Raw genomic sequence first — 64,544 nt, 5'->3', positions numbered from 1 at the left:
TCAATTACGTGAATCATAGAACCTTTATAATTGGCATAGAAGAAATCTATGTTTACAGCTCCAAAAGAAAAGGAAACTTGTACAAGTCGTTGAGAAATGAAAGTAAAAGTCAAATGGAACTGCCTCTATTCTAAAGCCTTCAGTAAGTATGACATGCTGAGTTGAGAAAGAGAGGTAAAGAGAGACATGAATCAATACGTGAGACGGAGAGGGAAACGAAGCATTCCTTATAAGGGTGTGGAACTCTCCCCCTAACAGACGCATTTTAAAACCGTGAGACTGACACCAATACGTAACAAGCTAAAGCAAACATAATCTGCTAGCGATGAATTTGGGCGGTTACTAATGGTATCAAAGCCAATCACAAAGTAGTCAGCGAGGACGTCGGGCCCCCAAGAGGGGTGGATTGAGAGATCCCACATCGGTTGGAGAGGGGAACAAAGCATTTCTTATAAGGGTGTGGAAACCTCTCCCTAACAAAAACGTTCTATAACCGTGAGGCTGATGGCGATACGTAGCAGGTTAAAGCGAACAATATCTGGGTTTGGGTTGTTACTCAATCATAATGAACCCGCTGTAGGGTGTTTGGAACAATGGTGAAATTGGATTAGGCTTCCAAGTCATGTAGCTATTTGAAGTGCATCAATATGGGTGAATGAAGAACTTGGCTCTCAACTGTATTAGAATATATCAAAAGCATCCTGTAGAAAAACCAGAGAATCAGAGTAACTTAAGCATCAATATATGCATTTGTTCAAGAAGTATGATCATCATTCAAATTTGAATGATAGGAAGTCCAAAACCTTCCCTAAATGCAACACTGGTATATACTTTCTAATCTAAGTGGCTTGAACTGTTTTCCGCTCTATTATTATGCAGATAACAGAATCCCGGTGCCATCAAAAACATGTAGATATAATGCTACACAAATTGTAACAATAACAGAAGACTTTGCACTGAAGTAGCTTACGACTTCCAAACCCCTACCCACAACTTCATCATGAACTATACCAAAACTTCTCTTGAGACCATCCATTAGCTTCCACAACAAAAAATCCACAACAGATCTTGTCGTTTCAAATGTCACTCTACCAGTTAAATCAAGCACAAACTTCCTGTTTCTAGGAACTGCCAGAGTAGATGAAACTGTGTCAATCCACCCATTTTGGCTACTCTCAATTGAGCTGCCCGCAGCCATCTTCTTTGAAGAAGCTTCTTCTGAAAAGAGATTGTCTCCTAGCTTTGGCAGTCCATTACAGGATGAAACCGGACTCAAATTCGAAGTCGATCGCGAGCTTGTCAAGACCTGGTGAGATGTTTTTACAAGAGTTTCCACAGCGCCATTACAAACAGAAACAACCATGTCCTTCACCTTGTCCTGATGAGTGGGATTGGTCAATCCACTAAAGAGATCATTGTACACATTAACATCCATTGTTTTATCAAGATATACAGAAACTGCAGTGCTAACAAAAACTTGTATGCAATCTGCTATAACATTCTTGCATTTCTCATCGGAGGCCACAGTTACCCATCTAGGCACGTCTGAAAATTCAGATCCAGATTTGTAAGCATCATCGACTGATCCAGGGATCGAGTAATATCCCATCACCAAATTCTTTGCAAAACTTCCAACCACAACAGAAGCAAAACCAGTCCCGGCTGTTGAGAAAAGCTTCTCGACGACGCCAGAAGAAGAGCTCGAATTCACCGAATCAGCCTCCAAATTTCCGTCGTTCTTTGTTACGGATTTATACCCTCTCATCATCCCAACCGTAAATGCCTCGGTGACCTTCTCCAGAGACTCCGAAAATTCCTCCGATTTAGCGAGTTTGGAAATTTGCTTCAAGCTGTTGGGAATTTGATCGGAGTCAGATTTCAGAAACTCCTTCAAATCTTTAGAAATTACTCCGATTGCTTCAGAAGAATCCGCAACCATTTCAGCGACGGAAATCATGGCACCGAAGAGCTTCATCAGCCTCTTCCTCTTCCTCTCGACGTAGGGAAAATGATAGACCTTATAAACTCCGTAACCAGAGACCCCCATGAGAGCCAATAGAACAAGCCATTTCTTCCTCCTTTCGGAGAATCCCAAGCCCCTTCTAACAAGTTCAAAATCCATACAGAGAAATTTCCAAATAGCAAGATGGAGAGTCTATAGCACCGAAATCAAACCGAAACCCAGATTCGAGATTTTAAGGCACGAAACCGTACAAAAAAAATGGCGCGACAAACAGTGAGAGGGTCGAGAAAATCGTTGAGATTTTCCCTCTCAACAAATGGAAAGGAAAAATCCGATAAATAACACACAATCGAATCGGAAACCTGCTTGGGATTATTGTAGTAAGTCAATGAAGATTGAGTGGTCAAACCTGGAGGATTTTGCAGCAAAATTTCTGGGAAATTTAATTGGCGGCAAATGGAAACAGGAGGCGAGTGCAGGTGATTGGCTTGAAATGATTGATAAAACGGAATGAAGATTTAATAAAGAAAAATAAGATGAGAAAGAATTGAATGGAGGAGTTCATGTTCGGATCGGTTAAACCAATCCTACACGGAAACACCGAAATCGCAGATCAGATAACCAATCAGAATGAATTCAAGTTCCCACAAACGGACCACGCCAGCCTTGTGAATTAAAATTTGAACCCAACTGCATGGCCATTTTGTATGCCATTTTCCCCATAATCTAGACACTCTCGTTCTTAATTTTTCATGATTATAACTCAAGTTGCGCATTTAAACTTATAATAAATAAGACATTAAGTAATAAATATCCATTAAAGTTAAATAATAATTTCTGACAGCAAATTTCTTGGTGAATTTCCTCTCGGTTCTGTTGAATATTCCCTGTCTTCCGTCTCATTTCTTTATCCTGTTTGTCGGCTTTCTAACTCGAAAACAAATCTCATCCAGAGTGATTGTGGTCAGTACGCTTCGGTTCAATTTCTGGTATCAATTTTGAACAAACAAACAAATAAAAGCTCATTGGTCTGATACTCAAAGAACAAAATAATGGGCCAACTTGCATTTCAAAGGCCTATCTGTGAGTATGATAACTAAAGCTATATGCTAAATATCTTATCTTTAAGGAGTAGAAAGGTAAAAAAGTACAGCAATCCAATAGAAAGAATGGTCCATTATGGTGGTTCTGTAGATACCAATGAGATGATGGGTAACTTCCATCCAACAGAATCCTCTTCTCAGCTGCCTCAATTCGGTGGCTCCTTTGGCTGTTTTTAGCGCTTTCTTCTGTCAGACAGCCTCCGATGAATGAATCTCCACTCCTGACAGACCAACAAAGGGATGAGGACAATCATCGTTGGGCATGGAACAAAAAGAATCTATATCTTTTCCCGTTTTGTCTATTTACTGATACATTCTTTACACAGTTCCCAAACAAGAAACCAAACAGAGACATTGTCACTCTTCCAAACTGGAATAATCATTCTCTCATTCATTTACAAATGCACCCACCAACCCCATCAACTAAAAGCAATTTCAGATGGTTTCATAAAGATCGGTAACTGAAGCCCCATCAATCTTGTCAGACTGACTTTGTAATTCATTTAGCCTCATCGGCAAAGCATACACAATTGGAAGCATCGCCTTGAATTCTTTTGTTTAACTTCCTTATTCTTTTGAAACAATCTTGAACTTAGCAGGCAGAACCATATCATCATCCTCGAGATCACTGAAAGAAATATCTTCATCGTACCCCAGAGGGAGGATGGTCCCAGAGTCTTCCTCTAGCCAATCATTATCTGACTCGTCGTCGTAGTTCTGAACAAGGAATTTTGAAGAAGACTCAATTGTCGAGTTTTTATCCTCATCTTTAATTATAGGTTTTTCAACGATGACGGACTTATCAATGAATTGTGTTTCAGAAGTCTCTATTTGGTATTTTTCTGTCTCACAATTGCTCGACATAGACGACATGCTTGGCTCAGATGTAAATGTCCAAGGCAGCGTAGATACAGAATGAGTTTCAAGGCCCATGGAGTTATCATCTTCCTGCAACAAATCAGAGCTGTCTTTTAATTCAAAAGTGTCTCTTCCACACCAGAAAGTCTCTGGCTTGGTCTTCTTTTGTAATTCCTGCATCCACATTGATCTGGCTTCTGCTACCTACAAGTTTGGTGAAACCAAATTATATTAGAACCATAACGTTTCAATCAAAGGAACCAGATTAATACTCATTTAAAGCAGTAAAATAATACATGTTTGAACTCCATATGAATATAATAAAATTTTCTGCAATCATAGCATTTGGGTCATTTTGTGCAAAATTTAACTATACATGGGAACCCTAAATTACAAATAAGCATCATCATGCCAGACCATAACAATGTGGAAATTACGTAACCTACCTAAGAAGGTTGCATTGCAATTTTAAAAAACAAAGAAAAGAAAGAGTAGTCAACCTGTGGAGTAGATAAAGCCTCAGCATCCTGTTTATTGAGTCTTGAATGCAGGAGCACAAAGTAAACTTTCCAAAAGTAACTCTCACTCATATGGCAAGGACAGAGCTCAAATCTGAGAGCAGCCAATCTAGGAGCAAGATGTTCAATAGTGAAAGCATGCTCTTTTTGGGCATCAGACATTTCAAAATCTAAAACAAGAAAAAGAAGGGTCTAAAGACGTAAATACACAGGGCTCAACAATGTGAAAAACATCATAAAAGCAGATAGTTAAACAACGACAAAGTCCAAACTCACCATTCAAAAGTCAACATATTTAGTAATTTAAGTGGATCAACTTATAAAAATTCCTTTCCCGTTCATCTTACATATCCAGGTATAGGAGATGGGGTTATGATGAAATTCAGAAATAGTCATAATACTGAAAATCAAATAACTTGGGTCACACTTAATTGTATAAAACTGAAACATCATATTCACACTCTAAATAATGAACATAATCGATAGAGCCTCTAATGCAATATGTGATATGCTAATTATATTGAAAGGAAACAAGTTCCCAGGTTTTGGAAAGGCCTAAGTCTCTCCTTTCACAGGCAAGCTACCTTGATCCGTCTCTAGTTTCAATACACTATGCTTAATGTCCACCTCCAACGAGCCCTAAAATCTCTTGTCATCAATGATATAATGACTAGCTTTGTAGCTTCAGAAATGTATGCTTCCCGTGGTATTTTAAAAAATAAAAAATAATTTTAAAATTTTTTTTAAAAAAAAACCTTAAGTATTCACAATAAAAATGTCTATCTATAAAGCTTTGCTTGCGTAGACTTAGTTTTCAGCTTGGGTTGGTACCTCATCCGTTCAAATTAGGAGTGTATCTGAATCACATGACAAATCCCCACACACACTTAAAGCTATCTTGACTTCACTCTTTATTGTGATAGGCCAAAAGACCTTCACATTGAGATGTATGGGGATTCGTTGCTCATAGATCCCGCCCAATATCCTCCCTCCCCGACGCCTTCTGACCCGGAAAAGTATACAATGACCATTTCTAGACATTGTGGTCCCACATCACATAAAGGATCCATGCACACTACACGCTATAGGAGGGAGATTATCTAACACTTCACAAATTCACATGTTGCATAACAAAACTATTACTTAATACTCATGATGCTTTCACCTAGTGTGGGTGAACTGAATTGGGGGCTTATCCTTCCTATCACAACATAAGTGCAATGGCACCTTGAATGAATGAGTTCAATTCGCGTACAAAAGATGTAAAGTACGCGAATGGAATCACTGAATGTATGTGTTGTATAGCACTGAGGGAACCACAATATTTCAACTTCTGCCCATAGCCAAAGGTAATCGTTAATGGAAAAGGTAATAGACATCGAGAACCAGAAAAGGAAGAAAAATTGGGAACTGGAATGGCAAGGCAGGAAGTTATGAGGAAAGATACACAAGTGGAGGTCAACAAGTGAGGTGACAGAACCCATGTAGATATAAAAACTGAGGCATGATCCAAGAGTACTATCCTGAAATCCAAAAGGGTTTACTGAGTTATCAAAAAAATTTAATACCCATCTCTTACTCTATGGACCACAGGTGTGCCAACTAAAGATACTTAAGTTCATTTTGGAAAATAGTTGCTGAATGAGATACAGCAACAAAAATTCTGAGCTAACTGCTGACATCTAATTGTAGCACTCAACACATCCCAAGATAAATTTCTAACATGCCCGGTGAAGAAGATCCAAAAGGATGGAACACTCGGATAGTCGAATGCCTTATTTCATAGAAGTCTCCATTTATGGAATCGAGTTTCTAAAAGCATCTCATAAACGATTCCAGCATCAATCGAACAATTCATTAAAAGAACCAATGACGCTAAAGATCATTAGCAGTGGCCTTCAGAACATTCAGTAACCTTCATCCTATATCCGATAAAAAAATGAATAAGATTAAGATTAAGACCAGATAGCAGGTTTCCTCGTCGAAGAGAAATCAATTAACAAGCATCTAAGGAATTGGATAGCAAAATTAGCAAAACACACATACCACCGTTGTCCTCCTCCTCGTCAATTGGGAAATCAATCCAAGTTTCAGGGTGCATTGCAATGTTCGTAGCAAACGTCAGCACTTCATCAGTGATCCCAACAGCGCCTTCCCAATCCACCTCATAGCATTCCTCCTGTAAAATCCCCGATTTCGCATAGGCGTCATGATTGGAACGCATATTCAAAACCTCAATCGGATCAGTCAGGTCCTCTTCGTCCCCGGAGATCGATGGATCAGACTGATTAGACGCCTCGAACGACTTCCAATCGGGAGGGGCAACCAGATCCTCCGCCAGGTTGAGATGATGAGTCGGCCCCGGTTCCGGCGGAGGCGGAGGAGGAGCAAGGAAAGTGGCCACGCCCCAAAATTGGCGGGTTAGGGTTTGTTTGAATTCAGTCAAGTCCTCTTTGACGCGGCGAGATAATGCTTCGTCGTCGAGTTGGGGTTGGGATTGGGATTCCATCTGGTTGCGGGGAATGGTGGAAGAAGAAGAAGAAGAAGATACGACGTCGTTGTGCTGCTCATCTTCTTCGTCGTCAAGGCGAAGGGTGTTAGCAATGGAGAGAGCCAACCATGACATTGCACCTGATTCGTACGGTGAAGAAAGCGACTGGTTCACACTTCCCACCCTCTTAATATGGCGCTGTTCGATCGGTCGCCCTTTCGCTTGCGCGTTTTTTTTTTCGTAAAACACACTTTTCTCCAATTATTATTATTAATACAATAACATGGGCTTGGGTTATGATTGGGCCATGAATACATTATAATGGGCCATCTTATCTAAACAAGCCCAAGGCCCACGTTGTCGTTTCCTATTCCGGCCCAACCCATTCACATTGTAAGTGACAGCTGGCAAAATTAAAAAACATAAAAAACAAAATTTAAGGAAGAAAATAAGAGGAAAATTTCAGGAGTTGGGTATAATGTGCGATGCGCCCACATACCCATTTCAACAGCGACATGTCTTTATTTTCTCATTTAATGTGTCGTTTTTTCAAATTTTCTTTTTCTTTTTTTTTCTTTTTCCTTTTAGGAAATGGGAGAAAGGAGTTGACCGAGTGCACCCATTTGCATGAACAAAGGGAGAGGAGAAGGACCCCCACGATGGAAAGAGTAGAGAAAAGATCAATTATTAGCCCAACCCCACATTTTTAATACTAAGCCATGCTAAGAAAACGACCCTTGTCTCACCCCTTCTATTTTCCCTCGCCTCACTGTCACTACTTCCTTTTATTGTCCTACTTTTTACCCCGATAACTCGACTTAACAGACCAAGGCCAAGACCCACCAGGAAAGTGCTCGGGTGATAATTTAGACATGAAGCTTATACCAATATAAAAAATAAAACCTATAAATAGAAGGATTCAAATGTAGCTTAAATTCTTATAAAAAGATTAAAAGAATATTATTATGAAGATCCTTTCCGACCAATTTTCTGGCCATTAATCACCAATCATATCCAAACGCTGAATCAACCCTTTTTCACACAAACGAAAAGGGATTTCAATCTTTGGAGGACCATTCATCGGAATTCTACTTTTTTATTTATTTATTTATTTATTTACTTTAATTATGCATAATACTGTTAACTCTACCATCAATTACATCAACTCAAAGTAATCATGATCGTCTCTGATTCTTTTGGTAATAATAACGGACAGAAAAATTAATACCCAGTGGAGAAAACTCGTATGTTCCAAAACCTACAACCACAACAAAAAATGATATCATAAATTGTTCTTCATCATCAACGTTTGATTTGATGGGCCAATAAGAAAAAATCTACAAAAATTTACAATGATGAGCTTCAAAAACTCACCCCCACTTCATTGATTCGGACGGAAGAACATGAAGAACATGAAGAACACGAAGAACCCAGAACGCAGAAAAAGAGATCTTCGTTCTTCATTTCACTCTTCTAAACTCCGACTCTAACAGGAATCTTATCTTATCTTATCTTATCCACGTAATAATCTATTACAGAGAAGCCATGCTCTCTGTGCTTTCAGATTTCAGTGGCCACTTGCTCTAAGGGCTTATTCTTGAAAAAATGCCAATGCCCACTGCTTCTTATGGTGGTTTTTCTGTCTTCCTTTTTGGTTTTCATCTTCATTATTGTATTGTCCTTGTAAGCTTACACTTGGATATGAAGAGGGTTGCTGTGTAATTTAAGCTGCACAGCTTCAGAAGCTCCGCGGAGCGTTGTTTCAGAACGGGATTGCAACCGCTCTGAATCACCAGAAGAAGCTTGGCTGCTAAGCCTGCTTCCACAGCTTGTGATGCACATTCTTCAGGGGCAAGTTTACAAACTGCCCATAAGATTGATAAAGCCAGCTGAGTGCAGCTCTCTGAGATTCTCATTAACAACTTCACTAAGTTTGGAATGGTGTTGGGGCAATCTTTCAAGGCCACCCTGCCCTCCGAGAGGGACGAAAGCGAGTCTAATACATGAAGAGCTAGCTCCAAACATTCCGGGTCGAAATTTGGGAGAATTTCAATCAATTGTGGGATTGCCCCAATGCTCACTACTGAATTCCTCACTGGTTCTTGGCAGCACAGAGCTTTTAGCAATCTTAACCCAGCAAGAACACCATTTGGGTGTTTCTTCTCTTTGATTAATCTCAGCAATCCAACTAAGAGACTAAAACTCGAGACAGTGTCTGCCCCACAATCATCACCATCCAGCAAAGTTTCAATCAATCTGGTGCAGTTGATTTTAGTCTCAGTGGATCCCTCATTCAACATATCCACCATTAATGAAATCTTCGCAGGTTGAACAAGGTTTCTTCTCGACTCGGCATCGAGATCCAAGTTCACCAAAATCCCAATGGCTTCGGAGCCAACCGCATGGGATGTGAAAGGACCTAACAAAGACAAAATCGAACCAAGAACGCCATTGTCCTCCACGGTTTTCTTTGCCGAAGAATTCGAGGCAACAACTTGTCGAAGCTCCTTCAAAGCTCGGACTCTGGCTTGGCCCTTGACCTTCTTCAAAGTGTCTAAGAGCTCAAGAGCCCTCCCCTGCACATCCTCAGACCTCTTCTTCATCGCCAAATACTTCTGCCAAAACCAACTGTAAATCAGTTGGTGAAGAGTGTTATTGGGGGTGATTGAATCATCCCAAAGCTCTTGCATTGTGGTGGGACATGTGAAATGGCCAAGAGAAAACCATTTGAGGATATTGGATCGTTCATAGGTCTGTCCTGTACAAAGGGTCACAGGATCTCGCATTGGCTCCAATGAAATTGGGCAAATAAAAACCGAAGGAACCTCAATGTTCTCAAGCTCCTCCACTATCTCCTTCAGATCCAATTTCTCAGCCCCTCCGCCGTCGCAGATTAACCCACCGCCGCCAAGAATACCATCTTTCACGGCGGTTTCCACATCAAGAACTTGCCCACCACCACCACCACCCAAACCCATCTCCGAATCGGCCTCTCTCCTCCGACCGGAAGAAGGCTGGTACATCGGCATTTTCACAAAACCCTCAAAAGAACAAATGAATCTCAAGAGAGAGAGAAAAGAAAAATTACCCAAAATCCCTGGAACAGAAAACAAAAACGAGCTATTGAATTCAACTTTCAGCAACCAACAGAAACACGAATGGATTCAATCATTCAAACGCAAAGACAGAACAATAAAAAGGGAAGAAAAGAAAAGAAAAGAAAAAGGGGGTTTCTCTCTTACTTACTTTCTCTTTCTTCCACAATCTTTTAGCATACAGCTATCCTTCGCATTGACAACAATCACAAGCAGCAAAAATGGCGAATGGGGACATCCTTTTCTTCCTTTAACTGAACCCTTTCCTTAGTCAAAAGAAACCCCTTCTTCTTCTTCTTCACCATCGCCTTAGTCATCATCAACACCACAAATGAAGCTCACTTCCTCTCGAAGCTCCACAAAAAGGGCCAAATCATCAAAAACCCCCAAAAAAAACAAGCAATCAAAATCGCTACCATGAATGCAAATCACTCATACTTAACAACAGTGCACTTTCATCCCTCAAAACCACCCCGGAAAAATAAAATGTCGGACGAAAAATTGAAGGATCTAAGACACGAATGAACGGTAGGCACTGAGAAAGAGAGAAACGCTAAGTTCTACCGAGTCGCTTCCATCGCTTGGGCCAGGGAGATGAAAATCCAAACCCTCTTTTTATTTTTATTTTTCTTCTTTCCCCTAATTACCAATTAAATTAATTCAGGGTTTTTGACTGCCAGTTACCGGCTATATCCCGTAACTTTACCGGGAGCCACACGTGTAGCCTCACCTTTTCCCATTCTTATCACCGTATTCACCGGTTTTTTCTTTTTCTTTTCTGATAAAGTGATTTATTTTATTAATTATTTGGTGGGGTTTTATTTTTTTGTGGTCATCTGGGAATGGTCCCTCGGTTGGAGTTGGGATGGTCAAATGGTCAAAATAAAAAAGCGATTGATGTTACCCTCAAAATTATACAACAATATATTATAAACCATCCATTATGGAACAATCATATGGTTTTTTTTTTAATTTTAAATATAAATTATATAACCAATTCATACTCCATATTTTAAAATTTTTATAAATATCTTAGACAGTCCCCAACTTAATCTCACCCATTGTTATTTTCAATATTAATGAATTAATTTTGGATTTATTTGTTTATAAATTATAGTATTGAAATTTGAAAAGAGAAAAATAATGGTGAGCTGTGGGTGATTTAGAACAGTGTGTAGGTGACAGAGCCACACGGTTCCCATGGTTACGTGTCAGTATTTTGTTGGCGGTGAGGGAAGCAACTGCATGAGAGGACGCATTTCGCAGTTTGCCTAATCAGACTGGTCAAAGTTCAAACCATAAACTTGATTTTCCCCCACTGTCAACAAATAATAAATTATTTGTTTAAATATATATTTTTTCTATAATAAAAATAAAATGAGAGTTGAAAGAAAAAATGGACCTCCAATTTTAAATTAATTTATTAACATATTGGCATGGTTTTCTTGTAAAATATGGTTCAAATTTTTATTCCAAGTTCTGAGTGTTATATATGGAAAATGTATAATGTTATTAAAAACTTTCGGTATTTAAATATTTTTTATTTTTTAATGTGAAGTTTTTAAAAAGCCCAATTAATTATAATTTTATTATAATGTTGTGTGGTAAGGAAGGGACGTTATTGATTTCTGTGTATCGATGTAAGATGCCCTCCATATTCAAATTCCTAGGAATTCGAACCACGTGTAGTTTTTCAAATATATATAATAAAACATAAATAAAATACAGCTAAAAAAAATTATCTTAAATTTAATATTAACCAAAAAAAAATTCACAAAAAAATTTTGAAATTTTTTTATTTATAATATTGATATTTTAATCTTTAAACTTAAAAAAAAACATTAATATTATACTTTTTTAAAAAACACCTTTAATTAAAAAAATTAAAATAAAAATTATTACTATGGTTAGTACCCGTTTAAAAATACTCATAAACTTCCAAAAGTTTGTAGAGAATTGATGAGGCCTTTGTAGTCTGTTTTATCCATATATTAATGTAAGATTGTTTTTTTTATCAAGTTAAAAAATAAGGTTAATGTTGCTTTTAAATTTTTGTAATTATTTTTTAATCTATATTTTTTAACTTTTAAACCAATTGAAGGGTATCGTTAAAACTTTTTTAAAATTCAAATGTATTTTATAATATAAAACACTTTAATTTAAGGGTATTATTAAATTTTTTAAAAGTTTAGGTATTTTGTAGTCTTCATATTAAATTTACGAGTGCTTTTATTAATTTAGCTAATAAAATAGTTATAATTGAGAGATAGAAGCGTGAATAAAAGGATTATAGTTAAAGTCTCAAAATGTTCGTTATAGTATAAGTCGATGTCTATAAACCGTCAATAAAAATATTATATTAACTACTAATAAATGTCGGCAACATATTACTCTTGACGATCTAGGTGCTATGTTGTAGGTCAAAAAAACATCAACAAATAGTGTAAAATTAAAAGCTTTTTAAGTGGTCGATGGCTATTAAATATAAATTTAGAATTATCGAGAACTGAAAATGTCAATTAGATAGACGTTCGATAAACTTTAATATAAATAAAAATTGAGACATTTTTAGCCATCAATAATGACCAAATTTATAGACAATAAAATTATTATGAATGTAAGTGTTGAAGCGTTGTATGTCAATTTTAGAATTGAATTGACAAGGACGGAACTAGAATATTATTGGAATCAAATTTTAAACTTTTTTTTTTTTAGGTAAAATACATTTTTAATTACAGAGGTTAGTTTTTTTTTTTTTACTATAATTTGGATTTTTTCGGCTACTAAATGGATTAGCCAAATTTACGGAAACAAAAAGCAACTTTGCCCAATTGGCCAATATCAATTATTATAAATTAAATACTAAGTTAGAATTTTAATTATTATTAATAAATTTAGGAATATATTGGATATTTTGGTTCATATACTTTCAAATGTTTTATTTATTTTTATTTCATAACATTTGAAAACATAAATCTTTTTTTTTTAATTAAGTCTAAAATACAATCAAAATGATATTTTTCTAATTTAACAAATTTAAATAAACTTATGGAATGAGATGCTATATTTATATTAAAAAAAATTGTATTTTAATAAGTCATTCATTTTAAAATTTGAAATATAAATTATGAATACAATAATAATGTTATTATTAAAATGCTAAAACAATCATTACAAAAAAATGTAATACATTATTATCTCAATGATACATTTAAAAAAAATTAAATAAAAAAATATTAATTTTAGATAGAAATAGTTCTTATTTATTTAAAAAATACTAATTAACTTTGCAATGGGTTTAAAAAATGCATTTTAATTTTCAAAACACTCGCAAAAATTAAATTAATACTTTTATTTTAAAAAAAATCAATACCCTATTTTTTTAACTTAAAAAAATTAGTTAGATATGAAATCATTAAAAATAGTATTAATACTCTAAATAATAGTAATAAAATTTGAAAATAATTTATGATGTAATATAGTTTAATGTCCTTGATATTTTAGAAAAAAAAAATTAAAAATAATGATATTTATCTAAAATTAATAGAAAATTAAAGGTATCTTGAAATTTCCAAGAGATATATATTTTTGGATAAACTATAAATTATGCTATTTAAATTATATAATTCAATAACAATTAAAAAAATTTAAGTTACAAATATAATTAATAGGTATGTACCAAAACTTGAAGAAATAGTAATATAGACGAAGAGTTTATGGAACCAATCAAATTATTTACAAAGAAACCCAAGAATAAAATTTAACATTTGCATATTATAAAAGTAAGTTCTAAGTTTTACCTCAAGGAAAGTGCTTTTTTGACTGAGGCTTCGCAGTAAAAAAATGTAAAGATATTGAATACATTGGACAACTGGACCCACGAAAGTCAGAAGGTTTGTTGCAGATGGAATGATCATCAGAACCCTCTCGACTCCTACATTCGTAATGAAAAGAAAACCACATATCTTGTTGGTTTTCTTTCGAATTTGGCGCGCTTGGATTTCTCCGATGGCCACTCTTGGTGGTTTCAGATCTATCCTTGTTCTTCTTTTTCAGGTGCTCTCCGCTGCCGCTGCAGGCTCATTCTGGAGTGTGAAGTATCTGCCAGGATTTTCAGGGCCTCTTCCGTTTGAACTCGAAACTGGGTCAGTTTAGGTTATTTTCGAATTCCTCTTTTTTTTTTTTTTTTTTTGTTTCTAATTAGAGTTAAAGTAATTAGTGATCAGTTTAAGTTTGGTGTTTTGAGTTAGAATTTGAGACTAAGTTTTGTTTTGGGAGTGGAATAGATATGTCGGTGTGGGGGATTCGGAGGAAGTTCAGGTGTTTTATTACTTTGTGAAGTCCCAAGGAAATCCTCAAACCGATCCTCTAATGACATGGCTCATCGGAGGTCCCGGTTGCTCTGCTCTCTCTGGATTCGCCGTGGAAATCGGTACTCTACAATTTACCTTTAGTTCTATTGCAACATATCTCTCTTATTTCATCTGCCCTCCTCTGATTCCTCGCTTCAAATCTGAAAATTCATAGCCATTTGAATTTGAGTTGTGTGTTGGTTTTGGGCCTTACTCTGTGAATTTTGGTTCAAGTTATCATTTAATGACCTTTTAGGCTTATTTAAACCTGGGTTTGATTGATAACACACAAAAATGTGCTGTAGTTAGCCTTTATTTTATTCTAGTTTGTGTGAATTCAATGTATACTTTCACGTTTATATTTGGTTGCTGATAGACTTTGAGCATTTAGAGCAAGATCAAAGTTCTAGGAAGTTTATGGCTTAGCGTTTAGAAACAAGCAAGAAAGTGTGCACACGTAGTGTTCGAGATAATGCCAAGGGCGTCTCAGCACCCCAAACACACCAATGTTTGTGCATTTATGTTTGAAGCGATAATTGTGTGTTGTATTTGTTTGAAGGTCCAGTAAATTTCAAGATAGAGCCATACAATGGAAGCACACCCCAACTGATCTTGAATCCCCATTCATGGACCAAGGTTGTAACAATTATTCACCTTTTTATTTCTTTTGCAATGACACTAACTTGCAATAGTGATGGTGATATCTGCCAGAAAGCCAGTATATTATTTATAGATATGCCTGTGGGCACTGGATTTTCATATGCTCGAACTCCACAAGGCTTGAAGAAAGGAGATCTAGTACAAGTTCAACAAAATCATCAATTTTTGCGAAAGGTACGTATTCTACATGCTCACATCAAAACTCAAGCTCCCTAACTTGGTTTGATATCAATTCCTTATGAATTTGAACTTTGTAGTGGCTGACTGATCACCCAGAGTTCATTCCTAATCCATTTTACGTCGGTGGGGACTCGTATTCTGGTATCATCATTCCACCTCTTACTCAAGCAATTTCAGAAGGTATAAACCATTCATAATCTGGGTATTGGATGTGTAGATTGCACTATTTCTAATTTTTGTTTACAAAAAACTAATGTCATAGGAAATAAACATCTCTTCCCAGCTATAAACCTTCAGGTCCGTTGTCGTTTATTCATTTAGCTACACGTTGATGACACGAGTATTAATTACTAACTCTTTTTTTGTAATGTTTTTCATCATAGGGATACATAGAAGGAAATCCTTTTAGTGTACGCAGAACAGTTAATAATTATAGGGTTCATTATGCTCATAAGATGTCCTTCATCTCTGATGAACTATATGAGGTAATATAGAGCTTGTTGAGCAAAGAAAAGAAGTGAATGAGAGAATTAGAGAACTAATGTAACTATTAATTCGTGTCTAGTCATTGAAAACTAGTTGCAAAGGAGAATTTGAGAGTATCGATCCAACTAATTTGGAGTGCATCAAACATGTTTCTACATATAAAAAGGTTTGTTTACTAAAACTCGTATTCGAACCTCCAAGTTCTCGATCCCAAAATTGATACATTCTTTTTGTCTTTGTTCTTCGTTCCAGTGTGTGAGTAGAATCAGTTTAGCATGTATTATGTGTCCTTATTGTACCGATGCTTCTCGAGCGCCAGAAAATACGTTTGGTGGGCAGAGATCCCTCTATGATACATCCCAAAATCTGTTTCTGGCTCCTAGAGTGTTACCTCCTCTTTCTCTTGACTGTGATGTAAAATCTAGACTTTTCCTTTTTCCAGTCTCCTTAGTTGGTTATTCTTTGCTCTCAAAGACAAGGAAGATCCTATGATCTTGAATTGTGTTCGTGTTTGTGTTTCTGCTTGTTCTTGCTATGAAGGAGTATAAATACTACCTTAGTTATTATTGGGCCAACGACGATCAAGTTCGGAAAGCACTTCATATACGCGAGGTAAGAAGATAAACTATTGATTGAACTATTCTTAAGAAATTGAGTTGAATGTACAACCCTCTTTTTTATTTTATTTTATTATTTTTTTTAGGGAACGGTTGAAGAATGGTTTAGATGCGAAAGTAAAAAAGATTATCAATTTGATATTACGAATGTTCTTCCTTATCACGTGAATCTTAGCTCCAAAGATTATCGATCTTTGATTTTTAGGTATTGAGTTGTAACTCTTGATAAATGGTTTTTTTTTTTTTTTTCTCTCGTATAAATATTTTTTTCTATGGTATAGTGGGGATCATGATATGATGGTGCCGATTCTAGACACTGAAGCATGGATCAAGTCTCTAAATTATTCCATTGTCGATGAGTGGAGACCTTGGTTTGACGATGAAGATCAAGTACTTGGGTAATTATTTTATTTATATTATCAAGTTGATTTATATGATTATTTGAATGATTTAATAGTGATATTAATTTTGGCCAGGTACACGAGAACTTTTGCAAACAACATGACATTTGCCACGATAAAAGTAAGAAAAAGTAAATAATTATTGGCCAAGTTTTCTTCTTTAAGCAGTGATTGACTGTTTTTCTTTTTCTTTTTCTCATGAAATCTGCAGGGTGGAGGGCACACACCACAAACAATGCAATACCAAACTAGCATAATGTTTAATAGATGGATAGCCCGAAAGACGATATGATCCGTTCGAACACTAGCAAGTTCTTGTCAAATTGTTGATATATTTGTATAGTGAAAGGTTCTACGATCTGTTTATATTGATGAAAACTCGTTTAAGTATCACTAATAGAAAACATGGTTTTCGTGGTAGATAATGAAGTCAATAATCAAGTCGGTTTCAGTGTATTCGTTGCAAATGTTCCATCACTATAATTACATGAAAGATAAAAGATTTTTGTCATCATAATTTCATTTCAAATATATTATTTAAAAGTTTCTATACATTATTTTTTAAAAAAAAATCCCAAATAATAGTTTCTTTGGAGCAAATTTCCAAATAGATTAAATGATATAATTATAAAGTAAAAAGATTCACCGACGTTTTAAACGATACAATTATAAGTTTTGGGTAGGTAGAAGTAGTGGTCAGCTGGAATCGATCGAAAGTATGAAATTCTGATCACATTTTGTGTGGAAGTGAAAACCTCTTCTTTTAGCTGTACAAATAAAAGGGAAGTACTCGAAAAGCGGGTGCACATTATCTTGAATTTCTCCAATGGCCACTCCGGGTGGTTTCAGGTGTTCTGTTTTCTTCCTTGTTGTTCTTCTTCAGGTGCTCTCCGCCGCCGCAGGCTCATCCTGGAGTGTGAAGTATCTGCCAGGATTTTCAGGGCCTCTTCCATTTGAACTCGAAACTGGGTCAGTTTAGGCTCTTTCCGAGTTCCTCCTTCTTTTGTTTGTAATTAGAGTTACAGTAGTTATTAATCCGCTTTGTTTTGGAAGCGGAACAGATACGTGGGTGTGGGAGATTCGGAGGAAGTTCAGGTGTTCTATTACTTTGTGAAGTCCCAAGGAAATCCCCGAACCGATCCTCTAATGACATGGTACATCGGCGGTCCAGGTTGCTCTGCACTCTGTGGCTTTGCCTTGGAAATTGGTACTCTCTACAATTTCCCCTTCTAACTTTATCTTCCTCTCATTCCTCGCTTCACCACCCTCGGCTGTTGCTCGCCGGAGACTGGGGGACCGTCGAGGGAGTTTGTCGGAGGTGGAGCAAGGGAACAGCACTTTAAAATTTTCATTAATATCTTCCATTTTTCGATTTGTTAATTGGATGTTGTATTTGTTTAAAGGCCCTCTAAACTTCAAGATAGAGCCATACAATGGAAGCGTACCTCAATTAATCTTGAATCCCCATACATGGACTAAGGTAACAACCATTTTTCACTTTTGCCTTTCTATTTAATTTATACCGTGTTACTGCTCAAACCCATCGTTAATAGATCTAGTCATCTTTAGTTAATTACTTATCATCGTCTACCTTACGATTTTCAAACGCATCTATTAGAGAGAAGTTTTCATACCCTTTTAAGAGTGCTTTGTTCACTCCTCTGTTGAACAAAACTCTTTAGGAAACACTCGCACACTTTATTAAGACAAATTGGGATGAGATTTACCCGACACTCTGTAAAAACTACTTTTTGTATTGGGATTTCTTGCGATGATGAACTAAGTAAATTGAAGGGGTATCTATACCCGTCCATCTATTTGTCAAATTTTTCATAAAATATCTCAATCATTTTTTCTTAAATTTATTCCTAAAATCCTTAAATCACTTTTCCCTAAATTTATTCTTAAAATCCTTTGAATTATTTTCTTTAGCATAAATATAATTACTGATACAATGGTTAAGCTTAATCCTATTGGATTGGTGTAGATATTTTAACATTCTTTAACCATTGTGAGATCCCACGTCCAGGAGGAGAACAAAACTTTTCTTATCCTTGCGTAGGAATATTTCTTGACCAAGGTGTTTTAAAACTTTAATATTGATGGAGGTACGTAATGAGTCAAAGGGAACAATATTTATTAGGGGTGGACTTAAGCTAAACTAACAGTGATCTTGAGCTAAACTAATGGTGATGATCTTGAGCTAAACTAATGGTGATGATGACATATACCAGAAAGCGAATATACTATTTATAGATACACCGGTGGGCACTGGATTTTCATACGCTCAAACTCGACGAGGTTCGAAGAAAGGAGATGTACTACAAGTTGAACAAAATCATCAATTTTTGCGGAAGGTACACATTGTATATGCACACTCTCGTCAGATATCATTGGTTTGATATCAATTCCTTATGAATTTGAGCTTCGCAGTGGCTGGCTGATCATCCAGAATTCATTCGTAACCCATTTTATGTTGGTGGTGGCTCGTATTCTGGTATGATTGTTCCATCTCTTACTCAAGCAATCTCAGAAGGTAATAGCCATGGCTTCCCAATTATAAACCTTCAGGTCTGTTACCCTTTACTCACTTGACAACCTACCGTTTGATGATGATCAATTACCAAATCTTAATTTCTTTTGTGTTTTAGGGATACATAGAGGGCAATCCTTTCAGTGTGCATAAAACAAATGATAATTATAAGATTCCTTATGCTCATAGGATGTCCTTCATCTCTGATGAACTATACGAGGTAATATCAAGTTCCTCGTGCATAGAGAAGTGCATACACACAAGAATTTGAGCCCTAATTTAAGTGTTATTATTAATTCATGTGTATAGTCATTGAAAAGCAGCTGCAAAGGAGAATATCATAACGTTGATCCAACTAATGTGGAGTGCATCAAACATGTATCCGCTTACCAAAAGGTATGATATGGTGATTATTGGGAGTGAATCCCACATTGACTAATTTAGGGAATGATCATGCGTTTATAAGTGAGGAATACTATTTCCATTGGTATGAGGTCTTTTGGGGAAGCCCAAAACAAAACCACGAGAACTTATGCTCAAAGTGGATAATATCATACCATTGTGGAGAGTCATGATTCCTAACATGGTATTAGAGCCATGCTCAAAGAATTGGGAGTGAGTTTATAGGTTTATAAGTGATAATATTCTACCATTTTGGAGATATGTAATTCCTAGCAATTTGGTATTTAAATTTGATATCTATTTTTGTCGGTCATCCAAGTGCGTGAGTAGAATCAACACGGGGAATATTTTGAAGCTTCATTGTGAGGATGCTACTAGAGCGACGGAAGCTGCTACGTTTAATGATGCGAGGAGATCCCTCTACAATGCTTCTGAACAACTATTTCTTTCTCCCAGAGTGTTACCTTCGATTTCTCTCGAGTGTGATGTAAATTCATTATGCACTTTGTTCCTCTAATTTGTTGTCGTAGCTTGGGAAGTTCGTATGATCATGTTAAATCGTGTTTGTGTACGTAGGAGTATGCGTTTTATCTCAGTTATTATTGGGCTAATAACGATCGAGTTCGGAAAGCTCTCCATGTACGTGAGGTAAAAACATAACTTAACCTATTGATTGAAACACTCTTAAAGAATTGTATTGAATGTTTTTTTTTTTACAGGGAACGGTCGGAGAATGGTTTAGATGTCAAAGTAAAAAAGATTACCAGTATGATTTCACAAGTATGGTTCCTTATCATATGAATCTTAGTTCTAAGGGCTACAGGTCTTTGATTTTTAGCGGGGATCATGATATGGAGGTGCCGATTTTAGACACTGAAGCCTGGATCAAATCTCTAAATTATTCACTTACTGATGAATGGAGGCCTTGGTTTAACGAGGAGGATCAAATTCTTGGGTAATTATTTCATTTATAATATTATTTTTCATATGATTTATGTGAATGATTCAATAGTGATATTAATTTTGGACAGGTACACGAGGACTTATGCAAACAACATGACATTTGTATCCATAAAAGTAAATATTTGGTTTTTTTTTTTTTTTTTTTTTTAAAGTTCATGTAGTGATTAATTGTTTATTGTTTTGGTATGAAATTTACAGGGCGGAGGACACACACCGCAAACCATGCAGCACCAAAGTGGCATAATGTTTAGCAGATGGATAGCGGGAGATCCTTTATAAAAATTTTAAAAAACTATGTGATTCAGTTCATTTCATGCTAATTGATTCTCAGTCACATATGAATAATAATGAAATTTTATTGATATATATCCTATCACGTTTGAATATCTATCAAACTAACATATATTATCGAGTAATTATTTGTAAATTTAAATACTAATAATAAAATTTATAATACAGGTAAATTTTAAAAATATTAACAAAATATAAAGTTGATAGAAAAAAAATTGAGGAATTAATAGAAGGTAAAAGAAGAGGAAAAGAAGAAAAAATAGAATATATTGTTTTTCTAATAATTAACAAATTAGAAAAAATACGTGTCTTCTTAAAAACTGAAATTTTAAATATTTTTACTAAATGTAAAATTAAAATGATTGAATTTGGAAATGAAAGGACTCAATAATTGACACATTGAGAACCAACCTTTATAACAGCATGGAAATCTTGCAGACGCTTTGAAAGTTTTGAGGGAAAGCCTAAAAAGGACAGTATTTACTAGCGGTGGATCTGGGTCGTTATAGTTGGTATTAGAGTCAGACACTAGACGATGTGCCAGCCTTCTCGCCGTTCTCCGAAGAGGGGTAGACACGAGACGATGTGCCAATAAGAACACTTAACTCTAAAAGGGGTAGATTGTGATGTCCACGTTGGTTGGAGAGGAGAACAAACTATTATAAAGTAGAAACTTTCCCTAGCAGATCCGCGAGGGGAAGTCCGATCTGGACAATTATAATTTATTAATCCAAAATTTTAAACCGTTAGGACGAAGTCGAAAATTTTAACCTAAATTGTGATATTCGCGTAAAAAAAAAAAAAAAAAGGACAAAGAAGGAAAAAAGAAAACCGGTTCTTGGTTCAAGTCGAAAGAAGCAGAAGCCATGAACCGGCCTTATATACCTCCCGCTTCGGCTCCTTAAACCCTTCTAAACCTAGTCGCCTCCTTCGTCTCTCCCTTTCTTTTTTTTTCTTGTGTGTTTCGATTGCCCTATTTCCTCTGCAACTACTTTTTTTTTTCTAAACCTGGTCGCCTCTCCCTTCATTCAATTGCTTTTCTGTGTCTTCGATGCCCTATTTCTCTGCCAAGTTCTTGCTTGGGTCGGTCCCAACACCAATCAACTAACTTTTTTTTTTTTTAGTTTCTATTGTTTGTTGGAAAAAATGATTGAGTGTTATCGGAATTCTTCAATTGAATGGAAGCCATCTCCTGTAGTAGCGCTAGCCTCCAGCGCTGATGACTCTCAAGTCGCGGCTGCCCGAGAAGACGGCTCCCTTGAGATTTGGCTGGTGTCTCCTGGTTCCGTCGGGTGGCACTGTCAGCTGGTACAGTCGCTTATCATTTATTTCGTTTTTGGGTCCAATAATTGAGTTTGAAGTTTGATTGGATTGCGTTTTTGATGTAGACGATAATTGGAGACCCTACTTCTAGGGTTTCTTCACTTGTCTGGTGCTGCACCGGTTCCAAAGATAGGCCATCTGGTCGCTTATTTTCATCCAGCATTGATGGTTCTATTTCGGAGTGGGATTTGTTTGATTTAACACAGAAGGTATACATTGTTGCTTCCACTATAAACTGCTGTTCATTAGCTATAGTCTTCCGATCTTCACGTTAATAGGTCAGTGCGCTGCTTCTCGTACTGGTCTAATGTCCAATGCAATTCTTGATAGCGCAGTATGCCTTAGCTTTTGTTTATTGGGATTCGCACACCAGATACTTGTGATGTGCTATAAAAGTGTGGGTGCGCATTAGGGATTGTGGTGGCTTTTAGTTACTCTGTTTCTTCTTGAAATGCTATCTTAAGCGCACGCAATGAGTTTAGAATTGTTACCTGCCATTTCTAATCCCAATTTAAGTTCACTGAATATGTTTAAATAACTGTCAGAAAATTCAGTTGCCGGAATGGTGAAATTTGCGGCCCATAGTATATTCCAACGCTGTTTTGGGTCTCTGGGAGTACCTTATTTATTTTGAGTTTACATTGTTATCTTGAGAAGTTTGTATTTGATTTGGTTATTGTTTTCACAGGTTGTTTTAGAATCAATTGGCTTCTCCATTTGGCAAATTGCCGCTGCACCCTGTAATAGTCGTGAAGTTGACAGTGAGGTAAAGCCACAAGACATGCAAAATGGGCACTTAACAGACAGTGAGAGTGATTTCCAAGATTGTAGTGAGAGTGAAGACGATTCTAATTCCTCGGAGCTTCATGTCCAATCTAGTGATGAAAATCCCTCTCTAGCTATTGCTTGTGATGATGGTTGTGTTCGTATTTACAATATATGTGACGCAGAAGAGTTTATTTACAAAAGGTCGTTGCCTAGGGTCAGTGGTGAGAATCTATTCCCAGATTCGTTGCTGCTTTGTCACCTTTTATTTTATGATTAGCTGGATATTAAAACCTTCTTTTGTCTTGCTGCTACTCCCAGGCAGGGTTTTGAGTGTAACATGGAGTAATGATGCAGAACGGATATTTTCAGGGAGCAGTGATGGGTATGTACTTATACCACCTTTTGTTACTTGCGATGAAAATGTATATAATGTATTATGAGTATGATCTTTATCCACTTTACTCTATCAAGTTACTGTTACCCATGTTTGTTTTTTTTTTTGAACGTTTCCATTCACTGCAGGTTTATTCGATGCTGGAATATTAGTCTCGGGCATGAGATCTACAGGATTACTGCAGGACTTGGAGGTTTAGGCAGTGGGCCAGAACTTTGTGTTTGGTCATTACTTTACCTGAGGTAAAGAATTACATGCTTCTCTAGATTGCGCAGTTGTTAAGTGGTATTTTCTACCATTCACGACTTATGTGTTCTGAAGGCATTTGTTATTTGGTATGTCCTGTTGATTGCAGGTGCGGTACCCTTGTCAGTGCAGATAGTACTGGTAGTGTGCAGTTTTGGAACGGTAATCATGGAACTCTTCTGCAAGCGCACACTCTACACAAGGGTGATGTTAACAAACTTGCAGCTACTCCTAATCAAAATCGAGTATATTCTGCTGGCTCTGATGGTCAGGTACTGACTATGGGTCATGCAATATGGTTTCATATTTTTACTTTTGTACAACTCTTTCTCATTGCCCAGCCATGTTTGCACTCCTACTTTTTGTGCTTGTACACCACTCAATATCCAAATATTCTTATTTTATCGTTATCCATTTATAGTTCCTTAATCCTTATAGTTGTGTTAGTTTCTTAGTAACAAACTTTCAGTTTTGAATTATAAATTTACATGGTACATTACAAAATTCTTCTCTGCTCTATTGAATGGGTTGGAAATTTCCAAAATTTATTTTTGGATTGATTTAAACTATGTTCAATTTATAAGTTTCTTTTCTGATTTTTCAAATAATCAGATTATTTTATTTCTACAGTGTTTTTAAAGTATAAAGCAAAAAGTCCGAAAGATTTATGTCCCAATCCATGCTTTAGCCTGTAGCATTTTATTGAGATGATGATCTGGTAGAGGAAGGGCAATCTGAGGTGTGCTTAGAGTTGAAACTTCTTTAACAATCATAGAGGTTCATCATGTGGGTAGCTCACATGTTGCCAAATGGTTATATTCTTTTTGCATATTGTGGAAGGTAGTAGGTTGCATTAGCTGTGATTTCCTTTTGCTAGCTGCAAATCATCTACAATATATTTTGGTATGTGAACAAAGAAGGGGTTAATTTGTTGTTCATTTTTCAAATCAGTTGATATTTTGTCCCAATTTGGCTTGTGGGAGATTATGATTCATACGTTTTACTGAGAAGAATGCCTTTTTTAATTCCATCAGTCTGGTACATTGTTTTTGACATCGAATGGAATCACTGGTGTCCTGAAGTACAAGCTTGGTTGCTAAGGAATTTAGTTAATGATTGCAGTCTTTCTATGTGATAACTTCCATAACTCTGATGTCTTGTGAATATATTGTTTTTGTAGGTTATTCTATATAAGCTCTCTAGCGAGAATGTTGCATCTCATGACGATGAGTGTTCTTCTGAAGTGATGAAGAAATGGATTTATGTTGGTCATGTGAGATCTCATACTCATGATATCAGGGCTTTGACTGTTGCGGTACCAATTTGTCGAGAAGGTATTTACTTTAGTCATTGGTCATTGTCTCAACGAAAGTTTTTTTTTTCTCTAGTTTCTTGTTAATGTCATTTTTTTTTTCAAAACCAAAATTTGACGTTTTCATTAGGGGGAACTCTATGTTTGTTGGTAAAACCTAAATTGATAACCAGTATTATTTTTTGTTTTATACGTCCCTTGTTTTCTTACCTTATATATTTTTTTAGCAGCAGAGCTGCCTCAAGATGACGAGGTAAAAAGGGCCCGTAATAAGAAGCCTAATGATTTTAGCTATCGGAAGTGGGCCCATTTGGGAGTTCCAATGCTTATCTCAGGTGGTGATGATGCAAAGCTTTTCGCATATTCTGCTCAGGAATTTACCAAATTTTCTCCCCATGATATATGTCCTGCACCCCAAAGGGTGCCTATGCAACTCGTACTTAATACAATTTTCAACCAAGCACCATTATTACTTGTTCAGGCTGCTCACTCTCTGGATATCCTATGTATTCGCCCAAAAAGTGGTTCCTTTAGAGATATGGCTTGTGGCCCTTCTAAGGGACTTGCAAAGGCAGATTTATTGGTTCGAGTTAAGAGCAAGGCGTCACGAAAGATTATCTGCAGTTCTATTTCCAACTCCGGGAAGCTATTTGCATATTCTGATCATGCAAAACCCAACCTATATGAATTGAAGAAATCTGGAGGCAGCAAATGTTCATGGACGGTTAATAGAAGGCAACTTCCAAACATGCTTCCGTTTGCCCATTCCATGGTCTTCAGTTTTGATTCGTCTCGATTAATCATAGCAGGGTATGATAAAAGGATATATGTAAGTTCTCCTTCACTAGTAAAATATGCCCTTGAATTTAGTTTTTTTTATTTTTATTTTTCTATAAAATACATTCCCCCTCCCCCTCTGATTTATTTGAATATTTTGATTCTTTAGATGACACATCTTTTGTCGTGTTTTGTTTGGTCAATTTATGAATGGTGTTTGATTAATATTTTAAACCTTCCTTGTGGGGACAGGTTGTGGATACGGGCAGTTTGAAAGTGATACATAGTTTTACGCCTTTCCGGGAGCTGCAGGATGATGCCTTGCCTCCTGCTGAGCCTCCTATAACAAAAATATTTACAAGTTCAGATGGGCAGTGGTTAGCTGCAGTCAACTGCTTTGGAGATATATACGTATTCAATATGGAGATAATGAGGTTATCTTGATTTGCTTTTGTATTGTTTTATAGTCAGCTTGTCATTACTCTTCCTCCTTGCCTACATTCTCATGGTTTCCGAGAAAGTAATATACGAATTAAGTTATTACTCTTGTAACAGGCAACACTGGTTCATTTCAAGACTAGATGGTGCCTCAATTACTGCTGGAGGCTTTCCTCAATGGAACAACAATGTGCTTGTGGTCACTACTTCCTCAAATCAGGTTTATGCCTTCGATGTTGAGGCTAAACAATTAGGAGACTGGTCAATGCGGCATACACAAGCTCTCCCAAAGAGATTCCAAGAGTTTCCTGGGGAGGTTATTGGTCTCTCTTTTCCTCCGTCTGCCACTTCTTTGCCTGTTATCGTGTATAGTTCCAGGTATTTCTCTATATTACTAAGTGCTGCAGGGAAATTTACTTGAACGATTATTCCCTTTAAGAATTGATTTGCTTTGTTGAATTTGATAACTTGTGTTGTCATGTGGCTGATTACTTCGTTGCTGTATGCTATTGTTTTGGTCCTTTTGCATCCTGTCCGTACTTCCCTGCAATAGGTATTATATAAGAATTGCTATAATGTTACAAAATGCTTGTGATCAGTGTTTCATGATGTTGCATAGTGACAGCCATTGTCATCTAACCATGTTAATGAGATTGTTCTGCAGAAATTATATATTAATAACAGATTCAATGGCATTGCGAAGTGTTAAGTATGGTGTCCTAAACTACTACCATGGACATTTTCATTCTTGCAATGGTCATGTTCTTTTTTTGATATTGAGTCTGGGATTTCATTACATGAGTTTTATAGTTGGGCACTGCCAGCTCATTTTCCAGGCTGGCAGTTAGCAAGTGGCATCGGCTGAAGCCAGCTTGCTGAAATTTGGTTGATAATGTTAAATTAATGTTCCTGCTTCCTAATATTTCCGAAAATACATTCCACTCTTTTATCATGTTCTGAAGATTTGTTGATTTGCTTGAATCAGTCATCTGTATTCCTTGTTAGGAAATCTTGGCAGCACCCTTTCATGCTTAGCTCTGTTCAATCTAGCATATCTCATTCTGTGCATTTTGATGTTTGACCGGGAATTTCTCATTTCTTTTGTAGAGCAATGTGCTTAATTGACTTTAAAATGTCGGTGGATCAAGATGATGAATATGTCATGATAAGTGGACAAGATTCAATGGTGAAGAGTTTACGGGGTACTCCAGTCAATGCGAAATTGAAACGTAAGTTAAGAGACTGCCAAACAGACGGTAGAAAGAATTTTGAAATTTTTCCTTTTAGAGATCCTGTTTTACTTATTGGACACCTCTCCAAAACTTCAGTCTTGATTATAGAAAAACCATGGTTAGAAGTGGCTAACACCTTCGATGCCCCACCTGTGCACAGACATATATATGGGACTTAAATCCTCATATTAAAGCCGGTTTTAGGATATACTTGAATGTTGGTATCCACCAATTCTTTCTGACATCTCTCTATGTCTTACAATTTTGTTCTGTGGAGGGAGGGAGGGGGGGTCATCTGAGCGTTGTTGTATTGTAATATTGAATTTTTTCTTTTTAACTTAAAAGTAGTTCTTTTAGTCTACGAATCTACGAAGTTCAAGCTTTTGCACCTCCCTGCCCCACCCCTCCTACCAAAAACTAATAATCACCCCATCAAAGAATAGTTGTTCTACTGTCTTTGTTAGTATTTGTAGTGCTTGATTCAGAGCATTGTTATTTACCAACGGGGTTATATATTTCCGAAGAGAACTGTTCGCCAATGCAGAATCAATTGTCGGAGTAGAATTAGTCTTTTTGAGTTATAACAACTACCGCTGTGCATCTCTAAATTCTTGATGTTCCTATGAAAGGTTTGCGTTGAACATTTTATCCAATGTATCCTTAATATAAAACCCACCAAGTGTACTGTTCATAAGTGGCCATGGCGCTTGCTCCAAGGAGCTTAAGCATGCGTTGGTCCTGTTCTGTTTACCGGCTAGTTAAATTGGGTTGCTGCCTCCATTTTTGTCCTGTTGAAGGGTCGAGTATAATGATTCCACAACTATGAGCAGAAGAGGATTGACATTGGACGTGTCAGAGTGATGTGGGCAACACTGTCCATTACGTACAATCCATATTTCTCCAATATGTGGGGGTAATTTTCTGGAGAAAAAGAAATAAAAAATGATTAAAAAAAATCAATAATGGGAGTGGTTTCATTTAAAGAGTGGTGGGGTTGCTCTTTTTTTCTTTTTTCGTCCGTTTTTGGTTTGAAATTTAGCTTCGTTTTCCACTTCCTTCCAGCATGTTTGTCTCTTTGGTACTCACTTTGGCTCGCTCTTCCCATTGTTCTCTCCAATAATCGAATGTTGTTTGGTCACTTAACAACAGCTAGGCTGGCATTTCCCAATCCCCCCAACCTAAAGTTGCTCTTTTGAGTTGTTATTATTGTTTAATCATCTTGTTTTCTCTCTTTATTCAATTTACTTTATGTACCGAATTCGGTGCCATCTTCCTTGTTTTTTCGACCATATCCCCTTTTCCTTTTTTTTATAATATGAATTCTAAAACTTTCAAATCTATTGAACCCGAGAAGTTAGTGATGCTTTGACAAATGGAGCTAATTTTTTATTCCTACTTTATAGCTGGAGTAAATCAAAACGAAGGCATTGTAAACGTGATGGTAACTTCATGGTTGACACGATGAGCACTATTTAGTGAACGAGAGAGGACTTTTCTTTTCTTTTCTTTTCTTTCTCGATTTTTTTGGGTCCATTTTTAGTGCTTCCACTTTCCCATTGCAATGACAAGAACGTGTAAAAGAGAAAGCACACAGCTAACACATTGGGGGAAAATTAAATTGAAACGAAAAAATAATAACAAAAGGAACAATGTTCCTTATATACATAAATAACATGTCGTTATCATTCTTCTGCGGCGGAATTGGTAATACCCTCATTCTTCGGGTGCTGATCTTTCAGAGCGATAAAAGCCGAAGCGTTTCTTCACCGCAGGTTTTCTCTGTGTTCAAAAGTTTCACTTTTTTAGTTAACAATGCATACAAAAACTTGCTCAATCTTATGATTTCATCAAATTACCTTAACGTGGGTTGCGGAGAATCCCTGAGAAAGTTCTATTGCATTCGTCTCCAATGCTTCTTTGCTTGATGCTCCATTAATTTTCTGCATAATATACAATGAACAGCATAAGATTCATCCATTTCTTCTGGAATTTAGAGATAAAAATGTAACGGAAATGTTCTTTACACTTGCTTTGCCATAGCCATAGCCATAGCCATAGCCATATATCGTGGAGCTAGCAGTGTCATCGAGATAAGAATGTTGGTCATTTCTGCCATTTTGTTTGCCCTTCTTGCTCTTCTTTTTCTCCTCCCGGCTACAATTCATTGCTGATTCTGAAGCTGAATCCCCATTATTGTAAAAGCATTCTTCATTGTAATTTGGTGGACCTGAGGAAGCATCAGACACCATTGACAGATCTTCTTCTTCTTCATCCTTCTCTGCTCTTACTTTTGCTTCTATTTCCCTGTAATTCTCACCCACCCCGCCACCAGAAGTATAGGATTGGTCTAAGTACATAGTCCAACCTGATTCCCCTCCTCTGCAATAATGTGTAGCAGACCAATCATTCATGGTGGAAACTCAGTGGTTTAGGCTTTGAGAGGTAGCAGAAGAAGTGATGCTAATTGAAATGGTTATATAACAAAAACTTCCCTTTTTCTCTTTCTCTGAGTTGTGGCATTTCTATAGAAGGAAAAAAAGGGGATCAAAACAATCACACTAAAACCCCTGGACTTTGCTTGTCCCTTGTTTTATCTTTTGGCCTTTCCTTCCTTTATCTGTTTGTGGACACATCTGAGATGCCAATTGGCAAGAACAATGGGCAAATCATCAACAATGATGATATCAAAAGCGACAAACGTTTGGATGTTCAACAACAGTAGGCCCTCCTTTAAATGTACAATGCTGGTGCTGTCATTTCCATTCAAATTGGCCTCTTTTGGATTCATTTTTCTCCCATCCCTTAAGGAGCTTTGATTAAGTTCGGATTTTTACTTTCTATTGATCTCATTCACTAATCTTCATCAGTCTCTTTACATCTCCTTTTTTGATCCATCATAGCTGCCTTTTTCTCGTAATGAGGAAAAGAAAATGATAAAAACAATCGCCTTTTTCACATTATCCTCTAAAGGGTGCTCCTTGTTTCTTTCTTCTTTCTGTCAGCTGTTTGGGTTTTCCCGACTTCCTCTCAAGGTTTTCAAAACGCGTATGCTAGGGAGAGGTTTCCACACCCTTATAAAGAATGGTTCGTTTCCCTCTCCAATGGTTCTTTCTCCTTCAAAGCCAACGTCCTCACTGGCACTCGTTCCTCTCTCTAACCGATGTGAATGTTAAAATTGCATTTGGACCTTCATTTACTATCAAACAACCGACAGGCATGTAATTAGGTGCTGCGTATCTTACTGTGTCTTGTCTTGTACCATCGCCATGGTTTACTCCTTCTTCTTCAATGAGTTGTGTGTATCTAATGGAGTTGTCTTTTGGAAGGAATTTACTGCATTTGCTGTTTGTTTATACTTAGCTTCTCTTTTGAGCGTCCAATCTCATCATATATCTTCTGATAAAAGCCAAAAGCGTGGGGCCTTACTGAAAAATCTCTCTAAAAGTTAAGATCTGCAGTCCCCACGGTGTTAGCCCCTCATGGCTAAATTATTGACTCCTTTTTTGTTGTTAAACTCTCTTGCATTGGGGATTGGTTTTGGTCGGCGCTTTCGATTAGACCCTCGTTGTGCTCACTGTTTTAACCCCATCATTTTCTCATAATTCATTTTCTCTTTCCTAGCCTTGAGAGGAAGCCCGAAAGGGAAAGCTCAAAGAAGACAATATCTGCTAGTATTGGGTTTAGGTTGTTACATCTTCTCTCCGTCCTCTTTCAAGAGACAAACAAATAGTGCGAGATCTGTATATGTTAGCTAAGTTAAAGTCAAACATGACTTTTTGGCTTTTGCATTGACTCAAGATGTCATTTTCTTAATACAGCTTCAAATCAGAAAGTGGGTATTGAATTTTGTGACAGTTCTTTCTTGGAGTGATTTAATAGTTGCAGAAAAATCCCAGCTTTGCAAATGAACCAAATCTTGATTGAATGAAAAAAGTGTTGACTTCCTTAGCAGTACAGTACAAGGATAAAACTAGAGCTAAAACAACTGAAGAAGGCTTTAAAGAGAAGGAAATAGCTTATTCAAACAGAATGGCAAAGCATAGAATTCATCATTCCTTACATCTGAACTGTATAAGCAAAACTTCTCCCACCAATGCAACCCACTGTCTTTTCGAGTAGCGTCGTTCTCTCGAAAAAGCGTGCAATCCAGAATTAGAGCCACCACAGACGCCACGGTTGCGTGAGACATGAAGATCACGACAACCACATCATTAAACTGCAATGCAGAACAAGAAGAACAAACATTCAGTAAAACATTCAGTCATGTAGTTGGTTCTTTGTTGTGTCTCCTCTTTTGCTTACCCATCCATGGCCAGAGTAGATGTGTTCTGATTTAAAATCTTGGCGATAGTATTCTCTGAAGTATTGTGGTATTGACAAACCCAAAAAGAAGGAACAGCCCAAGATGAATTTGGTTCTGAAACTATTTAAGTTACAGAATTGGAGAAAACCAAGCCCAGAAGAGGCTGGGGAAATTACATTGCTGTCAGTGTCAAAGGCAGCAATAATTGGAAGAGGAACAGAGGCGAGTTAGAGAGAGTGATACGTACAGACATAGCCAAAGAAGATACAGTACAAGGCAGCGATGATTGGAAGAGGAATAGAGGCGAAAAGTGCTCCAAATTTCCCTGGTTAAGATGATAGCCGGTCAAGAAGAAGTATGAATATTTTGTCTATAAAATCATGTTAGCATACCGAAAACAGAGAAGAAGATCATGAAGCCAGCTGATATTTGGATCACCCTTCTGCTACCAACTCTTGTCAAAGCTAATAGACCAGCATTTTCCCTACATATTTAAGAATCATTAGAGAAAAACATCCCGAACATGTGATAAATGGGGTTGGCTCGCTATACAATTATGGTATTGGATGGTTTCCGGATGTTAAAATGTAATGGGCTTAATAGATATTGTCCTCTTTGAACTTTTTCTTATGGGTTTTCTTTCGAGATTTTAAAACGCGTCTACGAGGGAGAGGTTTCCACACTCTTATAAGGAATGATTCGTTCTTCTCTCCAACCGATGTGGGATCTCACAATCCACCCCCACAGGGGGTCCAACGTCCTCATTGGCACATGACTCTGACACTATTTATAACAGCCCAAGCTCACCGCAAGTAGATATTGTTCTCTTTGTGATTTTTCTTTTGGGTTTCTCCTCAAGATTTTAAAATGCGTCTACTAGAGAGAGGTTTTTACACCCCTTATAAGGAATGTTTCGTTCTCCTCTCTGACCGGTATGGTATCTCACCTAAAATGTTTTGCAAGGTGCAACAGCCAACCAACTTGAGCTTGTGATACAATTTTGTTAAGTTATGCAAACTAATGAAATATATTCTATTCTTACACAGATGCACAAGTGCCAGTAACAGAGCCAAAGACGCCATTGAGCAAAACTCCTACTCCCTGAGATTGAACAAGAATTGCTTAGAACATAAAATTCCAACACTAGGGAAAATTAGACACTGATGCACACATCTTACCAACCAACCACTACCACGGCTGATGATCGACGCAGGCACCGGAGTTGCACTGCCATATCTCGACGTGGCGAAAAACGTTCCAGTACTCTGTAACATCTTAATATCAGAATCAAGGCAACTGGAAGGCACAATAGCTAGCAGATGAAAAAGATGAAGAGCTTGTAACTTGACCTCAAAAAGTGAAACAACAGAAGCAGCCATCATTGCAAAGGATTCTCCAGCATTGAAAGTGGGGCCTCCCCATTGAAATGGATAGGGAATGTAAATCCTGCAGGTAATCAGATCATATAGACCATAAAAACATTTCCTAATGAACGTCCTGATTCAGTAGCTAGAGTTATACTCACCAAGGAGCAGTACTCAAAAGCCCAGTTCGATCAGTGCGACAACTTTTCTGAGTATTTGTGGGTTTGTGATTATAAACAGTACTTGAAGTTAGGAGCTGTGCATATAACCAAATGATAGCAATTGAAAACAGCACTGCATATCTATCATATATTGGCTTCTTTGTTTTCAATAAATGAGGAAGATACTGCAAAACCACAAACCAAACAAGATCAGTTTGTGATACCCTTTAAGCACATAGTGAAGCTGAAAGAAGGATGATATGAGTTTTTACTTGCCTGTGAGATGAACACTACAATAATCAGTCCTGGAAGGCCAATTTCTATACATTTTGCCACCTAAAACAGCAAACAACAGAGGAAATAAGCTCTCTAGAGCTAGCTGATGAGATAGAAAATTGATAGCCAAGGCAAGATTAAAGAGCAAATGGGTTTCTATTTCCTTACCATGGGAAAGCCAAGATGATAGAGACCAAGTCCAGTGAAGGTTACACAGGGAACCACAGAGAGAGGGCTGAGAAATCTAATCCAGAAGTAATTTTTAAAAGAAGTCACAACAAGTTCAACATGGTTTAGAAACGTACAAACTAAGCATTTACCCACCTCACAGTATTTCTCCAAAAGCCAAGGAAACCCATAACCATTTGAAAACATGAAGCCACTATAAGAGCTCCTTGTATTCCTTGCATGGTTTGAATGAATCTCTGAAGTATACAACAAGTAAATGCCAAGAGTTAAAGGAGAAGATAGCACATAGTTGTTTCAGAAGAAGTAGGAGAGTCTTACATCTTGAGGATCTGTCAATGAAGCATATCTCTTAGCCAAAACAATGGAGATGGTAGGAACAAGATAGGCGTATGAACCAACGACCACCACCGGCAGTCGAGTCCCGAACAAAGACTGAAAGAGTGTGTTCAATCCAGAAACAAATAGCAGGGTTTGAATCACCTTGGCCTTCTCAGCCTGAGATATCAAAACCCAACAAGCTAAAGGCATTTTGAGAAACTTTAAGAAAAAACGTTGTAGTAGAAATTCAAGAACATCTTACATCGCTGCCGCCCATTTGGGGAACAATCAAACTAGGAATCAGAACACTGAAACCAAGTGTTAGAACATAATGCTGAAAACCCAACATAAAGGCCTCCGCTGAACATAAGGAAAGATTCATCAAAACTGAAGCAAATTAGAAATGGGAATGAAAATGAAAGAGTATGAGAAAGAACACAGACGCCATGGTGGAGGGCTGTTGATGCAGTATTGGATTCCGGGTAGCTGTTCCTTCACTGGGTGAGGCTGAACCGGATCCTCGGCAGTTTTGTTAGCCATGGCTCACTAAAATGATATCAGTTTGCAAGATTGAAGAAGAAACAGGGGACAAATGCATGAGAATTAGGGAAGAAACTGTATATAAATTGAAGGGATAAACAACCCAAATTTGAACAAAACCGACAGTTACAAAACTTATAATCTCGCATTTAAACTCCATCATTCCAAAATTGATTACCAGAATCATAACTCACGTTTTTATATTTCAAATTAAGTGGTTTTTGTATCAAAAAAAAAAAAAGTGTTACATTTCTGCTCCATGAGGTGATGGGCAGAACAGAACAGAACATTCGTCTGTGAACTCCAAAGGACACACTGTGAAGGAGAGACAGTTGTTGATAAACTGGCTGTTGCTTGTCTGTTATTCCTGATTATGGACTGCCTTGGTTCTATTTTATTTTTATAATCCATTCAATTTCTTTACTTTTTTTTTTTTAATAATTTAAAATAACATCTCTGCACATTTTAAGAATGTAAGGTTGACGGCGACATGTAACAGAAAAAGCTACAAATGATATCAAAACCAAAAATAGAACCATGTGCTAGCGAAAAGGCGGAACCCAAAGAGATGAGTTATATAAGGTATCCTCAAAATCAATCTATTGTTATCTCTCGTTAAAAAAAGAAAAGAAAAGAGGTGAAAAAGTGAAAAAGGTTAAAAAGAGGATGTGGATAGGTGGGTTAATCCCAATGGCAATAGATAAAATAGGCATCCAATTTTGAAGCTCAATGCTTTGCGTGATCCTCTGGAGTGAAGCCGTAATGACACTAAACTCCGATCCACCAACCGCAGCCAACTCGACCAAAGCTCGCACTAAAGTACAAGCAAAGCAAGCAAAGAAACAAAGGAAGGCGCCGTTTCCAACGCCCCCACACCACCCTCCCTCCCTCCTTTACCCCTTTCTGTTTTGCATGTCCCCCAACCAAGCCAATCCTGATACATGGATCCACGCATGGCAGCCACTCACCCCCCTAACCATCCCCCTCTCTCTCTCATTGTCATTGGTGCCCCTCCCAACCTCACCCTCAGCCCATTGATTCTTCCATTGGATATGCGTTGGCCTTCCCACATGTCTCCTTTTCTCTTCTCCTTTCCTCCACGTACACTTCCACCTGTCCCTTTCTCCCCCCTTTTTGCTTCATCTTCCCCTTCCCCTTATTCCCCTATTCCTCACTTCACCCACCCTTTCCATTCCCTTAACTTCCTTTTCTCTCCCCCTCTCTCTCCGCCCCACCGCCACCATGATCAAGACCCTCCCTCCCTACACCTCCACTGACAAGACGGCCGAGATCATGTCCAAATACCGGCCGATTGCCCCCAAGCCCGACTCCCCCACCGCCTTTCAATCTCACAACATTCCCCACTCTGCCTTCCTTACTAATGTATGGCCGCACTTGCAGGCCAGGCCCACTCGGACCCGTAAGCGGGGTCGTTCTACACCCATTTCGCCTCACCCCTTGAAGCGATCCAGGACTACCCCTTCCGCTTTGTCTCTTCACGCCTTTTCCTCTTCTTCTTTACTTCCTCGCCTTTCTATTGCAGCTCTTAACGGCGGCGCTGCTGGGTTTGAAGATACGCATGTGGGTTCTAATCTGGTGACGCTTCCGCTTCTTCCTTGTGGTCCGCCGTCTTCTATTTCTGAGGAAAACTGCCGCGGCTCTGAGATTAATTTTATTATGTCGTTTGATGATGAGAAGGGGTTGGAATTGAATAGTGCTGCAGTTTCTGAAATTCCCAAAGAGAAGGATCTGTTGCAGCAACTTCAAGCGCCGGTGTCCACTTGCAACGTTATAACGCCGCACCCTGTTCGACCTGTTGGTTCGATCATCCTCGTTGGGTGCATCAATAAAACCCAAACCGCGAGCCACTCAACCACTCCTCAGCCGCCGAAGAACCCAGATGAAGTGGAAAAGGAGGTTGAATCGGAGGTGTTACCAGCGGTTATATCGGACTCGAACAACAAAGTGAGAATGGCGAATTCTGCCTACAAGGAGATGGTCGGGCAGCCAGAGTGCCCATGGCTGGAGTCGATGGTGAAAGGAGACGAACGACGCCTCAAAGGGAGAAGAATCGGCGGCGAAGTGATGCTCCAACTCTCCGACGCGGCGGCGGTTCCCCATTCCTCTAATGGGTTCTCTTGTTGGGTCAGGATCGATTGGGGAAACGGCGGCGGAAAGAAAAATTCCATCACCGCCTATTGCGATGTCGTGAAACTTTCCTGCGCGTCTCGAGACTACCTCTTCACGTGGAGGTTCCACACTCAAAAAACAAAACATATCAATGATGCTTCCAATCCCATTTGTATAAATATTTGATAATCAAATCTAAATGTACAAAGAACAAGAAGAACAAAAAAGAGCCTCAGCCATAGCCATAGCCTTAGCTCTACTTAGTTTTGTGACTTTGTTGCCTCTGAACCACATCTAGAAATTACGTAATCCGTAAATGTTTATGTATATTTTAGTGTCGAATTACAAGAGGGTCATATAGCCATAAAGAAACCGTAAATGTTTATGTATATTTTAGCTTTAGTTTTATTAGCTTGTTTGAATTCAACAACCAAAGCGGAAAACAAGAGAGACCCACACGATAACTTCATCTGTTTTTAACATAACGTTCAAATTTCAATGCAATTACAGCAAAAAGGGAGCTTTGTGCTAAAGGTCAGGTAAAGGAACAGCAGAAAAACGGGAACAAAAAGGAAGACAGCTGAAAATATGCAAAAGGGTCTGTGAATGCGTGGTTCTTTAATGGTTTGCCTCAAGCTGGCTCAGGTCTCCTTTTTCTTTGATGAGCTGAGTGTGGTGATGTTTGCAGTAGAGTCGGCCTTCGTGTGCGATGTAATTTGATGGGCTGATTGTACATCCGCCATGGCAGCACTTGAAGCAGCTCTTGTGGTACGAGGTTCCATCCACTAAAACCTGAGAAACAAAGCTTCAAATGATGTTCTGAATCCACAATTATTCGTCCATTTCAGCTCACGTTTACCTTCTCGGTCGGATAAACAGTGTTGTTACAGCCAAGGCACTTGTCTTTGGTGCCGACAAACATGCTTGCAACCCTGGTCGCCGCTGGTTTCTGTCAAATGATGTTCAGTAATCACTTACAATAACAGAGTAAAACAGAGTAATTAATTAGGTGCACCTCAGAATCAGCTGGCTTCTTCCCAATCTTCGGTGTTCCTAAAATCACAAGATAGAACGAATGTTGGTTTGAGATTAGTGATGGAATACCAACTTAGTTTCTTTTCTTAATACCTTCGAAGCTTTTGGCTAAGCTTCCTGTTCTTTTAAAGAGCTGATCGAAGTGTGGGCGGCAATACAGAACCCCTTCAAACGAATTGTAATTGCTCAACTGCAAATCAGATCCGTTAATCAGTGAATCGTTGAATTCAAATTCATCCATAGCCCACTGAAATTGAGCTGATCTGAGAGCCCATTTCAAGAAATCGAAATGAATGTAGCAGCCCAATTAAGAATTAAGTTCATGGATAGATGAGAGTTGAAATGAACGAGGTATGATTGATTACCTTGAGGGTTCCTTTGCAGTGGTGGCAGCGGAAGCAAGCTTTGTGGAAGACGCGATTGTCGGCAGTGAGCTTGTCGACCAAATAGACAGTCTTGTCGCAAGCCATGCACTTCTGGGTGGTTCCTGCGAAGGCCATGGCTGTGGGTAAATGGGTGGTTGAGTAACTCAGAGGCAGAGAAATGTGAGTGAATTGTGAGTCAGCGGAAGAGGAAGACAATGTGCAGGAGATAAGGAAGGGGAAAGGGGCACAGAATGGATTCAAAGATTCAAATGGAGAAATGTTAAGGTTGGAGGGCGTAGATGGTAATCGGTTTGTTTGAATTTGCAAGCTCTCTCTTATCCGAACTAGCTTTACACTCTTACTTTTACGCTTCCTTTTAAGGTTTTCACACCATTGATAGGGAGAGATATCCACACCATATTCAATATGGAGATTATCCACCCCTCTTCAGTGCCCCCACTTTGGGGTTCAGCTTTTTCATGGCCCAGTGTTTGGTTCAAGCCAGCCCACCTGGGATTATCCACCCCCTCTTCGATGCCCAACGTCTTTGTTGGCACACCGCATTGTGTCCACCCCACTTCGGGGCTCAGCTTTCTCATGGCCCAGTGTTTGGTTCAAGCCCACTTGTAACGACCCAAATCTACCACTAGCACATATTATCATCTTTGGGCTTTACTTTTCTTTCAGCTTCCCCTCGAGACTTTAAAACGCATCTACTAGGGGAAGGTTTCCACACCCTTATCCTTATGAATGGTGGATTGTTCTCCTCCACAATCAATGTGGGACATCACACCACCACTAACAGATATTGTTCTTTTTGGGTTTTTCATTTCGACTTTTCCCTCAAGGTTTCCACACCCTTACAAAGAATGTTTCGTTCTCCTCCTTAACCGATGTAGGATCTCACAGTTTCATTCTCTTCTCCAACTGATGTGAGATCTCACACCAACCAGCCACACCTATTTTATATTCTTAAAGTTCACAGGACCTATTAAACATAAATCTAAAGTTCATAAAAATCATACAAGTTCTATCGATGAAGATAAAAAATCATGGGTATATAAGTGAACGACACTATTTTCATTGAAATGAAGTCTTTTGGGGTAAACCAAAGTCATGAGAACGAACAATATCATATCAAGTGAACAGTGTACATTGAGTCATAACGAGTATCAAGATGTACAAAGAAGGATTCGAGCTTTACGTGGGCAGAAATATTGGTGTGAACGAATAGGGAAGGGGCCAAGACAGTTTCAAAATAAGAATTTTATTAAGTTTAATTAAAACTACAAATAAAATTTAATATTACATGTTGGACTTGTTTTATTTTAATCGGTATAGGTTTGCTTGTTGAGGAATTAAAACCTCCTCTTCAAGTTGTACTTCCAATTTATTTAACCAATTTCATACCCATTCTCCCGTCTCTTACAAAGTCAAACAAATCAACAGCCCATTTGAAGATTTTAATTTGACAAAACTAACTGCTTGGATCTGGATTCCATAAATGGTTGTAATGCTCATCATTTCCTTCCATCAATCCACCCAAATAAACCCTTTTCTTCTCCATCACTAATGCCTCAAGAATCGCTGTCCTCTAATGGCAGCCCCCATTGTACTCCAAGGAAGCCCAGAAATGGCCTCAAACCCCACAGCAAAGACAAGAAGAACCCTTACTCCGACCGTGGCCTCGACAAATTCTCTGCTCTTTTAACCGATCTTGAACAGAAAAGGAAGCAAATTTACGCTCGAACTGACCCAGAAAACATTGTTTTGGTCCGTTTTGCTTACAAGAATTCAGATGAGTGTGTTCCTGTGGTTGTGAAACAGAAGGAGAAGAAAGAGGAGAAGCGTGTGAATGATATCAAACCGGCAATAACCCAGAAGCAGGCCGACAAGAAGATCCTCGTACGAGGGAGAACTTTGAGGAAATTGAGGAAACCAGGTTATTATGTTACAGCTATGTTGATTTTGATTCTGGTTTTGTTGTGTGTTTTTGGGAGATCGGTGACGATTATGTGCACTTGTGTGGCTTGGTATCTGGTCCCTGTTTTGAAACAGAGTTCGTCGAGATCAAGAACATCAATGAAACGAAAGGAGTATGCAAGGATTTTGACTCGAAATAAGAAGTGTGAACCACCAATTTGATCTTTGGTTGTGGGTAAGATTGTTTAGTTTGTTGTTTTTGTTTGATGTTTGATGGGGTTGGATTTGAAATTGGATTCGACTTCGATGAACAATGGGTAATGTAAATTAATTAGAGGGGGTAGTTAGGGAGTGAAATGCGTTAATTACAATCACATTTAGCTTCTAATTAAGCTTTATGAACATTAATGATTCTTCTACCAAATGGAAGGTTGGGCGTTGGAGTATGACTTTTTCAATGCTTATTAATGCTTCATAATTAATGCCAAATTTCATTTCATTACTTTATTTTTCCTTTTTATATCAACTTTTACTTCATTTAAATGTGATTCTCGTTCAACCAGCATTTTCCTTTCCGTGGAGGGCTTTTCCTCTTTTTCTTCAAGGTTTTAAAACTCGTGTTAGGGGGAGATATTAAAACGTTTGTCCCCCTTTTTCTACAAGGTTTTAAAACTCATGTGTTAGGGGGAGATATTAAAACGTTTGTCCCCTTTTTCTACAAAGTTTTAAAACTCATGCGTTAGGGGGAGATATTAAAACGTTTGTCCCCCTTTTTCTACAAAGTCTTAAAACTCGTGTTAGGGGGAGATATTAAAACGTTTGTGATACCTTTAAAAGTAATGTTTTGTTTCCCTCTAGGATGTAAGATCTTAGAATTCACCCCCTTGGGTTAAACAATGTTCTCATTGGCACACGGCCCAATAACTAAATCTAATACCATTTGTAACCGCTCTCAAACCCTTTAAGGGTGTTTCTCCATTACTGCTTGGTGATGGACTCTGATACTATGTGTAACAACCTAAACTCTTCAAGGACCAAGCATCGTCACATTACACCTCTTGGGAGGCCAATGTCGTCGTTGGTATCGTCACAATACACCCCTTGGGAACCCAATGTCCTCGTTGGTATCGTCACAATACACCCCTTGGGAACCCAATGTCCTCGTTGGTATCGTCACAATACACCCCTTGGGAACCCAATGTCCTCGTTGGTATCGTCACAATACACCCCTTGGGAACCCAATGTCCTCGTTGGTATCGTCACAATACACCCCTTGGGAACCCAATGTCCTCGTTGGTGTCGTCACAATACACCCCTTGGGGTCCAATGTCCTTATTGGTATTGTCACAACAACTCACTCACTTGATTAGGATGAAAATTAAAAGAATAGGGGAGAGAAAATTAAAAGACTAATATTAGCTAAAAAGTTTTATTGATAACTGTATTTACAATGATAGTTTACTAAACATAGTTTTACTAAATTTTACCGAACATCTATCGTATGAAATATCTTCTACCATATATCTCTACTGTTTTTACGAAATATCTACCATCTGTATATATCTACTGTTTTTACGAAATATCTACCATCTGTATATATCTCAATACCATATATATATCTCTGCTATTTTTATGAAATATCTATTATATAGCTGATTCTAATACCATATATATATCTCTCTGCTATTTTTATGAAATATCTATTATATAGCTGATTCTTATAAAATATCTACCGTATATATCTCTATTAGTTATTTACTATAAATAAGCATCAGGCTCCATCTATTCCTTCGTAACAATTCAAGGTAACAATTCAAGATCGAGAGCTCTTTCAGAGTTTTAAAACGCCTCTGTTAGGGAGACTTTCACGTTTCTACACCTCTTATAACCGAATATTTCTAAAATGCATCCTTCAAGGGCTCTCAAGTGCTAGCATCAGGCTCCATATCCCAACAACTGCCCGCAAGATGACTTGCTCAGAAACCATTCGTAACAGCCAAAGCCCAACGCTCTCTTTAGGGTTTTAAAACGCCTCTGTTAGGGAGAGGTTTCTACACCTCTTATAATGAATGTTTCTAAAATGCATCTTTCAAAGACTTTCAAAGGCTCTCCTTAGGGTTTTAAAACTTTCAAAGGCTTTCCTTAGGGTTTTAAAACACGTCTCTGGAGAAAAGGGAATGTTTTCTCATCTTCCTTCAAGGGCTTCCTTCCACTCCTCAATCGATATGGAATCTCATATCCTTTCAAGGGCTTTCACTCAAGGTCTTTAAACACATATTCTACGAAAAAGGATTCCACATCCCTTATAACAATGTTTCGTTCCTCTCTCCAAGCGAGATAGAACCAATATTTTTATTTATTTTGGTGCGAAGTCCATATACAATTTTCAATTATCTAAAAAAAAAAAATCCAAAAAAAAATCTATAATGGGTTCAATCAAATGCATCTGAAATGGAGCTCCAATCATCGAAAGACATCTGATCAAGGATATCATGCTCTTCAACACTTATATCATGCTCTTCAACACTTGGTGTCGGCCACTTCATTGGACACCATTCCGCATCATTTGAAATCCTCTTCTCTAAATCCTTCTGGCACCTCACCGTGTGCGGAAACCCCAACAATGTGTACTTAGCAAGCTCTAATCTCTCACAACATGTCATCTTCGAGAACCCAAATCTGTCTATCCAAATGTTGAGCGCCTCACCAACAGCCGGCAATGTCAGTGTCTTCACTCCCAATTTCATCAGCTGTCGTTCCAGCTCGTTCATCAATGTGCGACACATCCCATGCCGCCGGTGTCTCAATCGAGTCACAACAAATGGAACTTCAGCCACTTCCTCCCCATAAACTCTCACTGTTGCCACTGTTGTTACTGCGTTTTTTCTCTCCAAAATCACTGTGTAGAATCCTTCAAAGTTCAAGCGTTTCGAGTTTGATCTTCTGCCGAACACAACATCTTCCATCAGCTCGTGGTTCGTGTTGGGATCCTTCAAAGGCCGAAACCCCCCACGCATTACGCCAAGAGCAGTGTTCAGCCTCTTCCTCTGATGCTCAGACATGGTGTCTGTATGTTTCATCAATGTCCATGTGAGATTGCCCTGATTGCCCTGTTCTACACCTACTGGGTTTCGTTTCCATAAAAGCTTCTGCAGACCCATGTGGATATCCTCGCATCTTTTGGTGCAAGACCAGTTTTCTCTATCCATCGCTTGATTTGGGTTACCATCTTCAAGAAATTGAACGCTCCTTGCACATCCAATATGAACATTCTGCTCACATTGAACACATTTGACCAAAGAGGCATCGGGTTGATGATCAGAAACAACCCCATCGAAATTATATGGGACTTGGCCACAAATTTTGCAGCAGCACGATGGGCAGGCCCAATCCCCAAGTGGGATGCCCTTGAAACCGAGGCAGCCGCCATGAAAAGCAGCAGGGCACCGAACGCACAAGATCAACTCGCCCCCAAAATGACAAATGGAACAGATGCTGTCGTTTTTGTCCATACAGAGCGTGGTGGTAGTTTTATTCACCTTTTGATCATTACCTTTTGTCTCGTTCTGATTTTGATTTTGATTTTGATCAATTTGCATTTGGCAGTCCAATAAAGATCGCCCATCTTCCAGAAAGATATTGGCCGCCGGCCTACGTTTTGTACTGCCTGTGTGAGCCTCAAAATTGCTAATAGAGAACACTTCAGAGCAACAATCGCATTTAATAAGGCCTTCATCTGTTATCGATCCCCAAGCCATTAATGGATCGTTCTTCGATGATATTTTGTAATACGCCCGATCTCCCGGCGACACTACGCTCTGATCGATCAAATTAGACAAAGCTATTCGTGGGTGCCGCTGTGAAGTACCTCCAGCCGCTGCCTGCGGAGGCGATGGCGGGGTTTTGATGTTGCCCCAATTTCGCAGCGGCGGCGCTGGTGATTTAACGCATTCCGAGTCTTCCGAGTCGTCATTAGGTTTTTTCAAGAAGGGTGCAGTTTCTTTTCCTTCTCCTTCGGAAACTGTGACGGTAGGCAAGGCGAGGCCGGCGCCGCCTTGATCGATACAGGTTTTGCAGGCGGTTCTGAGAGAAATGTAAACCCTACCGCTCGGGCATTTGTATCGTAACTCTTGCTTAGTTTTCTTCTGAATGTAGTAAATCTTCCATCCCATGGACAGAAGATGACCTAATGCATCCTCCTTGACGGCCGATTTCTTCAGAGTGGTGTTCTTGTCAAGAGCAATCATGTACCAATTGACAACCGCCTCAGGCGCGTACTTCGCTCTGAACAGTCGGTGTCTTGTCGGCACATTGCTTTCGGTTGGAGAAGAATGACCGTCGTTGTGGACATTGCTTCCATCGCTGGTTTCTTCAAAGATTTCCATAGTTTCAAGGATGAGGGTGAAAGATAGTACCAAAGAATCAAGATGAGGGTGACAGATATTAGGGTGAAAATTGCAGAATCATTGTGAAAATGAATTAAAACAAGAAAATATTTTATTAGAACAAGAATCGGTTTAACCCAACTGCCCACTCCACCAGTCTTTATATTATTTTTCTGTTTATTTCTCTCTTATAACTTTTCCCCCAGATATCAGTATATTATTTTAGATTTCATTTTTTCTCTAGAATCTTATGGATTTTTTTTTTTTAATGAAATAATAATAAATTTTATAATATTTTATTCACTTAATTTTTAAAAATTTAAATCTTAATATTATAGTTTTCAGACTAGACCGGTCCATTCGGTAAAAAAAAAAAAGAAAAGAAAACTGCAATTCCACTCTTATCTTTTTCTCCACTCATAAATAAGTGGAAAAGGAAATGTCTGAAACTGTCAAGAATCTATTTAACTATTACACAACAGTAAAAAAAAAGAGATGAGAGCAAAGAATTATGACTACAAAGACAACACAAACCGACATGAACTTACTCATGTTTGAGATTCACCCTTGTATAAATCCTTTTGATATTTCAAGGCTTCAAAAATAGCGCCAACCCAAACTTGGGATAATTTGCCAAAGCATTCGTGTCAAATGCACCAGATATAGTAAGAAAAGACTTCGGTGTCAGCTGGTGCTGCAGAAGAGCCCCGAGATTGCCATGGTTGTTAAGTTTAGCTTTCACAACTGTTTGAGAGTCAACCACATATGAACATCCGACTGTCAATGTATTCTCATTCGTGGAGAACTTTCTGCTGATTTCTCCCACAACCGCTCCCCCATTCAGCTGTTCGAAACGGTGCAAGTATGCCACTCTTACCGAGTCCCCTTTATCGGCCCTGTAATAGAGAGATTGATAAACAATTAAGTGGCTTACTTTAACTCCAAGATGTTTCACATATCAAGTCTTTATGATTCAAAATGATGAATACACCCAGGAGGTTCAAACTTTAAAATAAATGCCATGACTGCTCAGCAATCATCCTGATATTATTACCCATCAATCTTCATGTTGGTCATGTAATAATACAATAAAATTAAAATGCGTGCATCTAGACATCAAACTAATCAAGGCAAAATCACAATGAACAACCCTTAGAACAAGCACTTACAATATTGCTGATACATTGGAATCTGCCTTTGGCACACTCACCCCAGCATTATACTTTGCAAAAAGACCAGAATTTGTTAGATAACTAGCTTCCGCTCCAAAAGCGATGTGGGGTGTCCCAAGGGTTGCTGAAATATCTACTGAAGGAGACTTGTTCAGAGAAAAGGCTGTAGTAAATGTAGCATGCTCATGGAAATGTTGAACCTCCAACTGTAACAGATGAACTTGCAGATATTAAATCTCAAAGGTTGTGAGATTGCAATTTATAGGGGAAATCATAAATATAGATTCATCTCAAGTCTACTTTGAAAACATTACCTTGCCGGAGTTGTAATCTGGGAGCCTCAATGAAGCAATGACATGTGTGGATGGCAGAATATCTGTAACTGTGAGGACTGAGGAGATCTGCATGAATGATACAATGTTGGAAAATCTAAAGAATACACATATAAATCTTATCAGGAAATAAGGACAAAGATCAACTACATTGGATTCGGTGTCAAATTTGAAATCAAGAACAGAGTTCTTATGCTTGTATTGTGCTGCCACATCGCCTGTGTAAAGACCTCCCCTCTTGACCACGGTCGAGTTCAGGCCCTAAAAGAAAACAGAAATTACTTATGTTTCAGTTAAGTCAAGTTCAGACACCCAAATCGATGGCATGTTTTCACTAAGATTCTTGTCAACATCAAAGCAAGTAATAATACTATCAACAATTTTAGTAAATCAGGCTTCCGGATCGCATATAGAATTTCGAGGAAGACACAGCCTAAGGCAACGCTGGCACACAAATGAACCAAAGTTTTCAAGTCGTTTGAAGCAGTAGACCTACATCCTCAAAACTTAATGTGATTCAAAGGAAACCAGGGATGGTTGAGATTTACAAAGGCCTATTCCAAGGTAATAGATAAACAGGAGTTAAACATTTAAATTTATAACTACATAAACATTTTCAGCCATAGCCTTCCAGAAACGCACCATCCATTGATCAAAGTTGTCACTGAAATGAAATAAAGAACTCGTCTAGTCTTCAAGAAGATAAAACAGGACAGCAGAAAAAAAAAAAAAAAAACATATAAACTACAGAATCAAGATGTAAACGATACTGAATCAAACGCGAAGCAGGTCAAGGGCAGAAAAGAAAAGAAAATGATGATACCACTCCAGTGTCGGAAAAGGAGGCGATGGTAAGCTTCTGGTCATTGCTATAGTCCTTGAAAAGTAAGTCTGCAAATCATGGAAGAGTTTTCTAATAGGCTGGCGATAAAGATAATTCCAGTAACCAATGAGATGAAGTTATAGCAGGAGGGGGAAGGAGCATAAGCTTTTTACCTCGGCCTTGCTTGCCTATGTCGGAGAAGAGTCCGGGACCTTTACCGTTCATCTTGCGGGCCTTAGGGTTTAAAGAATTGAAGAGAAATTTCCAGGCGGGTGACGAGAAGCGAGGGTTTTTACAGAGGGGGTGGGAATTTCAAAAACCCTCGCATTCGATTTTTCATATCCCGCGGGGTTTTTGTTCAGCGAGAAAAAGGAAAAGACAAAGGAAAAAGGAAAAACATAACACTAATGCTCTCGTTGAGAGTCGAACTCAAGACCTCCCGCTTACTAAACGGGTGCTCTAACCAACTGAGCTACGAGAGCATTTTTGTTTCTGAAAATTACTATATCTTATCTAATTATTTGTTATTTATAAATAGTTTAAATTTAGTTAAAGTTGGAATACATGCATCTACCCCAAATAGTATTTTAATTTTATAGTCTGTGCATTTAATCCTTTTACTTACTTTTGTCTATATGCCGTTAAACACAAGAAACAGCTAAATTAAAAAAAGTTATGAAACACATTTACTTTTGTATTTATACCGATGGATTTTGTAATGATAATTATTTATATTTAATAAAAATAAGTAGATAAATAAATAAATTAGAGATTAGAGAATAAAGTTGATATTTACTTTTAATGAATTTTTATAGTAATGACTCAATTATCATAACATCCTTTTTCAACTCTTGATGAGTTGGAGGCCTCATGTTTTTTTTTTAACTTTGAAAAAACCAACCATTAAATAGTTATCAATCAACTTTCTCATAAAATTTAAGGTTAAATTAATAAAAATATTATTAATTTTTGTATTGTATTAAAAAAAATCTAAAAATACCCGTAAACTTAAAAAAAAATATATAAAAAATAACTATAAACGTCCCTAGATTGTTAATATTTTTGTTTTAAAAATATTATTAAACTTTTAAAAGAGTTTCAAAAATACTTTTTAAAAAGTTTAAAAATACCTTTAAATTTTAATATAAATACGTGTGAATCTTTAAAAGTAAATTAAAAAGTTTATAGAGAATTTATATATTAATTTGATGTTACTTTTTAAAATTGAATGGGTATTTTTTCGTAAGAATTTTTTATTAGGTTAGAAGTGTATTAATAATTTTTTTTGAAATATTATAAAATTCAACAAAATACTAACCATTTTAATATAAAACTAATTCAAAAATATTTTTAAACTAAATATAAAATTTAAGAATATTTTTATTAATGGATGGACCAATACTAATTATTATTTTTTTCCTGAACACAAACTTTGAGGAGTGCTATTTTGTTTTTATATATAATTTAGTAAAAAATAAAAAATAAAAGTATAATAATTTTGAAATATTTATTTAAAAAATATAAAGGGAGAAAACTGGAGAAGATAGAAAATGGGATTCAAAATTTAGAGACAAAGCCCTCCAATCCACGGTAACTGTAATAGCCGTCAAAATGGTCCAAACCAACCAATTATAAATAGATTTCGCAGAATCAGCCACCGGAGCCCATGGAGTCCAAAACAAGCTGCCTGAGCTGAAGATTCAAAGGTTGTTTTCTCTTCTGTGTTATTTGGACGAACTAAGCCTCTCTGTTCATTCTTCATTGCTCACGTTTCCTTGTTTCTGGTAATAGTAGAACAAGTGAAGCGCAATTAGAAACTATTGTATCAGATCGAGGACTCGGAGGAGGCCGATTCTTTTCATCTTCTGACTCCGTTTTTATCGCCCTTTGTCGTGGCTTGATTTGTATGCCGATCTTGAAGCTGAAGCAAGATCTAGAGTTGTTGTTTTTCTTTAATAGCTGTAGATCTTGAAATTGAAGGTCAGAAGGTAATAGAGTAGGGATGGAAAGTTATTTGAATGAGAATTTCGGGGACGTTAAGCCGAAGAACTCATCGGAAGAAGCGCTTCAGAGATGGAGGCGGCTTTGCTGGTTGGTGAAGAATCGTAGAAGAAGGTTTCGATTTACTGCTAATCTCTCTAAACGATTTGAGGCTGATGCTATTAGACGCTCCATTCAGGTTTCTCATTGATTCTAATTCTTGCCCCCCTTATCATATCCTTGAACCTAAGAGCTTGATGTAGTAGGTGGATGTTCTGAAGTTACTGAATCCGAATAATTACTCCGTTTTCTTTTCTTTTGTATCTTCAATTCTATATATGGTCCAATCTGAATAAGAGATTTCAATTCCATTTTGTCACAACTCGTGAAAATATGCAAGTGGATGTAGAAGTATGTTCAAGGTGTTCATTATTAGTTTGTGATGGTTTTGGAAGTTTTTGGACGGAGTATAGGTGTGATAACTAGTCACTGTAAACTTGTTTTTCACAATTTTCTAATATGCATCGGAGTCCAATCTCGAACAACAACTATGATCTGCAATACGATTTTCTTTTCTTATAATGCGGAATTGTTCTTTTTCAACCTCTGTTGCAGGAGAAGTTCAGAGTTGCAGTTTTGGTTTCACAAGCAGCGCTTCAGTTCATCAATGGTAATTAAGGAAGGTTTTGATTATGCGATCAACTGAAAATTGTGGTTATACATTAGTAATTCACGTTGAATTGTCTTTGAATGCCTGCAGGGTTGGATTTGTATCCTGATTACGTTGTGCCTGAAGAGGTCAGACAGGCAGGTTTCGAAATTTGTGCAGATGAAGCAGGCTCCATTGTTGACGGCCGTGATGTGAAGAAGCTGAAAATTCATGGGGGTGCAGAGGGTATTGCAACTAAGCTTGCTACATCAACGGAGACGGGCATCTGTACTACAGACCATTTGATAAAGAAAAGACAAGACATTTATGGAATTAACAAATTCACCGAAAGCCCATCTCGAGGATTTTTGCTCTTTCTTTGGGAAGCTCTCCAGGATACAACTCTAATGATACTCGCTTTCTGTGCTGTAGTTTCCCTTCTTGTTGGCATAGCGATGGAAGGATGGCCGAAGGGTGCTCATGATGGGCTCGGCATTGTTGCGAGTATCTTACTTGTTGTATTTGTCACTGCTACCAGTGACTATAGACAATCGCTTCAGTTCAAGGATTTGGACAAGGAAAAGAAGAAAATTGCGGTTCAGGTTACCCGAAATGGGTTGAGACAAAAGATTTCTATATACGAACTTCTTCCTGGTGATATTGTTCATCTTGCCATGGGTGATCAGGTACCAGCAGATGGACTTTTTGTTTCAGGGTACTCTCTTCTGATAAATGAATCTAGTTTAACAGGTGAGAGCGAACCAGTTAACGTAAGTTGTCAAAACCCTTTCCTCTTGTCCGGAACAAAGGTTCAGGATGGTTCGTGTAAGATGGTTGTGACTTCTGTAGGCATGAGAACCCAATGGGGAAAACTGATGGCCACTCTAAGTGAAGGAGGAGATGACGAGACTCCTTTGCAGGTAAAGCTAAATGGGGTGGCAACAATTATTGGTAAAATAGGCCTGTTTTTTGCTGTCATAACTTTCGCTGTATTGGTTCAAGGATTGTTCACTCGCAAGCTACGAGAAGGGTCTTACTTCAGCTGGTCCGGAGATGAAGCAATGGAAGTTTTGGAATTTTTTGCTGTTGCCGTAACTATTGTTGTGGTTGCTGTGCCCGAAGGGCTGCCTTTGGCGGTGACACTGAGCCTTGCTTTTGCTATGAAAAAGATGATGAACGATAAGGCACTTGTCAGGCACTTAGCTGCTTGTGAGACGATGGGATCAGCTACTACTATTTGTAGTGACAAAACTGGGACATTGACGACTAACCACATGACTGTTGTGAAAGCCTGCATCTGCACTAAGGTCAAGGAAGTTGGCAATTCTATTAAGTGTTCTGATTATCGTTCAGAACTTCCCGACTCCGCTGTTGGTATTTTACTGCAATCGATATTTAACAACACCGGTGGAGAAATCGTCAAGAACATAGATGGCGAGAATGAAATACTTGGGACGCCCACCGAATCTGCTCTTCTGGAATTCGGCCTTCTACTTGGTGGGGATTTTCAGAAAGAACGCCAAAAGTCAAAGATCGCGAGAGTCGATCCCTTCAATTCTGTGAAGAAACGAATGGGTGTTGTTTTGGAGCTCCCAGCCGGTGGCTTCCGCGCACACAGCAAAGGTGCTTCAGAGATCGTTTTGGCTTCATGCGACAAATTTCTTGACTCGAACGGTGAGGCAGTTCCTCTCAATGAAGTGTCCATCAACTTTTTGAAGGAAACTATCGAAGAATTTGCGGGAGAAGCTCTTCGAACATTGTGCTTGGCTTACATGGACATTGAAGGTGAGTATCAGTCTGAAAGTCCGGTTCCCACGAGTGGCTACACGTGCATAGGAATTGTTGGTATTAAGGATCCCGTTCGTCCGGGTGTCAAGGAGTCTGTTGCAATTTGCAAGGCCGCCGGTATTACCGTACGGATGGTTACGGGAGATAACATCACCACCGCAAAAGCAATAGCCAGGGAATGTGGAATCTTGACTGACGATGGCATAGCAATTGAAGGTCCTGAATTCCGTGAGAAGGAGGAAGAGTGGAGTGAAATAATACCAAAAATTCAGGTACATTTAAAAGAATTTTGATTCTGAAACTATAATACTGTCATACATCCTCTTAATATTAACCCTGCAAGAATTGGTGTGCTGAACAAATTTTGGTATTTCTTGTTCAGGTCATGGCTCGATCTTCACCAATGGATAAACATACTCTTGTAAAGCACTTACGGACCACTTTTCAAGAAGTTGTTGCAGTGACTGGGGATGGCACAAATGATGCTCCGGCGCTCCATGAAGCAGATGTTGGATTAGCTATGGGCATTGCTGGGACTGAGGTACTTTTTAATATGATTGAGGATGGTTGGGAGAGAGTCCCACGTTGGCTAATTAAGGAGTTGATCATGAATTTATAAGTAAGGAATACATCTCCATTGGTATGAGGCCATTTTGGGAAAAATTAAAAACAAGTCATGAGAGTTTAGACTCAAAGTGGACAATATAAAAACACAGTTGAGGACAATATAAAAACACAGTTGAGATCTGTGATTCCGACCATGAGAGCTTAGACTCAAAGTGGACAATATAAAAAAACTATTAATTTAGCTAGTTATTTTCCCATTGAACATATTGTTGTTAAATTTTTGTTAGTGGGAGGTTCGGTCTAGTTGGATGGGTTTCCTGGTCAAATAATTAATCTTTTACCGAACATATTGTGTAGACACGATTTTTAAGTTAATGGCATAAAACGTAATGCAGGTGGCAAAAGAGAGTGCTGATGTAATAATTCTCGATGACAACTTCTCTACAATTGCTACTGTTGCCAAATGGGGACGTTCAGTTTACATAAACATCCAGAAATTCGTTCAGTTTCAGCTAACTGTGAATGTGGTTGCCCTCATCGTCAATTTTTCTTCAGCCTGTTTGACAGGTTAGCTGACATTGATTTTTTTAAGGTACATTATCCCTTGTCTAAGTGAAAAGTTCAAGGACAATACTTCATTTGCGAGTGATATTTTCTCAGGAAATGCTCCCCTCACTGCTGTGCAACTGCTATGGGTCAATATGATAATGGATACACTAGGAGCACTTGCATTGGCAACTGAACCTCCTACTGATGACTTGATGAAGAGATTGCCAGTTGGTCGGAAAGGGAATTTCATCAGCAACGTGATGTGGAGAAATATCTTGGGGCAGTCAATATATCAGTTTGTAATAGTTTGGTTTCTCCAGACAAGAGGGCAGGCTCTTTTTCATCTTGATGGCCCAGACTCTGAATTGATACTGAATACACTGATTTTCAATGCATTCGTCTTTTGTCAGGTAATTTGTTTCTCCCAATTCTTTCCCTCTACACAGATGCTCGATTTCTGATACTAGCAGAATGGCATCCATGTTCCTGTTGATAAATTTCTGGTCCATGTAGGTTTTCAATGAGATAAGCTCAAGAGACATGGAGAAGATAAATGTGCTTGAAGGAATATTGAAGAACTATGTCTTTGTGGCAGTTCTCGCTTGCACTGTACTTTTCCAGATCATAATCATCCAATTCCTGGGGACATTTGCAAACACCTATCCTCTAAACTCCCAGCAATGGTTTGTCACCGTGTTGTTTGGATTTCTTGGCATGCCAGTTGCAGCAGCGTTGAAGATGATTCCGGTAGGATCACACTGAAACCGGTATCTTCTCAACTTAGCCGAAAATTCAAGATTCTTTTACCAATATTTTTGGAGTCATTACCTCACGAAGTTTGATTTACGTTTACCTGAATTTTAACCATACCTTTTGTGAATCAATTATACAAGCTACCAAAACCTCGAGGTAAGGATAACCTTGTCCAGCTGGAGATCTTTCTTGTATATTTGGAGCCGGCTTGCCATTCCGTACTATGTTTTTAGATTCAAGATAAGACACAGGCCACAGAGGAGAGACTAATAGAGAGAGAGAGAGCGTTCTTGGCGGCGCAGGGAACTGGGCTTATTTGTTCCAGTTCACGATGGTATGATTGGAAGCTGTGCCAACCATTAGAAAATTGTTTCTTGGTTCAATTTGTTTGAGGGTTTAGCAAATTGCTGCGGGTTTCAAGCTGTGGTTTTTGTTAAACCAGAATGGGATCTTCTATGCATTTATTGAATTCGGTGTATTTGGATTCTTCTCTGTGATTTATTGCCTAGTTCTTTACTTTGTGATGAACATCATCACTCAGATGATCAAAATCTACAGCTTGTAGCAGTTTTTCAGTTACATTTTCATCGTTTCATCCATGCCCCCTTAAGCTACGCTTGGTATAAGTGATCAAGGGAATGGTATTTAAGCTATGCTTAGGCTGATACAAGAAGATGACTAGCCATGGTATTTGTAGTTGTTGTAAATGCCTGAACTTAGTCTGTGAAAGTTGTCAGGAGTCCTAATGAACTATAGTGACTAACTTTGAGAAAGGATCAAGCCAAAGATGTTAATGCTGATATGGATATTCTACCATTTGATTCCTCGACTATTGTATCAGCTGTCTTTCAATGGTAAATTGGGCCTTTCACTTTTCCTTGAGAGGGAGGAGGGCTCACCAGATGCAGGAGCGTAGCAAAAGGCTGAAACAAGAATGCTCTTTATATCTCTCAACCATACTTCCGATTGACAGCTCAGGCTTTTGGCACCGCCCATACCCTTCAATCAACAAACTAAAGAAGAAAGCATTGGAAGGAGAAGGTTCCTTGAAAAATAAAGCCTTTGTCACTTCATCAAGATACATCACTCTCAAATACTACTCAGTCAGTCATCTTCTCTTTTGTTGTTTTTCTCTCCTTTGACAAATCATAGCCAAACTCCTCCATGGGATGGTATCAACACCCCACCGTCCAAAACCCCTTTGCCATCACTGTCTGTATTCTACATTCAAGAAAAGATTGCAGTCGACCAACTTAGCTTGTGAGTCACTTAGCCAGTGTTGGATATAAAAATATGGGTGTAGAATTACAGTAGCTTTTGATGGGTATTCTTTTTTAAAGCCAATAAGGGGAATCCGCGTGTCAAGTTGCATGGGAAATAGGCATCCTATGCCAAAGAGAAAGAGAAAGTACCATTGTGGTAGAAGTACTTAATCTTCTTTTGCTATGTGTTTTTTTTGACTGCACAGCTTGGATTCCCATTCAGCAAAACAACAATTCTACTGATAGCTGCAAACAGTATCCCTAGCAATCTCTGGGACGTCAACCTGATCTGACCGTATCTCCCCCTTGCCTCCCATCCATAGGACTCCCTTTTTTGTTTGCTTCCTCTCTCTCTCTCTCTCTCTCTGGTTGGTGAATGTGAATGAAGAAGACTCTATTTACCATAGTCTTGGTGAATGGGTAAATCTGTTTGTAGTTTTATCTTTCAATTGACTTTCATTCCCCCATCTTAGTCTTGGTAAATGGGTAAATCTGTTTGTAGTTTCATCTTTCTATTGACTTTCATTCCCCCATTGTTGGGATGTTTATCTTTCTGTAAAAGCCAAGGAATTATTCGCTTAGACTTTCATTGGATGGATATGAACTTTTTGGTTTTGCTTGAACATTGAATGGTTAACTCCATAGTGCACAAAAAATCAAGTTTCATTGAAGGTTGAATTTGAGTTTCTGGTTCAAATTCAACAAACAAGGTCTTAGGAAAACAAAAAAAAACCCAGCTGAAGCTTTTTTTCTTTCTTTCTTTCTTTCTTTTTTCAGGGAAAAGAGCTTGGCCCCACCTCGAAAGGCTTGCCCCAAACATTCAAACATATCCAATCACTTTCACCTTTTACAAAGAAACATTTTTGAAGGCTAAAATGAAGCAAAGATGCATCAAATCACAATAAAACAGAGCCTTGTCCATCACTACTCGGCTCTTTTGAACACTTCCCCCCCACACCCCCGAGAGAGCGAGAGAGCCTCTTACTTTCACTTCTCAACTTTGTTACAGCCTTTTCAAAGACACACAACCAAGAAAGCATCCCCCTAGCATCCCTTGAAAAGCCAGGGTTTTGCAGAGACAGCTAAAAGAGGACCAAAAAAGCAGTAAAAATAAATAAATAAACAAAAGAACCAACCCATTTAAGCAAAGAGAGTGAAAGTGAACATCTAGTAAGAGTGTCCTATAAGCAGCAGTAGCAGTAGCAGCTTTCTTTCAAGCCCCCTCCTCCCTCGCCCCCCTTATGGCCTCCTGGTCCTTCCCCTATCACTTTGCCCTAATAAATATCACAATCAGCTTTTGTTCTTCACCTTTCACTTTTCCTATTTTTACATGCAGAGTTGCACCCCAATAAATCTGCCCCCTTTTTTCTTTTTAATTTCTCTCTTCTTTCTGCATTTGCTTGTTTTCTGAGAAAACTTCATCAATAAACCAACAAATCAAGCCATTATTGTATCATAAAACCCCCTAATAATCATCACAAGTCATTTGTGAGAAGGAGAAAATTTAAACAAACAAAAAAAACATTCCTCATTTTTTGTTTCTCTTAACGGAGCCGCTTTGCTTCACCCACACCACATTCTTCATCACAGTTACTGAAGTTTAGCCGTTTTCTTTTTGATGCAATCGCTGATGTTACTGATGAATTTGATGAACAATCCATTGATTTCATTTGGGTTGGTGATAAATCTGGTGATTTCAAACATTCTGCTTCTTCTCTGCATTTTTCTAATCTCAGTTCTTGCATCAGATTGTAACATGAAACCACATCTTCCTGTGAGCACAAAGGATTCAGCTGAATAGAGTATTGGAAAACAGGAACAAAAAGGGTCCCAATTTGTTGATGGAACTTACTATTTCGAGATATCTACATTGAGAAATGGTGTTCATCTTCATTTCCAAGGCTTTCCTTGTTAATCTGTCATCCATTGCTGCTAAAATGGCTGTGGCTGCTGCTACTACAGAAGGCCGATGGTTTTCTGTGCTTCTTTCTGCATTCAGGATTTGAATGTCATGAATGAACAAAATCCGATTGATGAACTGACGAACATCAGTTGAATGAAAATACCTCTAATCAAAACCCAGATGAGTTCAACAATCTGAGAAACTTTATTGCTTGGTGGGGATTCAATGGATAGTTTAGATATGAAATAAGGAATGAAAGAGAAGGGAGTTGTTGAACCCATCTTCCATTCCAATGTGTTCAACACCAAAAGCTCCATTCTTTGGATTACTTTGCTTTCAAAGTTGAAATCTTCCACTGGAAATTCTGAAAGAGCTGGAACCTTCAATTCCTCCATTTTCGCCGCTAAAGAAAGACAAGCCACTGCCAGTAACCTAACTGCCCACACCTTCTCGTTCTGCAGCCATGGAGGTTTGGATTAACAGAGCAAAATCAACAAGCCATTGCCAGAGGAAATGGAGAAAGTGAAAGCTTACAGTAATGGCCCGCCGGGAAAGGAACCGATCGAAGTACATAATTGAAAGATAAGCGGTCTGGAAACCGAATCCAAACACAGCTCTGGTCTGTAAAATTAGAACAATCGTCAAGTCAATTGAGTTGAATCGAATGAATCAAACAAAGAAACAAACAAAAGAAGACTAACTTTGAGAATCCATGCAATTGCTTCCAAACGAGCGCATTTGACCCAGTTCCCAAACACCAAAGATTTATCATTTCTAAACCCGAAACTCATCTCTTTTGCAAGTAACGTATCCACATAGTCGTCCTCTGCTGGGCTGCTTCCATTTCCAATGTCAATGAATGAGTGTTCATCGACAATCTCATCATCCATTTCTGGAACATTCAAGATGGATCCGATTACAGACAACCAAACCCAGATGAACGTGGAGAAGATGGGTCAAATTGAAGGCCAGAGAAGCAGAGGTGGGTGTTGTTGAGAAGTTGCAGAAGAACCAAAGGATTCATAAACCAATCTGGGTTCTCTCAGAACGTGGCGAGATTTTACAAACTCTTTTTTCTTTTTTCTTTTTTTTTTTCTTTGTGGGTTTAGAGAGAGAATTGTTGTTGAATTTGGCTTTGAAAGGGAAGACCAGAATTTGACTGAACCCAGAGGCTCTGTGTGCGCGCTTTGGGCTTGGATTGGACTCCACAGAAACTGTTTGAATATACGCGAGTGAACTGCACGCTCCAATTACGGTACACATTTCTCACTCCCATTTATATTAATACCATTGGTTATTACCCTACCAGAAGCAAGCACTTTCTTTATGTGTATGCATGCATGTATGTATGTATGAATGTATGTATGTATGTATAAAAATGTGGGTAAGACAAATTTATAAACAACATTTGAGATTTAATTTAATTAAAACTTTTAAAATTATAAAAATTATATATTACAACTAATCCAAACTATATATTTAAATTTTAAATATGACGTGGCATTTTTCTTTTTCTTTTTCTCTTTCTTTATTATTTATTATTATTAGTTCATTGACCAGTCAAATATAGCCACGTTATTATTACAGAAATAACTTCAGTCTACCCATGACCATTATCGTACTTTCCCAATCCTCACTCTTTTGCTTTCATTTTTTTACTTTTTTTTTTATTTATTATTACTTAAAATCTTTTGGAATTTAAAATTTTAAAACTAAATACTTTTGAAAAAAAATTATTATTTTTACCTTTTTTCTTTTTTATGAATGTGAATTGAATAAAGTTTTTACTTATTAAAAGTCACTTTCATTTTCATAATAAGTCAAGTATTTTAAATCTTTTGGAAAGTATAAAGACGTTTTTACCCATTTCTTTCTAATAAAGGGCATCCAAATATTTCAGCTCACGTGCGCATCAAAGTCTAAAGGCCCTTTTCTTGGGAGGAGGGTAAAACGGTCTATTTTAAAAAATAAAAAGTAATAATTAAATTTAATTTAAGACGAAAAACCTTTTAATATATGTTATTTAACCTTTTATTCACTGTATTTAGCACGTGCTGCATGCAATATACTTTTTTTTTTTATTATGTTAAAATGATATTATTTTTCGAAATTCGAGTATTGATCAAAATTATGTTTAATCACAAATAGAATAATAAGCAAAAGAATTATGATGATAAAAATGATTAATACATTGTAAATGAAATAAAATCCAAAAAAAGCAGCAAAAATGGACATATCCATTAAAGAGAGGAAATTCAAGTTGGGTTTTTTTTTTTTTTTATTTAATTATTTATTATTAACATTTAAAAAAAAATATATTTAAATATTTAAATAAGAGTGGATGGTAACACGAGATCCAAAGAGCTAAGCATGGGAACCGACAGCTTATGAGATACTTTTTTTATTATATGGTCAATTTTCTTGAAAATATTTCTATTCAAAATTTAATATTTTTTTTATTTAATTAAATTTAAAGTTTCATTTCATAAAGTTAAACCTACTCAGAGTATATGATGGAATGAGTTGTTTTTTTTTTTATAATAAAAATAAAAAAGGGGGAAAAGTTCAATAAATTGTGGTAATATATATATTTAATTTGTTTGTATTAATTATTAATTAATAATTAATAAGAAGAAATTAAGGAGGATCCGGAATAATCAATTGATGACTGGAAAAAGAATCATTGGAGAACTCCAAAGTTGGCCCACCAGCCTGAATGATACCCATTTGGCATTGGCATTTGCTACCCACCCAAATTCAAAATTTTAATCTCTTTCATACCTTTTTGTCCCTTCTCATATACTTTTATCATATAATAAAGGTAAAACAATTATCCGAGTTTGGACGTAGACAACCTCGTTTTGAAATAAATGGTATATAAATGAATCGAGACCACTGTTTCGAAAGAGTTGCTAGCATTGCATATACATGTCGGCTGTGGATTGAGTGTTCTGTCAAGATTCTCACGCCTAATTTGGAATTGGCATGGAGGAGCCTTGGAATTCCGTACTCGAGGCTCTTTGTTTGGGCCTTTATTTTCTGCCCTTTGCCAGGCAGAGACAAGGGCTCTCCATTACTATTATTGTGTCTCCAACTTCAATGAATGCAAGAATGATCGTCTCCTTCCCATTTTACACGTCTTACTTATACAAAATGATCATCGGAGTTGCGTGTAGGGAATGGGAATGTGCAGTGGTTGAGAAAGAAGGGAAGCAGGCACATAATAGACACATAGGCAGTACTGGAAGAGATGGGTGGCTTGGCTCTTCACCAAATCACCACCCACCACATACACTTCGGCTGCCACTGCACACACTTAAATTATATGCCCATTTCCACATGCATTTTGTTTCCTCTCACCACTGCAACGAAATGACTCTATCCCCCTTTCTCTTTTTCTCTTTTCTTTTGCAGTTTCTCATCATTCCTTCCCCCTCCAAAACCTACAACAACAACAACAAACCCTTTACCCTTTACCCTCTCACCCATTTCATTTCATTCTGACTACTTATGAATACTTATGAAGAAGAAGATAAGTTTATAAGTAAGAAACACTATATGTGAGATTCCATATTCATTGGAAGGACGAACTGAGCCTTGAAAAGGGTTGATTGTGAGATCCCACATCAATTAGAGAGAGGAACGAGTGCCAGCAAGAACACTGGGCCTCAAATGGGGGTGAATTGTGATTCGAAAGAAAAAACTCAAAGAGGACAATATCTGTTAGCGGTGAGCTTGTGTGTAGTTATTAACCATATTTGAAAGTATCAAAGTTAATGTTATCATTAAGAAATATTGAAGGGCACATATGATTTGATTTGATGTTAGAAGGTGCACACAGGGAAACCTTGACCATGTTTGAAAAAGAAGAGACTTTTCATGGTATAAGGAATAACTTGTGTTGTCGGGTTGTCTTATGGAAAAGTATTTTTTACTTTCATTACATGGAGTAACTATTTTATGATCGACCACTTTCCTTAAAATTCTATCATTAAATTTTGAAAAAACTATTTTACCTTTTGTTTCGTCGGCAATGTGGTTTGATTGGAATGATACAAACGAAGAAATGTATTGTAAAATGAAGCAAAACGACAGGGCATTGCCACACAAGAAAGAAAGCTATGAACCCCACCCTCTGATACCCCTTGTGATGGATCCATCGATTCGTTCCATCAACATGACGATAACCAAAAGGGCAGCACCGATTCATAGAGGCGACACAGCTAGGTAGCTAGCTATCAATGGGGTCCCCTCCCAGTTGGCCTCCAAATTCAACTACAAAAACTTGCTTCATTTCAGTTTCATAATGCAATTTTGAAGCTTTTGCTGTAATTAAGTCCAAACAAACTCGATGTGTGGATGTCGGCGAGGGGGGATGATATTGAGAAAATTGGATGTGGGTTTGTCAGTAAAAGCAAGTTACCAGTTGTTATGTTATAAGGTACATTAATAGAAAACGGTTTGGTAATTCTCGTCCTGGTTAGGTTATATATAAGGCTCTGCCCCACCTGAGCTCGCAGTCTGACAGGGGCGAGTCAAATTCCGAGGCTTTGACTGCCCACCACCCTGCAGATCGCGCGCTCTCTTCTTCCTTCCCGATCCCAAACATCACACCGGGAAGTGTGCTGCACATGGGGGGCTGCTACCCCTGCCCTGCCCTGCCCTCCCCTGCTACCGCTAATTTGATTTCAAAACGTAAAGGCGAGGCCGGCAATTTGGGGTTTCATGGGCCATTTTACAAATGGTTTTTGTGATAAAAACAAGCGGTGTGTGACAAGCAGATAAGCATTATAAGCACAACGACTGAGAGGATAAAGATGGTGTATAGTATAACCTTCGCCAGTCCTCTCCTCTCCTCTTCTCTCCATGCTTCGATGTTCAATCATGGATTCGCAAAACACGACCCATTTTTTTTTTTCTCTGGTTGTGACAGTTTGGATGTCAGTTCCAACAGGAACTTGGTTGGTCATGTGTTGTTTTGTTATGCTGCGTTTGTGAACTGTTCTTTTGATCCATTTATTTCCCTCCGCTCCTTCTTCCACGGATTTGGATTCTTTATGTCCATATTTGATTTCAAAATGACATGACTTTCGGGAAAAGGGACATGAAATTCTCTATTGATGCTTGGTTTTTTTAGTGAATGTATGTGTTTGGTCGGGGGATTTGGGTGTGGATGGTCGCTTTTGTGGTCTGTTTTCAATGTCTTGTGTGATCGTTCTACCCTTAATGTTGGGTGGCTTTGATTTGGCTTTTCTACGCCTGATCTTCTGTTTGAATTGCCATTGAAATCTTCTCTCATAATGCTAGTTAGTTTTTTTTTCTTCTTTGAATATTTTTGGTATGAATTAGGTCAAAAATAAATCAAATCAAACTCAATGTAGACACGGTGAGTCAGTCGATGCATGCTTGACACATGTGACCATAAAACCAACCTTAGTCTCTTAGCAAGACTAATGACATGGCTCGCCCAATTCCTTATTACGGGTCCTTCTGTATTGGCCTAAAATTTTCATTTATTAGATTTGGATTTACTCGTAACTTTAATATTGAGTTATTGAGTTATGCTTATAATAACAAAATCGAAATACACTGATTATTATTTATTGTTACCAAATGTAAATGATAATTAATAATTAATAATGTATTTAATTAAAGTGGGCCTGGGACAGAGGAATGGAGGCCCAGGATCCATTTCGTCGAGAAAATGGAGGGCGGTTGTGTCGAGTGTTGAGCTCTAAGTTTGGGCTGGAAGTCCAAATCCCACAGCCACGCAACAGCGTATCAATGACGCGTCAATACTCAAAACCACTTGCCACGTGGCGCCGACTTACGACTTCCAACGCTCTTATCTCCATTGGCGGGTCCCTTCCTTCGCGCCAACGCTACCCGCATCCAACGGTGGTCATTCCATCCACGTCATCATCTTCAGGCCACCACGGCTTGACCGAATATTCGTTATCTCGCGAATTGAATAATTGGGGTTTCATTTTGTTTCCCACTTGCGGCTTACGCACCCGTTGGGCGTTTTAAAGGTGTTGGACTTCAAAGCTTGTTGTTTCCTATTTCTTTAAAATCCCTAGTTTGTTTCTCCACGAAACTTTCCTTTTTCCTTTCCCCTACCTTTCGATAAATTTTGATGGCGAATTTCTCTTGCAATTCATCATCCAACCGTTGCTCGATTCTCGTTTCAATTCAATTAGATTCTGTTCATCTTTTTTTCCCTATATCTCTTCGTTCTCAGATTTTTACGCGGCTTTGTACTTCTAATTGACGTCGATTGAAGGGAGGAGCCACCGTGATCTGTACAAATGGGAAGACGTGAGTTTTCTTTTTGGTTGTTTCATCCATAATCGAGGCTGCTTTTTTGTTTTATTTATGAAGGATACCGATATTTTCTTCTTCGTTTTTCATTTATAGATTTTTGACTTTATGTTCTTGTTCTCGAGTGTTTCTGTTTTTCTTTCTGGATTGGAAGTCTGAAAGGTTGTGCTGTCTCAGCGATTGTATTTTTTTTTATCTTTATGTGACTTGCCCCGGCGAAGTTTTGATGTCTTCCTGTGCAAATGGGTAAATCCAGGAGTTTGGTATTGATGTTGTCCCTTCTTGACAGGTAAAACTCAGCGTAAAAATTCTCTAGCGGTGGACAGTGACGATGATAGTAGTGTGAGTTCTTCATCGACTATGCGGTCCGATCGAATGTCTGTTGTAGGGGTTGAGGATTTTCAATTTGACAAAGATACTTTACTTGATCAAGCTCTTGATGATTTATATGAAAAGAGGTATTCTTTTATAGTTCATCAACGATTCTTCGTACTAATTGATTTTATACAAGAACGAAAATTGATGCAATTTGTCGATAGTAGCCACAGCCGTTGCCCTATTGTGGCTTACAATTTGTTGGTCTTTTTCTTTAAAAAATCTTGTAGTTCTTAGAATAAAGTATGTTTGATTTTTGCAATGAAGGGGTTCCACAAGAGAGAAAGCGCTGGCATCGATTATAGAAAATCTCAGCAACAATTTGCAACATCAGTTTGTGGAAAAGAAGTAAGCACTTCTTCACCTACTGTCTCCATTCAAAATTTCCTTCTTTCGTACATGGCCTTCAACTCTTTTAATCTGTTTACCTTGTTTATAGCTCGGATACCCTTTGACTTTTCTTGGCTGTTGTCTCTAAGAGTAAACAATAGCAGAGTTGCTTCATTCACTTTCTTGGTTAAATTTGATTGTGTAGTGTTGCTGCATGGTGTAGAACTGTTCAAAATGTTAAAGAAAAAAAAAAAGGAGAGATTGTGAGAGCTCTTATTTAAGAAATAGATCGTTTTCACCTTTGTACTCAAATTATAATATTATCCAGAGAAACCAACTAACAGGTGATCTAAAATGCAACCACGGGCAGGAGCGCTGGCATCCTTTAGCCAGCATAATTCGGGTCAAAATACTCAAAATTATTTCTAACAAATCCCTGAATTTTGCTTTAAGAATGCTCAATCTCAGCCAATGTTATTAGGCTGCCACAAAAATTACTGAGGCAGATCTTCAGTACGTCCTGTGTCATGCTCCCCTATTTTGTTGCCATAAACAGTGGGGGAAAGCAGTGCCCCCCTTTTTATATAATGCAACTTTCAGTCAATCATCCAAGAGATGTAAACAAAAAGGAAAGAAAGAAAAAAGCACATGCACATTGATTAATTGCATTTCTTCTGCCTTTGGCCAGATTTGCTACTCTGCTTCATCAGTGTCTGAATTCTATCAAAAAGGGTTCCAGCAAGGAGATTTCCTTGGCCTCTCGTGCAATTGGTAAGTATTGTTTGGTAACATTAACCGTCTCAATTACTATGCATCCATATGCCAATAACTTATTTGATCATATACAATCTATAGGATTATTGGCTTTAACTGTCGGTGAGGGTGACAATGCGCGAGAAATATTGACAGAATCGATTCCCACCATTTCTCAGACTCTTAGATCTGGCTCAGAATCTTCAAAGATATCGGTACTTGACATAATATTTGTAAACTGAAGTTTAGTTTTTAAATACCTATATTATTTTCATTCCACCAATTTTTATGGGACGGTCAATTTTCTACAGCTGGTCGAATGCTTGGCAGTTATCACTTTTGTTGGTGGAAATGACATGGAGGAAATTGAACGGTCATTGCAGCTCATGTGGCAAGTTGTCATTCCCAAACTAGGACCAAATGTATTCCCTTATGTCTCTTCCTCTATTAGTTTGTCTGTTTTTTTTTTAATATCTGTTTAAAGTTATGAATTGATTAATCCTATATCAAAATCTTATATCAAGAGTTTGGCCATAAAATATTTGGATGACTATTTTTCTTGTTGTTGACTTGTTTTCTGCTCTTCAATTTCATA

The 64,544-nt window shown here is 37.9% G+C and overlaps 15 protein-coding genes and 1 non-coding gene across 28 annotated transcripts in view; 6 read left to right on the top strand and 10 right to left on the bottom strand.

Annotated features, from left to right (window-relative positions):
* The window catches only part of LOC111446163 (protein PHLOEM PROTEIN 2-LIKE A10-like), a 4,687-nt gene extending 1,955 nt beyond the window's left edge, over nt 1-2,732 (bottom strand). Inside the window, exons 1-2 of the mRNA XM_023084857.1 lie at nt 808-2,732; nt 1-701 (exon numbers count right to left, since the gene is read on the bottom strand). The exon at nt 1-701 is cut by the window's left edge and continues 519 nt beyond it. Of these exons, the coding sequence (XP_022940625.1) occupies nt 872-2,122 (1,251 nt within the window). The 5' untranslated portion in view covers nt 2,123-2,732 and the 3' untranslated portion in view covers nt 1-701; nt 808-871. The remainder of the gene's footprint in view (nt 702-807) is intronic.
* Nucleotides 2,733-3,005: 273 nt separating this feature from the next.
* LOC111446162 lies at nt 3,006-7,158 on the bottom strand. Its single transcript, XM_023084855.1, has 3 exons — nt 6,489-7,158; nt 4,425-4,612; nt 3,006-4,128 (listed from the first exon to the last, which is right to left on the bottom strand). The coding sequence occupies exons 1-3, from the start codon at nt 7,066-7,068 to the stop codon at nt 3,634-3,636; spliced, it is 1,263 nt and encodes a 420-aa protein (XP_022940623.1). The 5' UTR covers nt 7,069-7,158; the 3' UTR covers nt 3,006-3,633.
* A 944-nt stretch (nt 7,159-8,102) lies between these two features.
* On the bottom strand, nt 8,103-10,668 carry LOC111446650 (U-box domain-containing protein 30-like). 2 transcript variants are annotated; one of them, XM_023085543.1, is made up of 2 exons: nt 10,176-10,668; nt 8,103-10,030 (listed from the first exon to the last, which is right to left on the bottom strand). In XM_023085543.1, the coding sequence occupies exon 2, from the start codon at nt 9,960-9,962 to the stop codon at nt 8,601-8,603; it is 1,362 nt and encodes a 453-aa protein (XP_022941311.1). In that variant the 5' UTR covers nt 9,963-10,030; nt 10,176-10,668; the 3' UTR covers nt 8,103-8,600. The 2 variants fall into 2 exon arrangements, with proteins under 2 accessions (XP_022941311.1, XP_022941310.1); XM_023085542.1 differs by having other exon boundaries at nt 8,168-10,030; nt 10,180-10,667.
* A 3,222-nt stretch (nt 10,669-13,890) lies between these two features.
* LOC111446325 (serine carboxypeptidase-like 7) lies at nt 13,891-21,682 on the top strand. 9 transcript variants are annotated; one of them, XM_023085096.1, is made up of 16 exons: nt 13,891-13,943; nt 14,085-14,173; nt 14,315-14,460; nt 14,940-15,016; nt 15,092-15,214; nt 15,298-15,400; nt 15,483-15,517; nt 15,604-15,705; nt 15,786-15,872; nt 15,959-16,120; nt 16,247-16,318; nt 16,410-16,528; nt 16,605-16,721; nt 16,800-16,845; nt 16,936-17,006; nt 20,891-20,987. In XM_023085096.1, the coding sequence occupies exons 1-16, from the start codon at nt 13,938-13,940 to the stop codon at nt 20,940-20,942; spliced, it is 1,407 nt and encodes a 468-aa protein (XP_022940864.1). In that variant the 5' UTR covers nt 13,891-13,937; the 3' UTR covers nt 20,943-20,987. The 9 variants fall into 9 exon arrangements, with proteins under 9 accessions (XP_022940864.1, XP_022940862.1, XP_022940858.1 ...); XM_023085094.1 differs by lacking the exons at nt 13,891-13,943; nt 20,891-20,987 and adding exons at nt 21,423-21,425; nt 21,671-21,682 and having other exon boundaries at nt 13,973-14,173; nt 16,936-17,019; XM_023085090.1 differs by lacking the exon at nt 13,891-13,943 and having other exon boundaries at nt 13,973-14,173.
* Nucleotides 21,683-21,828: 146 nt separating this feature from the next.
* LOC111446446 (U3 small nucleolar RNA-associated protein 4-like) lies at nt 21,829-27,854 on the top strand. 3 transcript variants are annotated; one of them, XM_023085272.1, is made up of 11 exons: nt 21,829-22,221; nt 22,302-22,445; nt 22,925-23,225; nt 23,323-23,386; nt 23,527-23,640; nt 23,754-23,916; nt 24,825-24,978; nt 25,190-25,785; nt 25,986-26,167; nt 26,289-26,549; nt 27,279-27,854. In XM_023085272.1, the coding sequence occupies exons 1-11, from the start codon at nt 22,060-22,062 to the stop codon at nt 27,580-27,582; spliced, it is 2,445 nt and encodes an 814-aa protein (XP_022941040.1). In that variant the 5' UTR covers nt 21,829-22,059; the 3' UTR covers nt 27,583-27,854. The 3 variants fall into 3 exon arrangements, with proteins under 3 accessions (XP_022941040.1, XP_022941039.1, XP_022941038.1); XM_023085271.1 differs by having other exon boundaries at nt 25,187-25,785; XM_023085270.1 differs by having other exon boundaries at nt 25,184-25,785.
* Nucleotides 27,855-28,820: 966 nt separating this feature from the next.
* LOC111446559 lies at nt 28,821-29,996 on the bottom strand. 2 transcript variants are annotated; one of them, XM_023085415.1, is made up of 3 exons: nt 29,434-29,996; nt 29,260-29,343; nt 28,821-29,182 (listed from the first exon to the last, which is right to left on the bottom strand). In XM_023085415.1, the coding sequence occupies exons 1-3, from the start codon at nt 29,812-29,814 to the stop codon at nt 29,117-29,119; spliced, it is 531 nt and encodes a 176-aa protein (XP_022941183.1). In that variant the 5' UTR covers nt 29,815-29,996; the 3' UTR covers nt 28,821-29,116. The 2 variants fall into 2 exon arrangements, with proteins under 2 accessions (XP_022941183.1, XP_022941182.1); XM_023085414.1 differs by having other exon boundaries at nt 28,822-29,182; nt 29,428-29,995.
* A 1,304-nt stretch (nt 29,997-31,300) lies between these two features.
* On the bottom strand, nt 31,301-34,566 carry LOC111445853 (putative nucleobase-ascorbate transporter 10). Its single transcript, XM_023084367.1, has 14 exons — nt 34,458-34,566; nt 34,277-34,374; nt 34,015-34,191; nt 33,832-33,932; nt 33,676-33,751; nt 33,508-33,567; nt 33,232-33,416; nt 33,056-33,152; nt 32,885-32,971; nt 32,749-32,807; nt 32,099-32,190; nt 31,954-32,031; nt 31,706-31,869; nt 31,301-31,619 (listed from the first exon to the last, which is right to left on the bottom strand). Exons 1-14 carry the CDS (start codon nt 34,552-34,554, stop codon nt 31,401-31,403), a joined length of 1,590 nt encoding a protein of 529 aa, XP_022940135.1. The 5' UTR covers nt 34,555-34,566; the 3' UTR covers nt 31,301-31,400.
* A 1,026-nt stretch (nt 34,567-35,592) lies between these two features.
* On the top strand, nt 35,593-37,092 carry LOC111445851. Its single transcript, XM_023084365.1, has one exon. It carries the CDS (start codon nt 35,797-35,799, stop codon nt 36,868-36,870), a length of 1,074 nt encoding a protein of 357 aa, XP_022940133.1. The 5' UTR covers nt 35,593-35,796; the 3' UTR covers nt 36,871-37,092.
* Nucleotides 37,093-37,155: 63 nt separating this feature from the next.
* LOC111445852 (LIM domain-containing protein WLIM1-like) lies at nt 37,156-38,359 on the bottom strand. Its single transcript, XM_023084366.1, has 5 exons — nt 38,085-38,359; nt 37,813-37,909; nt 37,700-37,737; nt 37,544-37,633; nt 37,156-37,476 (listed from the first exon to the last, which is right to left on the bottom strand). Exons 1-5 carry the CDS (start codon nt 38,217-38,219, stop codon nt 37,303-37,305), a joined length of 534 nt encoding a protein of 177 aa, XP_022940134.1. The 5' UTR covers nt 38,220-38,359; the 3' UTR covers nt 37,156-37,302.
* Nucleotides 38,360-39,538: 1,179 nt separating this feature from the next.
* Nucleotides 39,539-40,451, top strand: LOC111446521. The gene is made up of 2 exons (XM_023085365.1): nt 39,539-40,026; nt 40,143-40,451. Exons 1-2 carry the CDS (start codon nt 39,657-39,659, stop codon nt 40,205-40,207), a joined length of 435 nt encoding a protein of 144 aa, XP_022941133.1. The 5' UTR covers nt 39,539-39,656; the 3' UTR covers nt 40,208-40,451.
* A 1,988-nt stretch (nt 40,452-42,439) lies between these two features.
* LOC111446221 (increased DNA methylation 1-like) lies at nt 42,440-44,392 on the bottom strand. Its single transcript, XM_023084938.1, has one exon. It carries the CDS (start codon nt 44,390-44,392, stop codon nt 42,440-42,442), a length of 1,953 nt encoding a protein of 650 aa, XP_022940706.1.
* Nucleotides 44,393-44,774: 382 nt separating this feature from the next.
* Nucleotides 44,775-47,084, bottom strand: LOC111446434 (mitochondrial outer membrane protein porin 2-like). The gene is made up of 6 exons (XM_023085251.1): nt 46,893-47,084; nt 46,720-46,787; nt 46,047-46,157; nt 45,879-45,965; nt 45,562-45,770; nt 44,775-45,288 (listed from the first exon to the last, which is right to left on the bottom strand). The coding sequence occupies exons 1-6, from the start codon at nt 46,942-46,944 to the stop codon at nt 44,982-44,984; spliced, it is 834 nt and encodes a 277-aa protein (XP_022941019.1). The 5' UTR covers nt 46,945-47,084; the 3' UTR covers nt 44,775-44,981.
* Nucleotides 47,085-47,127: 43 nt separating this feature from the next.
* On the bottom strand, nt 47,128-47,201 carry TRNAT-AGU. Its single transcript has one exon. It is a non-coding gene; the product is annotated as a tRNA-Thr (tRNA).
* Nucleotides 47,202-48,270: 1,069 nt separating this feature from the next.
* On the top strand, nt 48,271-54,750 carry LOC111446291 (calcium-transporting ATPase 1-like). The gene is made up of 8 exons (XM_023085037.1): nt 48,271-48,425; nt 48,511-48,898; nt 49,315-49,369; nt 49,460-51,408; nt 51,519-51,677; nt 52,099-52,270; nt 52,364-52,662; nt 52,766-54,750. The coding sequence occupies exons 2-8, from the start codon at nt 48,722-48,724 to the stop codon at nt 53,012-53,014; spliced, it is 3,060 nt and encodes a 1,019-aa protein (XP_022940805.1). The 5' UTR covers nt 48,271-48,425; nt 48,511-48,721; the 3' UTR covers nt 53,015-54,750.
* A 942-nt stretch (nt 54,751-55,692) lies between these two features.
* LOC111446292 (cyclin-D5-2-like) lies at nt 55,693-57,246 on the bottom strand. The gene is made up of 5 exons (XM_023085038.1): nt 56,872-57,246; nt 56,705-56,791; nt 56,334-56,625; nt 56,120-56,256; nt 55,693-56,039 (listed from the first exon to the last, which is right to left on the bottom strand). Exons 1-5 carry the CDS (start codon nt 57,058-57,060, stop codon nt 55,812-55,814), a joined length of 933 nt encoding a protein of 310 aa, XP_022940806.1. The 5' UTR covers nt 57,061-57,246; the 3' UTR covers nt 55,693-55,811.
* A 4,931-nt stretch (nt 57,247-62,177) lies between these two features.
* The window catches only part of LOC111446786 (interferon-related developmental regulator 1-like), a 5,537-nt gene continuing 3,170 nt past the window's right edge, over nt 62,178-64,544 (top strand). The window contains exons 1-6 of the mRNA XM_023085738.1: nt 62,178-62,488; nt 62,781-62,949; nt 63,134-63,214; nt 63,885-63,967; nt 64,052-64,164; nt 64,261-64,371. Of these exons, the coding sequence (XP_022941506.1) occupies nt 62,479-62,488; nt 62,781-62,949; nt 63,134-63,214; nt 63,885-63,967; nt 64,052-64,164; nt 64,261-64,371 (567 nt within the window). The 5' untranslated portion in view covers nt 62,178-62,478. The remainder of the gene's footprint in view (nt 62,489-62,780; nt 62,950-63,133; nt 63,215-63,884; nt 63,968-64,051; nt 64,165-64,260; nt 64,372-64,544) is intronic.

This window comes from Cucurbita moschata, unplaced genomic scaffold (genome assembly GCF_002738365.1).
Source record: "Cucurbita moschata cultivar Rifu unplaced genomic scaffold, Cmos_1.0 Cmo_Scf00008, whole genome shotgun sequence".
NCBI lineage: Eukaryota > Viridiplantae > Streptophyta > Magnoliopsida > Cucurbitales > Cucurbitaceae > Cucurbita > Cucurbita moschata.
Note: the sequence above shows the minus strand (reverse complement) of the source record. Positions and strands in the feature narration are given on the sequence as shown.

Bases quoted from the DNA above. Each gene is read 5' to 3' on its own strand.
- LOC111446162 (XM_023084855.1), bottom strand. From the start codon at position 7,068: ATGTCATGGTTGGCTCTCTCCATTGCTAACACCCTTCGCCTTGACGAC. The intron at 4,613-6,488 runs GTATGTGTGTTT...TTCTTGTTTTAG, and splicing joins CGAGGAGGAGGACAACGGTG to ATTTTGAAATGTCTGATGCC. The intron at 4,129-4,424 runs GTTGACTACTCT...CCAAACTTGTAG, and splicing joins AGGCTTTATCTACTCCACAG to GTAGCAGAAGCCAGATCAAT.
- LOC111446650 (XM_023085543.1), bottom strand. From the start codon at position 9,962: ATGCCGATGTACCAGCCTTCTTCCGGTCGGAGGAGAGAGGCCGATTCG.
- LOC111446325 (XM_023085090.1), top strand. From the start codon at position 13,974: ATGAAAAGAAAACCACATATCTTGTTGGTTTTCTTTCGAATTTGGCGC. The intron at 15,017-15,091 runs GTTGTAACAATT...GATATCTGCCAG, and splicing joins ATCCCCATTCATGGACCAAG to AAAGCCAGTATATTATTTAT. The intron at 15,215-15,297 runs GTACGTATTCTA...TGAACTTTGTAG, and splicing joins ATCATCAATTTTTGCGAAAG to TGGCTGACTGATCACCCAGA.
- LOC111446446 (XM_023085270.1), top strand. From the start codon at position 22,060: ATGATTGAGTGTTATCGGAATTCTTCAATTGAATGGAAGCCATCTCCT. The intron at 22,222-22,301 runs GTACAGTCGCTT...TTTTTGATGTAG, and splicing joins TCGGGTGGCACTGTCAGCTG to ACGATAATTGGAGACCCTAC. The intron at 23,917-24,824 runs GTACTGACTATG...TTGTTTTTGTAG, and splicing joins CTGCTGGCTCTGATGGTCAG to GTTATTCTATATAAGCTCTC.
- LOC111446559 (XM_023085414.1), bottom strand. From the start codon at position 29,814: ATGAATGATTGGTCTGCTACACATTATTGCAGAGGAGGGGAATCAGGT. The intron at 29,344-29,427 runs GTAAAGAACATT...TATATTATGCAG, and splicing joins ATGGCTATGGCAAAGCAAGT to AAAATTAATGGAGCATCAAG. The intron at 29,183-29,259 runs GTAATTTGATGA...TTTTGAACACAG, and splicing joins TCTCCGCAACCCACGTTAAG to AGAAAACCTGCGGTGAAGAA.
- LOC111445853 (XM_023084367.1), bottom strand. From the start codon at position 34,554: ATGGCTAACAAAACTGCCGAGGATCCGGTTCAGCCTCACCCAGTGAAG. The intron at 33,417-33,507 runs GCAAGTAAAAAC...GTGGTTTTGCAG, and splicing joins TTGTAGTGTTCATCTCACAG to TATCTTCCTCATTTATTGAA. The intron at 32,972-33,055 runs GTCAAGTTACAA...AAGATGTTACAG, and splicing joins CTGTTGTTTCACTTTTTGAG to AGTACTGGAACGTTTTTCGC.
- LOC111445851 (XM_023084365.1), top strand. From the start codon at position 35,797: ATGATCAAGACCCTCCCTCCCTACACCTCCACTGACAAGACGGCCGAG.
- LOC111445852 (XM_023084366.1), bottom strand. From the start codon at position 38,219: ATGGCCTTCGCAGGAACCACCCAGAAGTGCATGGCTTGCGACAAGACT. The intron at 37,738-37,812 runs GTATTAAGAAAA...TTGTGATTTTAG, and splicing joins CTTAGCCAAAAGCTTCGAAG to GAACACCGAAGATTGGGAAG. The intron at 37,477-37,543 runs GTAAACGTGAGC...TTTGTTTCTCAG, and splicing joins CTGTTTATCCGACCGAGAAG to GTTTTAGTGGATGGAACCTC.
- LOC111446521 (XM_023085365.1), top strand. From the start codon at position 39,657: ATGCCTCAAGAATCGCTGTCCTCTAATGGCAGCCCCCATTGTACTCCA. The intron at 40,027-40,142 runs GTTATTATGTTA...GTTTTGAAACAG, and splicing joins GAGGAAATTGAGGAAACCAG to AGTTCGTCGAGATCAAGAAC.
- LOC111446221 (XM_023084938.1), bottom strand. From the start codon at position 44,392: ATGGAAATCTTTGAAGAAACCAGCGATGGAAGCAATGTCCACAACGAC.
- LOC111446434 (XM_023085251.1), bottom strand. From the start codon at position 46,944: ATGAACGGTAAAGGTCCCGGACTCTTCTCCGACATAGGCAAGCAAGGC. The intron at 46,158-46,719 runs GTATCATCATTT...GTTTTCTTTTAG, and splicing joins CCTTTTCCGACACTGGAGTG to GGCCTGAACTCGACCGTGGT. The intron at 45,289-45,561 runs GTAAGTGCTTGT...TCTCTATTACAG, and splicing joins TCCAATGTATCAGCAATATT to GGCCGATAAAGGGGACTCGG.
- LOC111446291 (XM_023085037.1), top strand. From the start codon at position 48,722: ATGGAAAGTTATTTGAATGAGAATTTCGGGGACGTTAAGCCGAAGAAC. The intron at 51,409-51,518 runs GTACATTTAAAA...TTTCTTGTTCAG, and splicing joins AAATAATACCAAAAATTCAG to GTCATGGCTCGATCTTCACC. The intron at 52,663-52,765 runs GTAATTTGTTTC...TGGTCCATGTAG, and splicing joins ATGCATTCGTCTTTTGTCAG to GTTTTCAATGAGATAAGCTC.
- LOC111446292 (XM_023085038.1), bottom strand. From the start codon at position 57,060: ATGGATGATGAGATTGTCGATGAACACTCATTCATTGACATTGGAAAT. The intron at 56,257-56,333 runs GTATTTTCATTC...TCCTGAATGCAG, and splicing joins CATCTGGGTTTTGATTAGAG to AAAGAAGCACAGAAAACCAT. The intron at 56,040-56,119 runs GTAAGTTCCATC...TTGTGCTCACAG, and splicing joins AATGTAGATATCTCGAAATA to GAAGATGTGGTTTCATGTTA.